Below are 72089 nucleotides of genomic sequence, written 5' to 3'. Positions count from 1 at the left end.
GCCATCCGACTCTTGGGACCCCCATATTTTCATACCTTGTTCATGGATCTGCATGTTGGGGGGTGGTGTACCCAATGCCTCAACAATCACCAGTCTCAAAACCACTCATTTCACCAATTAACAAACTTCTATCCCTTATGCTAGTTAGCAAATCTTCCAATGTGGATTTTTAAAAATATATTTTAAAGTTGAAGTATAGTTGAGTTACAGTGTTGTGTTAATTACTGCTGTACAGCAAAGTGATTCAGTCATACATATGTATACATTCTTTTTTTATATTCTTTTCCATTACGGTTTATCATAGGATGGTGAATGTAGTTCCGATGTGGATTTTGATAATGATATTTGAAGGGCTAAGTAACCACCCCTGGAGTGTCAATTTCTGATTAGAATCCTTCAAACACTAAGCACACCTCAGAAATAAATTAGAACTAAGTTGTACACGTTTATCACACACCATACACTGAAGTGAAAATGAATTATCTCATAAAACTTATAACAGAAGTCATGATGAAGAAGATCAACATATCTTATTTTAAGGTCTTTGTATCAACATTTTTCAAAACTAGTAGGGAAGATAGGGGGAGAATAATTTGTAGTGACCTAAATTTAGAATACAAAAGAAAACCAGGAGGGCTTCCCTGGTGGCACAGTGGTTGAGAGTCCGCCTGCCGATGCAGGGGACACGGGTTCGTGTCCCGGTCCGGGAAGATCCCACAGGCCGCGGAGCGGCTGGGCCTGTGAGCCATGGCCGCTGAGCCTGCGCGTCCGGAGCCTGTGCTCCGCAACGGGAGAGGCCACAACAGTGAGAGGCCCGCGTACCGCGAAAAAAAAAAAAAAAAAAAAGAAGCCTCAGAAACAAGTAAGAAAAAAAAAAAAAATCCTTGGAATGAGTTCCATGGGAGAGGATCATTATGCTTCCCCTCGCTTAGCTGAAGAGTCATTTGTGGTGCATGGATTGCAGAAACCTATGAGGAAGCAGAAAAGCTTATATGAAGCCCGCGTCCAATGCTGCTGAGCTGGGGTATTTGGTGCTGCCAACGATCTTAGGTCCCCGGGTTTGGAATCCGTCCAACCAGGTGTGCTTTACTTTGATTGCCTTTGAGGTTTTCTCTAAAAGTTCAGTAGATACTCTGCAGTGTCTTCGTTCAGGCTACTTTCAACTCAGGTTTAAATTTTATTACTGTTTCAAGCAATGTGTATTAATTATTAACCAAATAGTTGGATGAAGAAACTCATGGATTTCATGGGAAAAAATAGTACAGCTCTTCAAGCTAAGTCTGTTTTGTTTACTAGGTGTTAACGGGCTGAGTCCTGTTCCCTCAAAATTCAACTGTTGAAATCCTAATCCCTAGTACCTCGGAATGTGACTGTGTTTGGAGCTAAGTCTTAACAGAGGTAAAGTTAAAACAAGGTCATCAGGATGGGCCCTAATTCAATATGACCAGTGTCCATATGCAAGGAGGAAATTTGGACATAGACACGTACAGAGGAAAGACCATGTGAAGATACAGGGAGAAGACGGCTGTCTACAGCCAAGGAAAGAGGCCTCAGAAGAAACCAACCCTGCTGACACCTTGATATTAGACTTCTAGCCTTTAGATGTGTGAGAAAATAAACGCCTGTTGTTTAAGCCCCCAGTGTGAGGTGCTGTGTCATAACAACCCGAGAAGACTAACGTAACAGGATTTTTAAAGGGGGGCGGGTCTTACAACTTTAAAAATGAATCATCGTTTAGCAGCTGAATACCTGAGTCAGTGAGTGTCCTCTCCCATGCTGCCCCGGCCGTCCCCGCCGCCCCAGGAAGCAGACAGAAGTGAGGAGAGTTTAACGGATCAAATACAAAAGGTGAGGCAGGTGGGGGGAAAACTCATGGGACGGTCCAGGATCCTGAGTCTGGAAACATTTGAGGAGGGGGCAGTCATCACCAACAGGCCTTCAGGTGCAAAGAGAGGGAGTGGGTCCTGGAACTCAAAGGGAGTTGCTTTGTAGAGAGAGATGCCTGGCAAGTGCTGGCAGTAGGAGACGGGGAAGAAATGCCCAGACCTTATTGTTCTCTTTCTCACCAATCTCCAGCCAATGCCTCCCACTGGCCAAACCCATCTAGAAGCCAGAGGGCAAGGATACTTGGTGAAGCATCCCTGGGTTAAAAGCAGGTGAGAAGGGTAGGAGCACGACATGAAGGGGCACATGGGGAATCTACAGCTCCAAGCATATGTGGATTTGAGAGGTACACATACCTCATCTCATTTTCTCCACTTGGCTCATGGGTTGGTGGAGCTTCTCTAATCTGTGGAACCTTGAGTCCATTTCCACTCATAAATGGGCTTGGTAGAGCTTCAGAATATTCATGCCAATAATGCATTATAGCCAATGGGGTGTATCAAGGAAGGTGTGGGGGACAGGAGGCCATGGTAGAGGGCCTCTTGATGACAGTATGGGTGTGAAGAAGGTCGGAGACTTAGTGACATAGCAAGATCCACAAGGTGTAAGTTCAAGGTTTATGTACACTGTGAGGCAGTAGAATATTTGAAGGCAGACTACATAAATTAAAGATGCACACTGTAGTAATTTCTAGAACTATGGTGCCAAAAACCTTTCCACAATGATAGAAATGGTCTATATTTGTGCTGTTCAGTTGGTAGCCACTTGCCACATACAGTGTAGCCCTAGAATCTAAGGGCAAGGAGAAATCTTAAAAAAGAAAAAATGGAATTTTTCCTAATGAGAAAAGGGAAAGAAATTTCCACCCCCACTCCCTCTTTACTTTAGAAAACTGGTAATTTTTAATTCTTTCTCTGCCCTTTCAGATTGTATATCAATCTTTTAAAAACTAAATAAGCTTTTTGCCAGCTTTACAGGCAGGAATGTCTTTCTCAAGGACTTGGGAGCCATCTCTTTGAACATCAAGGAAGAATGGACCCCTATCTCTCCTTCTCCATGGGTGCCTGGCTCCAAATCATAACTAGCTACCTGTCATAGATATTAAAAGTTTTATTCTTTGGATAAGGGCAATCAACAAACACAATGGCCACCTCAGTTACCAGGAGAATTTAAGATGAGCTATGTATGAAAATGGTTCTGGCACGTCTTGCTTGAGAACTAGTTATCGTTTATCTTGTGAACAAGTACGTAATCAGTTGTGTGCCTGGTAAGAGATTTCCTCTGTCTTTGCAATTTCTTTATGGGTTGCTTATGATGCACATCGCATTCTGGCTTAATGCTTATTCAATAATAAATCTGTTTTCTTTCTCTTCTACCTTTGTGAGAGTTTTTCTGGGTTTGCAGGAGATCTTGTTTTTAATTAGATTTCCACAAGAGCAACCAGTTAAAAAAATAAACATGAGGAGGTATAGTTAAAAGGTCAGTAGAAGAGCTACAATGGAATTCTAGAACACACAACACACAAAGAAAGGCAGAAAATAAGGAGCAGAGAAATGAAAGAACAGATGAGCCAAGAAAAAACGAACACCAAGATGGTAGGTTTAAACTCATCCATGTGAATAACTGCCGTAAGTAAATTAAAACTTTCCATAAGAAAGCAAGACCTATCTATATGATAATTACAAGAAACACACATTGGAAATATAAAGGCATAGACAGGTTGAGAATAAAAGGGTCAAAAAAGATATACCATGCAGACTGTAAGCCTAAGAAAGCTGGAGTGGTGACAATGTTAGGCAAAGCAGATTTCAAGACAAAAAATAGAACCAGAGATAAAGACATTCTATGATGAGTCATTTCTTTGGAAAGACACAATAATTCTAAATGTATTTGTATCTAATAACACAGGTATAACAATTTTCAAGGTACAAGAAGTAAACGGAGGAAGAATTAAAGAAGAAACAGACAAAACCACAATCAATTGGAGATGGTAACTTTCCCCTCTCAGCAATTAATGGAAAAAGTAGACAAAAAAATCAATAGTGATATAGAGGATTTGAACTACACTAATATATTGAAACCAAGAGATTTCTGTATGTTAAAGAAGTAAGATTTAATTACCTGACAGCTATTATGTGAAACACTTCATTTCTAGATGATGCTTGATAAGCAACGTCTTACTGTATAAATTTCGATGTAGTGGTGACTGGAATATGTCTGTAGTGATTTAGGAAATCAATCAAGAGTTGCTCCCATGTGCCACTTGGGGTGGGAGCCCTGCGGTCACAGAACAGTCTTCACACTTTAGGATGTCTTGATGCAGCACCCGTGTTGTGAAATACTTACTTATTAATGTGACACTATAGTATAGGCAGAAACTCTGATCTTTTCTCTTGTAAACTATAATAAGAAACTATAACAGCCTCTCCACACTGGTTGAATGATTTCATCTCTTGGGGTCAGATGTGAAAGCCTTCTTCAGCCAAATCCACAGGTTCCTCCAATGTTAATTTCTGGACAGAGAGCAAAACTTGATCCCTTAGAACAAGGTTACTAGACAGGGCAAATAGAAATACAGAACTCCCAGTTAAACCTGAATTTCAGATAATAGATAATTTTTCACTATGGGACATAACTTACACTAAAAAATGATTCATTATTGGTTTGAAACTCAAATTTACTGGGCCTTCTGTTTTCTAGCCTACTTAGGAAGGGAAATATATTCTTGCAAGGAGGCTGGCTGAGCAGCATGTAAGCAGTTCGAATTAAGATGCCAAAGTCCCATAAACACCTGCCTTCAGAGTGCTGTCTCCTCCCTGACGACCAGCTATATTCCTTGTAAACTATGATGGGGGCAATAAGAATATGAGGGCAATAAGAATATGAGGGCAATAAGAAGATGGGGGCAATAAGAAGATATAGGCAATAAGAAGATGGGGACAGTAAGATATGGGCAATCCACCAGAGGGCAGACAGCAGAAGCAAGAAGAACTACAATCCTGCAGCCTGTGGAATAAAAACCACATTCACAGAAAGACAGACAAGATGAACAGGCAGAGGGCTATGTACCAGATGAAGGAACAAGATAAAACCCCAGAAAAACAATGAAATGAAGTGGAGATAGGCGACCTTCCAGAAAAAGAATTCAGAATAATGATAGTGAAGATGATCCAGGACCTCAGAAAAAGACTGGAGGCAAAGATCGAGAAGATGCAAGAAATGTTTAACAAAGACCAAGAAGAATTAAAGAACAAACAAACAGAGATGAACAATACAATAACTGAAATGAAAACTACACTAGAAGGAATCAATAGTAGAATAACTGAGGCAGAAGAACGGATAAGTGACCTGGAAGACAGAATGGTGGAATTCACTGCTGCAGAACAGAATAAAGAGAGAAAAAAGAATGAAAAGAAGTGAAGAGAGCCTAAGAGACCTCTGGGACAACATTAAATGCAACAACATTGGCATTATAGGGGTCCCAGAAGGAGAAGAGAGAGGGAAAGGACCTGACAAAATATTTGAAGAGATTATAGTCAAAAACGTCCCTAACATGGGAAAGGAAATAGTCACCCAAGTCCAGGAAGTGCAGAGAGTCTCATATAGGATAAACCCAAGGAGAAACACGCCGAGACACATAGTAATCAAATTGGCAAAAATTAAAGACAAAGAAAAATTATTGAAAGCAGTAAGCGAAAAATGACAAATAACATACAAGGGAACTCCCATAAGGTTAATAGCTGATTTCACAGCAGAAACTCTACAAGGCAGAAGAGAGTGGCATGATATAAAGTGATGAAAGGGAAGAACCTACAACAAAGATTACTCTACCCAGCAAGGATCTCATTTAGATTCGATGGAGAAATCAAAAGCTTTACAGACAAGCAAAGGCTAAGAGAATTCAGCACCACCAAACGAGCTCTACAACAAACGCTAAAGGAACTTCTCTAAGTGGGAAACACAAGAGAAGAAAAGGACCTACAAAAAAAAACCCCAAACAATTAAGAAATGGTCATAGAAACATACATATCGATAATTACCTTAAACGTGAATGGATTAAATGGACCAACCAAAAGATACAGGCTTGCTGAATGGATACAAAAAACAAGACCCATATACATGCTGTCTACAAGAGGCCCACTTCAGACCTAGGGACACATACAGTCTGAAAGTGAGGGGATGGAAAAAGATATTCCATAAAAACGGAAATCAAAAGAAAGCTGGAGTAGCAATACTCATATCAGATAAAATAGACTTTAAAATAAAGAATGTTACAAGAGACAAGGAAGGACACTGCATAATGATCAAGGGATCAATCCAAGAAGAAGATATAACAATTATAAATATACATGTATCCAACATAGGAGCACCTCAATACATAAGGCAACTGCTAACAGCTATAAGAGAGGAAATCGACAGTAACACAATAATAGTGGGGGACTTTAACACCTAACTTACACCAATGGACAGATCTTCCAAACAGAGAATTAATAAGGAAACACAAGCTTTAAATGACACAATAGTCCAGATAGATTTAATTGATATTTATAGGATATTCCATCCCAAACCAGCAGGGATGGTGGTTGCTTCTCAAGTGCGCATAGAACATTCTCCAGGATAGATCACATCATGGCCACAAATCAAGCCTCAGGAAATTTAAGAAAATTGAAATCATATCAAGCTTCTTTTCTGACCACAACGCTATGAGATTAGAAATCAATTACAGGGAAAAAAATGTAAAAAACACAAACACATGGAGGCTAAACAATATATTACTAAGTAACCAAGAGATCACAAATCAAAGAGGAAATCAAAAAATACCTGGAGACAAATGACAATGAAAACACGATGATCCAAAACCTATGGGATGCAGCAAAAGCAGTTCTAAGAGGGAAGTTTATAGCAATACAAGCCTACATCAAGAAACAAGAAAAATCTCAAATAAACAATCTAACCCTACACCTAAAGAAATTAGAGAAAAAACAAACAAAACCCAAAGTTAGCAGAAGGAAAGAAATCATAAAGATCAGAGCAGAAATAAATGAATTAGAAACAAAGAAAACAATAGCAAAGATCAATAAAACTAAGAGCTGGTTCTTTGAGAAGATAAACAAAATTGATAAACCATTAGTCAGACTCATCAGGAAAAGAGGGAGAGGACTCAAATCAATAAAATTAGAAATGAAAAAGAAGTTACAACAGACACCACAGAAATACAAAGCATCCTATGAGACTACTACAAGCAACTCTATGCCAATAAAATGGACACCCTGGAAGAAATGGACAAATTCTTAGAAAGGTATAACCTTCCAAGACTGAACCAGGAAGAAATAGAAAATATGAACAGTGCAATTACAAGTAATGAAATTGAAACTGTGATTAAAAATCTTCCAACAAACAAAAGTCCAGGACCAGATGGCTTCACAGGTGAATTCTATCAAACATTTAGAGAAGAGTTAACACTCATTCTTCTCAAACTCTTCCAAAAAATTGCAGAGGAAGGAACACTCCCAAACTCATTCTTTGCGGCCACCGTCACGCTGATAACAAAACAAGACAAAGATACTACAAAAAAAGAAAATTACAGACCAATATCACTGATGACTATAGATGCCAAAATCCTCAACCAAATACTAGCAAACAGAATCCAACAACACATTAAAAGAATCATACAACATGACAAGTGGAATTTATCCCAGGGATGCAAGGATTCTTCAATACCTGTAAATCAATCAATGTGACACACCATATTAAAAAATTGAAGAATAAAAACCATATGATCATCCCAATAGATGCAGAAAAAACTTTTGACAAAACTCAATCCCCATTTATGATAAAAACTCTCCAGTAGGTGGACATAGAGGGAACCTACCTCAACATAATAAAGGCCATATACAACAAACCCACAGCAAACATCATTCTCAGTGGTGAAAAACTGAAAGCATTTCCTCTAAGATCAGGAACAAGACAAGGATGTCCACTCTCACCACTGTTAGTCAACATAGTTTTGGAAGTCCTAGCCACGGCAATCAGAAGAAAAAGAAATAAAAGGAATACAAATTGGAAAAGAAGAAGTAAAACTGTCACTGTTTGCAGATGACATGATACTATACATAGAGAATCCTAAAGATGCCACCAGAAAACTACTAGAACTAATCAATGAATTTGGTAAAGTTGCAGGGTACAAAATTAATGCACAGAAATCTCTTGCATTCCTATACACTAATGATGAAAAATCTGAAAGAGAAATTAAGGAAACACTCCTATTTACCATTGTAACAAAAAGAATAAAATACCTAGGAATAAACTTACCTATGGAGACAAAAGACCTGTATGCAGAAAACTATAAGTCACTGATGAAAGAAATTAAAGACGATACAAACAGATGGAGAGATATACCATGTTCTTGGATTGGAAGAATCAATATTGTGAAAATAACTATACTACCCAAAGCAACCTACAGATTCAATGCAATCCCTACCAAATTACCAATGGCAATTTTTACAGAACTAGAACAAAAAATCTTAAAATTTGTATGGAGACACAAAAGACCCCGAATAGCCAAAGCAGTCTTGAGGGAAAAAAACGGAGCTGGAGGAATCAGACTCCCTGACTTCGGACTATGCTACAAAGCTACAGTAATCAAGAAAATATGGTACTGGCACAAAAACAGAAATACAGATCAATGGAACAAGATAGAAAGCCGAGAGATAAACCCACGCACCTATGGTCAACTAATCTATGACAAAGGAGGCAAGGATATACAATAGAGAAAAGACAGCCTCTTCAATAAGTGGTGCTGGGAAAACTGGACAGCTACATGTAAAAGAATGAAATTAGAACACTCCCTAACACCATATACAAAGATAAACTCAAAATGGATTAGAGACCTAAAGGTAAGACCGGACACTATAAAACTCTTAGAAGAAAACATAGGCAGAAGACTCTTTGACATAAATCACAGCAAGATCTTTTCTGATTCGCCTCCTAGAGTAATGGAAATAAAAGCAAAAATAAACAAATGGGACCTAATGAAACTTAAAAGCTTTTGCACAGAAAAGGAAACCATAAACAAGATGGAAAGACAACCCTCAGAATGGGAGAAAATGTTTGCAAATGAATCAATGGACAAAGAATTAATCTCCAAAATATATAAACAACTCATGCAGCTCAATATTAAAAAAAGAAACAACCCAATCCAAAAATGGGCAGAAGACCTAAATAGACATTTCTCCAAAGGAGACACACAGATGGCCAAGAAGCATATGAAAAGCTGCTCAACATCACTAGTTATTAGAGAAATGCAAGTCAAAACTACAAGGAGTTATCACCTCACATCAGTTAGAATGGGCATCATCAGAAAATGTACAAACAACAAATGCTGGAGAGGGTATGGAGAAAAGGGAACCCTCTTGCACTATTGGTGGGAATGTAAATTGATACAGCCACTATGGAGAACAGTATGGAGGTTCCTTTAAAAACTAAAAATAGAATTATCATATGACCCAGCAATGCCATTACTGGGCATATACCCAGAGAAAACCATAATTCAAAAAGACACATGCACCCCAATGTTCATTGCAGCACTATTTACAATAGCCAGATCATGGAAGCAACCTAAATGCCCATCGACAGACGAATGGAGAAAGAAGATGTGGTACATATATACAATGGACTATTACTCAGCCATAAAAAGGAACAAAATTGGGTCATTTGTAGAGACGTGGATGGATCTAGAGACTGTCATAGAGTGAAGTAAGTCAGAAAGAGAAACACAAATATTGTATATTAACGCCTATATGTGGAACCTAGAAAAATGGTACAGATGAACTGGTTTGCAGGGCAGAAATTGAGACACAGATGTAGAGAACAAACGTATGGACACTAAGGGGGGAAAGCAGTGGGGGTGGTGGTGGTATGAACTGGGAGATTGGGATTGACAATGTATACACTGATGTGTATAAAATGGATGACTAATAAGAACCTGCTGTATAAAAAAATAAATAAAATTAAATTTAAAAAAATAGACCTTATTTAACAAGGAAAAAAAAGAAGATATGGGCAGTTAGAGGATGGGGACAATAAGAAGATATGTGCAAAAGGCTGCAGAGAAGTTCCCCTTTTTATTTAAATATTTTGATGATACACATACAAATACAACGTTTCTTCTGTAGGACAAATGTAAAAACTAATAAAAATCACCCTTTCAGGAACAAAGAAAATCATTTAGAAAACGTGGTGATGTTATATATAGGAGACATGTTAGGTTTTTTAAGCCCGTCTGAGGAGGAAATTTAAGACCAAGTTTTGTCTGGAGTACACAGGTCACATTCACATTTTCACACAGTCGTGATATTCTTGTTTCAGACTTGGCAAAAAATAACTACTAAGTCTATAATGAAAAAAAAAGCAAAACCAATTAGTACGTAGAGAATAGAAATTTTATAGCATGGTACAGTGACCTTCATTTTGGCCACAGGCTTATGGTGTCTAAAAATATTTGCTTTTTATTCATACACGTCAGTGGGAGTAAAAAAGTATAAACCTTTTGCATAACACATTTTAAAAAGTGTGCCACAAAATGAATTTTTAGAGATTCATTTTCCTAGTAAATATATTAAAAATTCATGAAATCACAGCCTTTAAAATTTATGGAAATTATTTTGGAGGATATTTATATAATTGATTACTGATGTGCACTTATACTTTGAAATCTGAAATGGATCATTTCTTCAAGGAGCAATAAATATACTCTATTTATTTGGCCAAAACACCCAAATCACTTTTCAGAAAGACAGGCAAGATGTACAAATTCATGTCAGCCACACAATATTTAATATTCCATGTAGTAAGCCATGACCAGATAGTCAATGACTTGGAGATATGGAATAAATCATAATTTCAAACTCACAATTATAGAAATTATAGGGTCTTTCAGTATTTTTTGCAAGTATAGATAAAAGAGAGTAGCTTCCAAAATTCAGTTTAATTGTACAAATATTGATTTGGCAACCATGGTAGGCACTGAAGATTTATAGCAGTGAAAAGGGTTCTTACCACAGTGTATATAGTTAATTTAGATGTACTAAATTAGAAGATAATGTATCCTGAGTTTTTTAATAGTATATTATTCCTATAAAAATAAAGTGATTTTATATTTATGAATTTTGCCCTGAATTATTCTACTGAATTTGAAGTATTTAATATTTTCATGATTATTGAGTGATAAAGGGAAGGTATAATGCTATTTTTGAGGTCATACAACACACACACACACACACACTCAGAGTCACATGCACACACACACACACAGTTACATGCACAGAAACACACAATGTGTGTTCTTACCATGTCAGTGTTCCAAAATTCAATTAACCTTACGTGGATTGAAGGGCCTCTAGTTTTAAGGAAATCCAACAAGCAAAACGGGTCACTCAAACTGTGCGTGTATCTTTGGATAAATAAGTTGTTGATAATCTGCTAGGCGCAGGAACGTATGGAATACAGAACAGCAATGTTAAATGTTAACATGGTAGGCAAAGAGGCCCACTCAGTTTCATGGGGGGCTCTGTTGGATGGCTCATGAACTGGACACTTTGTTAATTTGATAAAATTCTTAGAAACCAGGTTTATTCTCTATTTAACTTGCTTTGGGAGTATTGTGAGTATTGTTTGGCCATAAGTCACTCAAAGGCACCTAAGTCACAGCATCATCATTATGCCCCCTCAGTAAGTCCTGGGGCATTTCTGAATTGCACTCCTAGAAGCTGAGACAGTGAGGTTCTCTGCATATTAGTGACTGAGAAAAATTTGAAGCCCAAGGTCTATGTGCCTCTTACATCTGTAAGGCTCATGAAAAGCCAGGCCCTTTGAAAACATGAAACGAGTCACTGCTAGCTAAACTCTGGGGCAGTGTATGGTTAGGAGAAGGATTGCTGGACTGTGCTAAGCTTGGAGACCCTGGCGGAAGATGCGGTTATTGTATAATTAGAATGACTAGACTTCTCGAAGCCCGAGTCTGGCAGAGGGCCCGGGACTCCAGCTCCAGAAAGCACAGTCTTTTTGGCCATTACAGAGGCTTCGGCAGGAATCTGGTCATTAGATCGCAGAGTGGAAGCTGGTGTTAGCGCTCTTTCCGTCACTGTCATGTTCTGTCCTACGGCTACACTGTGCGTGGCCAGAGGGGGCTGCACACGGGAGCTGGGGGTGAGGAAGCGCTCTCTTTCCTGTACCATAACATAGTGTGCATTGGGCAGATGCGGGGTGCCCTCCAGGGGGCCAGGTGAGCCCCCGTGAGGCTGGATGACTCTCTCGGTAACCATGATGCTACCCTTGCTAGCGTACTGCTGCTCTCCCAAGGGGGACACCGGGGCATAGACCCGCTCCGTCACCATCAGGCCTTCAGACTGTCTGGGGTCCAGGACCACAGTGCTCAGTGGCACCGTGGAGCCCGTGGCATAGGAAGTTTCTGTCACTATCACGTTACCAGAAGCCAATGGATCTGAAAGTGGTGCAGCTACCTTTTGAGCCTGCCTAGAAGACACAGATTTTTCAGTGACTATTTCCTGAATGACTTTCTCTGTGTTTGCTTCATGCAAAGGTTTTGGAACTTGAAAGCTGATACCAGAGGGATAAGTATTCTCGGAATTAACCCTGGTTTGCTCATAGAATGAATGTGAAGCTGCCTTCACGTCTGTTTCTCTCATAGGTTTTGGCCTCTGCTCAATTTCTGTATCCATCCCTATTTTCTGACCCAAGCAAACTTCAGCGAGTGTCTTGAATTTCAATCCTAAATCATCTAAGAAGCGGTCATCTAGCTCTCCTTCAATAAAACTGCAACAGCCAATGGAACCCTGGAGAGAGTCAGTTTCTTCCTGAGAGTAAACCAGAAGGCAATCTTTGGCTGTGTGAATGTCATCTTCCTCGGTATAAGAGGCAGCTTTCTAAAACGGAAAGAAAAACAGGCATATAATGAGTGACGCACTTCCTTTAAGAACAAGACTCTAAATTCCTGCTCAAAGTGTTTAACCTCAGTCTTGTAGTTAGACAAGAAACACCAGAGAAACACAAATTGAAAGACATCCTACAACAGGACTGGCCTGTATTCTTAAAAAAATATTAATATCATGAAAGATGAGAAAGGCAGAGGACACTGTTTCAGGTTAAAGGAGACAGAAGCGTCATGACAACTAAATGGAAAGCAGGGCCCTAGACGGGAAAAACAGTGGCTATAAAAGACATTTTGGGGATAACTGGCTAAACTGAAATATGCACTGTGTCACTGTTCAATCTCTGTACTGTGGTAACGTAAGAGGATGTGCGTGTGCGTGTGTGGGTGTGTGGGTGTGTCTGTGAGAGAGAGAGAGAGTGACAGAGAGATGGAGGGAAGGAGGGAGAAAAGGCAAAAAGCAAATGTGGCAAAATGTTACTATTTGGGTAATCTGGTAAAGAGTATATAGGAGTTCAAACTTTCTATTATTCTTGCAAATTTTCTGATGAGTTCGAAATGATCTCCAAATTAAAAGCTGAGCACACATACATAATCAAGACTGGTTCATGCAGGATTAGAGCAGAGAGGGAAAAAGATACTGAAATAAAACAGGACACCAGAGTGGAGCCTGGCAGTGAGATAGGAAATGGACAAGAAGTGCTCTTCCTTGACACTGACCAAATCACCATTTCCCCGTCTACTTGGGGGTGGGCAGATGGTATGAAAGAAGGGAGGATGGGAGGGAGCAGAAAGTGGGGAAGCACACAGGTAATTTGCAGCCATGCAGATGGGAGGGGACAGAAATAAACTGGCCTCTGTGGAAGCCCATCCCCTCACTCCTCTCAAGGGTCCTTCAGGACCCTAGCAATCTGACTCTGCCCATCCCATTCCCAGGCATGACCTTGTTCTCAAGAGAAGCTTCTAATTTCTAATCCCAGGCATGAGCTTTCTGACTGCATCCCATCATCTTTCCTGCAACTTTCCTTCTAATTTTTTATGAACCACCTCAATAGTGAACCAAGTACTTGCCTTCAAAAGAAAACACTGAAAGGGACATAACAGATTGTGTTTTTTAGGTCACATAGTCTCTCCCCTCCCACCCTACCCAGCGTATCCCTATCAAGTCTGCTCCTGCAGAGGGACAGCACTTTCTGACCCACTGACATCAGCCTGGTCATGTGACTCGCTTTGGCCAATGAAACATGAGTGGGAAAAGGCAGTGGCTTTGGGGGTCATTGCCAGGTTTGGCATTGCTCTGTTCCCTGCGCCCCAAGGACGCCAGGTTCCTGGGCACAAGCTGTGCTCTCAGCACACATCTTGGAATGTGGACCACATAGGGCAGAGCACAGCTGCATCGAGGGGCAAAAGCACGAATGTGGGAAATATGCCCTGGCGAGAAGCAAGATCGTGGGGTCATTTGTTGTCACCACATAACTGAGCTGACTGACTGACCCAGTGGGTCACACCTCTCCTTTCTCATTGCCTGTAAGCATTCTCTTAACGAAAGGAACAATGTCCCATTTAGATCCAAGAAAATGATGACCCTAATAACATCCCGTTCACATAGAAATGTCCCCCCGCCCTTTCCCCGCCAATACATAAAAACCAACACTTACTTCAGTGACATAACTTCTTAAGAATTCCTCGTTCACTGCCACCGCAGCTGCTCGAGCTCCGGCCACTTCTCTAGACGCCACCGTGGCTCTTGTGGTCCTATGGGTTTCCGTGGTCATCAAGGCTCCTGTCGTCCCCGTAACCTGGGTGGCCCCCCCTGAGACGAGGCTCTTGTGTTCTTCCCATCGGCCGTCCACCTCGGACATCTCAGGCTGCCCTTTGAGAAAGGAAGTGGAGCTGCTTCCTTTCACGGTAGCACCCTTGGCTGTCACAGCCCCTGCTCCGCCGCCTACAGCTGCACTGTCTCTGTGGTCTGCCTCTAGAGGAGACAGCACTGCCTGTGAGAGCAAATACAGCCGAGTCACGGACGGTCAGTACGCTTGGTAGAAGCACCTGAGCTAAGTGAGCGTACGCAGGGAATAAGATATTTCCACAGAGGCAAATTAGGAACACTTTGCTCGAATGACTTCTGTTTGAGTCTTCTGAAGATCTCCGCTCTACCTTCTGGTTTTGTTAGCTGATTTTCACCCAAGGAGAAAACAAAAAACTTTGAAGTATGGTCTCAGCCCATTCACTCTACTGGCACCAGTGGCATTTCAACTTTCCTCTAGCGTTTGATGCCTTTTTTTTTTTTTTTTTTTTTGCGGTACGCGGGCCTCTCCCGTTGCGGAGCACAGGCTCCGGACGCGCAGGCTCAGCGGCCATGGCTCACGGGCCCAGCTGCTCCGCGGCATGTGGGATCTTCCCAGACCGGGGCACGAACCCGTGTCCCCTGCACCGGCAGGCGGACTCTCAACCACTGCGCCACCAGGGAAGCCCTTGATGCCTTCTTTTACGGTTCTAGAACACTTACTTTGTTTTACATTCTGGACACATGGCTGCCCCAAATAAAGACCATCTTTCCCAGCCTCCGTTGCTGCTAGACTAAGCTCCGGCTAATGGGATCTCAAGTGGAAATGGTGTATGCAACTTCTGGGACGTGTTCTTAAAAAGTGGTTCCTCATTTTTCTTCTTCCATCTGCAGGCTGGAATGTGGGGATGGTAGCTGGTGTCTGGAGGGTGGGGACAGCAGGATAGTGGAACTCCTCCATGGACGAACAGGAGAAAGGAGGAGCCTGGGGCCATGCCGTGGAGGAATCATCACATTCGTCCCAGACGGCCCATGTTTATATTTAAGCCACTGTTATTCCGAGTTCTCTGACACTTGATTCTAAATCATATCTTATTAGGCAGGATGCTTATGGCAGGTGATGATGAAGAGACCCCCGGGTGAAGATGCAATAGAGAGATGATGGGAGATGGCTATGAAGTAGGTAGGGGAGGGGATTTTGCAACATTTTACAACTGTAATGGGGGTTGTGGGTGCCCCTCTGCCGGCCCTATGCATCGCGTGGAATGGAAATGGAGAAGCACCTGGCTGTGGAAGACAGCCATTTAATATCGGGACAAACATTTCTACCTAAATCCCTACACACTCTTCCTCTCTTTAACCTTTGTTCTACATTCTCGGTGTCACTGCTGGATGCTTCTTCTACATTCTCTGTAACTTAGGACCTGTCAGGGTAGAGCAGAACCATCTCAGCTCTGTCCTGGCAACAAATACAAAGTAAGCTGTTATTCGAGCCCTGTGTTTAACGAAGGCATGTGAATGAAATCTGTAGTAACCACTTTACTCTCTCATGACCTAAGGTGTTAGAAACACTTCCCAAGGCCCCTTTAAAGCAGAAAAGAAGACATGTTCTGTTGACATCTGATTATCTGACCTTGTCTTCAGGTGGTGCACCTTCGTTGTTCCAAGGATGCAGCATCTCTATGGTACCAGGGATGGGGGTAAAGCCTTTGGCGCCCTTCCCACAATGGCACTTCAGTAGTAGAAGTGGTACAACTGGATAGAAACAAAATTGAGTACAGATTTTCAAATTTATGTTGCATAATTTTGGAGTTTGCATATCACTTCCTGAGTTCAGTCTTCACTTATTTACAGCCCTATTTTTCTGTTTTTCTTTTCTTCCCCTGGTCTAACATCACCAAGCCTGTTTTGGGTGAGTTATACCAAAGCCTAAAGGCAGGATGAGGGAGTCTTATGGATTCAGAGTTCTTGGCCATCACAAAGACTGTGGTCAACAAGTGGAACACCGAGACTGGATTTGATACTATCCAAATCATCAAAACCAACTTAAAGGCTGAAATTTTCATTTTTTATTAAACCAATTTAATTTTTAATATGAGCAAATTCACCATCTAAAAAATATATATGTGTTAAAAAAGAAATCAGAAATCCCTAAGGGTAGAAAAGCTTTAATATATTCAAATATTCTAGAACATTAGAACTTCTATAATACTTCACCACTTTACCCTAGAGTAGAATTTGGCAGAAGGCATGACTCACTGAGGTTCCAGTTAACCTTTGAATTACCTAAGTACTATTTTCTAAAGTGATTCCACATTAAAAACCCTTAGAATATATATAACATTTCATCTAGAAGTTAATAAAATTTCAGAGCTCCCTCCTTCAATTTTATTCTACCTCCAGGATGAAGTAAAGGCCAATACTGGCCCCTTGATCAACAGAGTAAAGAACCACATCTGCAAGCAGCCCACCCCAAATTAGCTTTTATTGACGCTCCCATGTGGCAGCTTCCAAGGAAGAGCTGACTACTCCCTAGGCTCCTTTTTATGTACTAGTCTCTATAGTTACTATGCGTAATGAAAAGACTGAAATCAGCCAGGGGTAATTCAACAGATGTTTATCAAGTGTGTGCCATGTACGAGGCACCATGTTAGGTGCTGGGAAATCTGAGATGAGAAGGCAATGCAAGGAATCTCCAGGTAAAAGATGTAGTCCTACCTACCTATAAACATGGTAAGCTGAGACAAGTCATTTACCACCATGTCTGTATTTTTACCCATTAAATGGAGATGACGGTATAAAAGTGCACTATAAACTGTTGAGTGCTGTGCATTCAACTGAACATCTACTAATGGCTTTGACAAGCTCGTCTTCTGACACTGTAATAACTGAGGCTGCCCTGGAGGCGTTTCTCTGCCCATGAGCAGGGGTCAAGTGGACTGGTTCCACAAGACCCCAGGCTGCAGTCTTCTGTTCTTCAGTTAAAGGAAACCCAAAGTCGTTGGAGGGCATGCAGGGAGGGGAGGGCTGGTTGTCACTGTTGGGAAACATACAAGCACTCAGAGGGTCTGGCTCCTGTTGGTGCAGGTGAAGGGGCAAGCCAAGCAGAGGGTCTGGGGAGGTGGAGCTCTGACAAGATGAATGTGAAAAGCAAGGATCGATGGGAAAAAGATGAGTTTGTAAAATAACCTTGTAACCATAATCTAAATGCATGCAACAAATCTTTTCTGACAGCTTTCTATGCACAAGGTGCTGTTCGCGGCACTGGGTATGGAAGAACAGACGACATCCCTCCCTCACGCAGAGCTTATCAAAATGGAGACACCAACAAGGTTTAGGTTAAAAGGGTGTTGAAGAGCATGTACAATAACCTTGGTTATTTAAATCAGGAGATGATACATTCTTATAAAACAAAATTCTGAAGAGCACTTCAATAACTTTTGGTGAATTTATCAATGATCAATCCTTGCTTCCCTACTCACCCTCAATAGCATTCTAGTGTGATTATAGAAAAACAAAAGAAATCAATGACTACTGTAGTAACAAAATACTAAAAAAAAAAAAACCCTAAAAAGGTACTAACATTACTAAAAGAGCTGAAGTGTAGCTTTTAAACTACTTACGTAGCAAGAGCAGAAGGGCAAACATTATAAGCGCGATTGCTGCAGGTCCGAGGCCAACGTAGGGGTCATGCCACATTTCTAGACAGCCACCGCCTTCCACACACTTGCAGACTGTGAGTTTAAGGACCTGCTTTTCAGGGCAACTGAAGCCTTTACTATCTGCAATCAGCAAGCGAATGTCACTACTCCCAAGCGTTCGTTCCTTTTGTTGCAGTAGCACGCTGGTACCTGCAAGGACAAGATAAAAAAGGAAATAAAAATGAGTGATTACCAAGGAAGGGCAAGATTAAATTACAGAAACATTCTTTTTAAAAATTTATTGAGATATAGGGACTTCCCTAGTGGCACAGTGGGTTAAGAGTCTGCCTGCCAGTGCAGGGGACGTGGGTTTGAGCCCTGGTCTGGGAGGATCCCACATGTCGCGGAGCAACTAGGCCTGTGCGTCACAACTACTGAACCTGTGCTCTAGAGCCCATGAGCCATAACTAATTAGCCCTCTTGCCACCACTACTGAAGCCAGCGTGCCTAGAGCCTGCACTCCGAAACAAGAGAAGCTACCGCAATGAGCAGCCCGCGCACCGCAACGAAGAGTAGACCCGCTCACCGCAACTAGAGAAAGCCCGTGTGCAGCAACGAAGACCCCACGCAGCCAAAAATAAATAAATTTTAAAAAGTTTATTGAGGTATAGTTGATTATATTATATAAGTTTTAGGTGTACAACACAGGGATTCACAAGTTTTAAAGGTTATACTCCATTTATAGTTATTATAAAATATTGGCTATATTCCCTGTGGTGTACAATATATACTTGTAGCTTATTTATTTTAACATAGTAGATGTACCTCTTAATCCCCTACCCCAATCTTGTTCCTACCCACTTCCCTCTCCCCAGTGGTAACCACTAGTTTGTTCTCTACATTTGTGAGTCTACAGAAGCATTCTTTAATAGCTAATAATTGTTAGCTCCAGTTAGAAGCTTTATTATTTTGTAACTTCTCTATTGAATTCACACTGTGTGCTTGATGAAATTAGTCCACATATGCAGGTGAATAGCAAAGGATCAGATCTGGACATACCTTCCTTTTATGATGACTAATGTTAACAAATGTGTGTGGTTTACCAGATGCTAGGAACTGTTCCATTACTGGGATACAGTGACAAACAAGCGGAGAGTTAAATGACATTTCCATCGAATGACCTTTATTTTACTATTTCCTTTTTTTAATATGTATTTAGTTATTTATTTTAGCTGTGTCGGGTCTTAGTTGCAGCACCAGGATTTTCGTTGCGGCATGCGGGCTCTTAGTTGAGGTGTGTGGGATCTAGTTCCCAGGCTAGGGATTGAACCCTGGCCCCCTGCATTGGGATTGCGGAGTCTTACCCACTGGGCCAACAGGGAAGTCCCCATATTTTACTATTTCTTAAAAGAACTTTATTAAGGCAATTTTCAAACAGACGTAATCCAGGAAAGAGCATAATGAACTCCCATGGTACCCATCTCCAGCTTTAATAGTTTTCAACAATGGGCCAATCTTGTTTCATCCAGTCCCATCCTTTTTGTTCCTAACACTGTATATTTGAAAATTTTCAAATTTCACTGTATATATGAAAACCTGAAAGACTATTACAATGAATATTGATAAACCCTTCATAAATTGTTTACATTTTACAATAATACTTTCTCTCTACATGCACACTTTTTCCCCCTGAACTATTTCAAGGTAAGTTGCAGATCTCATGACGTTCTTCAGCATAAATCTTCTAAGACCAAAGGATATTAACCCTCTCAAGAAGTTCATTCTTGATATAATAATATATTTAATAAATAAATATATATGATATGTATTTATTATTTAATATATAAATAATAAATATATATATTTAATATATAACCCATATTCAAACTTTTCAACTGTTGTAAAAATGCCCTTTACAGTTCTTGCTCTTACTCTCTCTGGCTTTTGTTTTTTGTTTTTTTTTATGATCCTGGATCCAATCAAAGATTATGCCCTGCATTTAGCTGTCACCTTAGTCTCTATTAATAATCTATAACAGTCCTAACTTCCTTTTGGCCTTTCAAGACTTTGACCTTTTTGAAGTCCACTTATTTTAAAGAATTTTCCACAGTTTGAATTTGTCTGACTGTTTCCTCATGATTGGATTCAGGCTACACATTTTTGGCAAGAATATTACACAGAAAGTGTTGTACAAATGACCCTTTATCTTATTTTTTTAAAAATCTGACTGATGATTATTTAAGAAATTTTCTTTCAACATGAATAAAAATAATGACCAGTTTTCCCATGAGTAAAAATAACGATCAGTTAGAATAGTTTAAAACTTTTTCTGATATATGTATAATATTTATTAAAAAATAATTTACTTGCAAGGCAAAGATGGATGAATACAAAGATAAAAAATGAGGTGTTTGGGAGGTTTTTTTGTTTTATTTACTTATTTTTGAAAGTAAGAGACATCCTCTTCTCATTTTAAGGTCCATATTTTATGGCATTTGATCTCCAAAGCTAGAAATATACTTATTAAATCATCCCCAAAGCTCTGGAGAAGTGAGGAAAGCATCTAGTCATTTATTTAAGGAATATGAGCTTATTAAAAGAAATATAGGAAAACATGGCCTGGAAGAATATAACTGAATTCATGATTGGCTCTGAGGGGAAAGATGGAAAGGGGAGGAAGGGCACAAAGGGGACTTCTACTTTGTCAGTGATCGTTAAAAAAAAAAGGCCTGACTCAAATTGTTAATATTCTTTTAATTCTAGGTGGGAAGTACAAAGGTATCCGCCTTATTAGTCTCTGTAATTTTCTGTACTTAAAACATTTCCCAAATAAATAAAATAGTTAGGAGCTATTTATTATCACGATAGTTGGTCAATCATCTCATTATACAGCCAAGGAGAAAAAAGCCTGCGTTACAGAACCCTATCTCTCTCAACTGTCTAGATATATACAGTATGAGCTCAGTGACTTCCTGTTATAACACTCTCACATGTATGTGTATCCTAGAGAGTTTTATGTTTCTAAGGCTAGGAAAAAATTCAAGAGCCCATCAAATTCAAACATCTTTGTCTTTAGACAGAAAATCCATTGTGTATCTGGAAAGGCAACAGAGCATAAAGGTAGTGAGTAGAGACTCCACAGCTAGAGTGCTTGGGTTCAAATACTAATTCCAGCTCTTCAACTAGCTGTAACTTTGAGAATGTTAGTTAAACTTTCTGCGCCTTTGTTTCCTCATCTGTAAAATGTTGATGACGGTAATGCCAAACTTCTAGGGTTGTTAATATTAGTAAAGTGCTTAGACCAGTGCCTGGCATTTCCTAAACATCACGTTTCTTAGATATAAATAAGTAAGTCTTGGAGTCCCAGCAAGTTCAATGCAAAACACATTTACTATCTTAGTCAAAGAAAGGCAAACTCCAATCAAGCACTCAGCCTAGGTGGGAGTCCCAGACTTCTGTGAGTACAGAATGAGATAATGTGAGCCAGGGGCCCAACCCTGTCGTGAGTCTTGAGACCTGTGACTTAATTACCATAAGAAGAATCATCTGGACGTCTGCATCCCAGGGCTCATGCTAGTTGAAAACTTGATCTTAAGTAACCTCAATTAATCAAGATGGTGAATGTCACCCCTTACTGGGGAGACCACTTGAGTTAACCAACAACATAACTATCCTTTGCAAGTGAGTACATAAATCCTAAGAAGATTCAGAATTAAGTATAGGAATATTTAAACAAACTAAAGACTTAGTTTTAATATTTTTGCATTGTAAAGAAATTATTTGCATTTTTTATTATATTTATACACTTGTAATATTTTAAGGACAATTAGCCCTATTAATGTGACAGCTTTGTAACTCCAATTTAAAATGTGTAATTATGTTACTAATTTAGATTTATGGTTTTAGGTTGAAATATCACTGGTTTGTTCAGTATTGGACCATTGAAGAGGATGTCAGGTTTGATGTATTTTAAGTTAAATTTACTGGAATTTTAGAGTATAGGAATCACAAGAAAGTTTTATTTGTTAATTCAGATCATTGAAATACATAAAAAGGAAGCCAAATATACTAAATTTATAAATATATTGAAATGTTAAAGGTGTTTAATTTGTAAATTGGACCAAACATGATTCAAATCCTCTTAAAATGACTGTAAAATTTGCTAAGCCTAAGAAAACAATAAACTTAAAAGTTACGAAAAATTGGGGTATTACATTTAAAACTTTTCTGAAACGAGCACTACCTGTTTAAAACAAAAAGAGTCTTCTGGATAGATTTCTCTACATTTGAAACCACCTTGAAGGAAGCCAATAGAGCACGTCAATAAGGGGGTATGTCCCAAGATACGGATTTATGCACACATCCTTCTGGAATGGGGGGCAAGGGGACAGACAGACTCCTTTCCATGTTTTGTCCATCATTTACCAGCTTCTTGACTTCAAACAAGCTATCTAACTCTAATTAAGCCAAAGTTTCCTCAGCTGTAATCAGGGAATGAGGTTACGGGGTAAGAAGTAAACATGATAATGCATATGAAGGGATAGCAGAGTGCCTGGCACATGGTATATGTTCGGTAAGAGTTATTTTTAATGGAATCATCGTTACCATACATCAAGATTTTTAGAAGGCACCTACTCTGATTGTTGTGCTTGGAAAGGCAAGGTATTCCTCAGTTTACGAGACAACTACTTCAAGAGCGATTTGGAGAATACCCAGCTACTTTAAAGATATCAGATATCTATTTTCCTTCACTCTCTCCAAATAGGGTATTTATTATTAGGCAGATCAAAGACACTATGCCTGAGGTTCACACCCTCATTTTACAAACTCATTTGTATTGGAAATATAATTCATGCAAAGAAAAAAGCCTGTATTATAAGGATTTTAGATTTCTATCATGTTTAAACATATAGTCCAGTGATTTTGCTTACTTTCTCGGCTTACTATTTTCCACATTTCTGCCATTCCAGCTGGTTTGTCAATGACAGAGAAACTGAAAGGCCAGCTGTTTTGGGGTCCGTCCAGGTCCTCTGCGGTCACGTTCACGTATTGCACGTTATCACAGACAGTCTGCACAGGGTTGACCAGTGTGGGACAATTGTCATTGATGTCTTCAACTGTGATAATAATAGTGCCAGTGATGGTTTTTCCAGGATAGTCTTAAAAATAAGAGAAAGATAATGTATATTCTGGTTATACTGCTCATATGGACATAGTTTGAATTCTCTTGCCAATTTGGTAAGGAGAAGGTAGTAACCAAATTAGGATGCTTTCTATCTTAGATATATTTTCATATTCAGATCAAGTAATATCTTTTAATCCACTAAATAAGTAGAAATGTGAAGGTTTACCCATTTGCCCTTCCTACAAGATCAAAACAAAGGTCTCTGCTGCTGGAAAATAAAATCTAAATGCATATAACCAAGAAAAAATGTCTATTTAATTACTTACCTTCTGTCACAGCCAAAATCTTTGCAGTGTATGTACCATTGTGGACATATCTGGATTCATAATCAGGAATTTTTACAAGTCTAATTTCAGAGGTGGCAGAATTCACAGAGATCCAGTTGTCTATATCTTCAAATTTGGAATATCTGTTAGAAAGTAGACAAAATTAATTTTGAGTTCTGGATAAATTGAGACTATCTACAACTAATATCCACAACTCTTTTAAGCTTAATTTCTGCTTTATTATATATGTTCTTATTACAGGCATTAGTTTGGAATGTTTTTTAATTTCTTGAAACTATCCTAAAAGCCCCTCTGTTTACTGTGTATCACACCTACTTTGGACACTTCCTTATTTCTGTAACATACCCAAGACATATGTGCAAGGGCGACGCTCTTGCCTACTCGCCCGGGTGGTTTACGAGTTGCTCTTCAGTCTGTCTTACAGCTTTCAATCTAGTTTTCCTTAAATTTGGAGTTAACCTTGGAGGATAACTTAGTTACCCAACAAGAACTCGTGGAGAAAAGCAGTTTTACATTCTATTATTTATTGGCATATTATCAATATTTAAAAATATCAATTTAAAAAATCAATGACTGCCTTAAATGGAAGTACTTTAAATTTGGGGATATTGTTGATTGTTCAGAGCAATAGGCTTCTTTCAGTTAGAAATGGTTAAAAGTGAAAACAAGGCTGATAAGGTGATTTCTGGGTTTATTCCTTCAAAGCAAAGGAGAATTAGTGCAAAAAGAGACAGCTTGGGAAGGCAAGGAGAACATTCATAGTACATTTTCAGAAATATATGTAATTTAATACCATCGAGTTTAAAATGTATCCAAATACAAATATAAACCAAACATATGAGAATTTGGTTCAACCAATAATATTAATGATTTATTTTCTATTAAGTGGCTGTTTAGGCATACAAAAATGAGTGGCTAATATATGGCAATATTTGTTTATAGTGACTATTTAATATACACTCGAACTAAACTTTCCTGTCTTTTAATATTTATACCAGTAAATGATGATACATTTGGATTTTCACAAATATTTTTGAATTTCATGGCTGGAATTTTAAAGCTTGAACTTAGCTGCTGTCAATGTTTTCCCAAATAATGCTTATAACAAAGACAAAGTTAAAGTAGTAAGAATCACATTTCACAATGGAATGTTTTGTGTGGTCTCATTTAAGGGATTTTCTGTTTTCTACTGTGAAAACTAGACACCATTCAAAGTAGGATAGCAGCTCACATGTCATGTCAAATATCCATAACAACTGATGCATATGAATAATCAGTAAAAGAGTAAATTATGACAAAGAGAGTGATTCTTCTGCTGTCCTTATCAACATTTCTAAATTAGGTGAATACTGGAAAATTATTTCACTTAGCTGTGCCTCTCATTCCTTATCTGTAAAATAGTAGGTTTGAATTAATCTTTAAGATCATTCTTATTCTAAAGTTCTGTAAGTGTATGCTAAAAATAAAATACTTTTGAGGAGTAAAGAAACATGGTTCATTATTTTTCAAGGAGGAACATATGATCTTTTGATACAGTCATAACTCTTACTTAAAAACAGCAACCAAAATTAAATAGTTAGATGGAAATAGAAGTTTCAATAGACACTCACAATATTACTGGAGGATAATTAATTAGAACATCTAAGCCTCTCAGGGGACAGTGTGAGGAATCATAAGGAACACGCATTCTCAATTCTGGGGATTTAGGTGGGGACTGCCTTCTTAAGTTTAGAGCCATGGAAATAAAAAGTAGACTATAAAACTCGAGAGAAGCTGGACTGGTTCCTGAAGTTAAGGTGGGCAAAAAGGGGTCACCAAGACATTGCAGAAAACACAATGGAAGCTGTTTGTTAACATTATTTTGGATAAAGGTCACTTGTTACTATTGGCTGATGAATTCCATGAAAAGGAGATTCACTAAAAGGAAAGAGATTGTTGAAGAGCTTCCTCCATATTCCCATTCGTGCTATGGTTGGCCACGCATCTAAATACAATGTTTCATGAGTGCTGGCACCCAGGGACATAGGCCTAAGGAGAGTGAAGCAACCGACAACTCTGGCACCGACAGCAGGAAAACATAGAAGCTGTTGTGTCTCGGGTGGCAGGTGGGGATTCTTAAATTCAACCAAATAACTACAGCTAGGTAGAACTTCATAAATAATAGCTCTGTAGAGACTCATCTTTTGATGGCATGGCTCTGAGACCTAAGATGTAAATTCACTTTGAAAATGTGAATGGATCTTGCAAACCTAGGTGTCGCTACAGAGTGGACACAATCCAGCACCTTCCAGCACAGGGGCGGCATTTAGTAGGTTCTCAATAAGTATATTCTGAGTAAAGGTCACCATGACCAAGACAAGCATTACAAAAGTTTCATCAATCCCTAGCTCAAATAGCCTGGTTTAAATGAAGATCAATTTCCAAGGCTTATGAGCAAATGAAACTGGATTCTCCATTATTAAAATATGTTATGCAGCTATTTTTATTTCTCTTAACCAAACTTGTATAAAGTGGAATTTGCAGTAAATTTTATTTGCTATTTTCTTATCTCTAATACTCTTTTAAGACAGATTTTAGAAAGTGTCTTTCCGAACTTTATCTTTGTTGCTTTTTAGCCTTCTCTACCCAGAACTGTTTTGAGGTGAGCAACCCAGCCTCTGCCTCATACTCGGGTGGTGGAGAGAAAGGGATCCTGGGAAAACTCCTCTTTGCTTCTCAGTGACATGTACAACTCTAGGAAATTTAATCTATAGACCTTTGGAGGATTATAATGGCGGGGTTTGAAGGAGTGAAGTGTTAAAATTTCATTATGATTTTTGAAAATAGGCATTCAAAGTCATTTAAAATGATGAAACAATATTCATAACTATCTCTTACTTTACACGGGCTACTTGTCCAGTGTCGCCATCAAAAGCTTGAAATTTTCCCATTATTTGGCTTTGGCTTGATTTTTCCACGCTCTCGCTAGTGTGAAATTGGATTATGCTGCTTTTAAAATAAATGCCTTCTTTCACATTTTTCACTTTGACTTTGATCGGAATGGATGTAGGCTTATCTTTCTTCTTAACTGATTTGTGAAAAGCTGCTTTGTTAGTGACAATAATGTTGAGGTCAAGATTCTTCATTTCTTCATAATCTACTTCCTAGAAAGGCAAAATCAAAGGGAATGTTTTTAAAAGGGAAAACAACTAGAACACACATGTGTGGTTTTAGTGTCAGATTATAAGAATTTAAAACATGAAAAATACAGCAGTACTGAGTAGTCCCAACTCTTATATTGGTACCATGCCATTAAAAAGGCTGTCAATTTTGATGTTCATAAATGTCAAGGATGTTTAGGAAGCATCCCCAATTTATTTAAGGTCAAAATCAGTTAAAACGTATATTTTTATTTTTAGCAATCTGAAGTGATTTTTTTTCCTTAATAAAAAAAAGTTAATGCACATCCAGTATAAGTTAATATTCCTTAAAATGTGTTCCAGGGGTTTGTTCTGGTGAAAAGGGCTACAGAAGTAGCAGCAGCACTGCCAGCTCTATCTCAAGGCATATCATAAAACCGAGACCTCCTGTAGAAAAAACAACTATTTAGCTTTGTTAAGCCCAGGGATTTTCAAATTTGTTTAAACAGACAATCTAACCCCCTCCTTTTTAGCATAATGTCTATTAATATCTGGTTTGCTATTAATGCCATCAAAGATTAATCCTCCTCTAAATACTTTGATCTTTGTGAATTGTGGTATTTATTAAGTACATTTGATATAATCAGTTTATCACTCTATGCATATTTTATGTTCCAATTTGTCCATTTTCTTTTTTAAAACATTTCTATAGTATTCTACTATTTAGATACACTTAATTTACTTAGCCATTCTGTTATTAGGCATTTTGACTATTTGCAGTTAATACTGCTCTGAACGTTTCTATACAAATTATTTTTCCCCTGTTGAGCTACAGAGGGAAGAAGTACCCAGTCAAAGTTTATGTAGGTCCTGTTGTTTTTTATTTCTAGTGGTCCTGACCATTTAGATGTACTGACTGACCATTTTTGCTGTTTCTTCAGTGTATCATTAAATATATTACATGTGTTTACATGAATTACTGCAATGTTCACTTTTGGTTTTGGATGATTATTATGAAATCCGTTTTCCTCTCTATATAGTTTTGGATATATAACTTCTGCCCCCTTTACTATATGGGTCACTGTGATGTTGGGACAATAACACAACACAAATTGACTACAGAAAAATACACTCTTTGTGACTGTAGAATCCTTGTGAAAGTTATTGTCTTTTTAAGTTGCTCTTGCACTTCACACACTTATTTATTTTTTTTCAAGATGTTAATTTATAAATAAATTAATTAATTTATTTTTGCTGTGTTGGGTCTTCGTTTCTGTGCGAGGGCTTTCTCTAGTTGTGGCAAGCGGGGGCCACTCTTCATCGCAGTGCGCGGGCCTCTCACTATCGCGGCCTCTCTTGTTGCGGAGCACAGGCTCCAGACGCGCAGGCTCAGTAGTTGTGGCTCACGGGCCTAGTTGCTCCGCGGCTTGTGGGATCTTCCCAGACCAGGGCTCGAACCCATGTCCCCTGCATTAGCAGGCAGACTCTCAACCACTGCGCCACCAGGGAAGCCCCACACACTTATTTTGATGGTATGATGTATGCCGGATGAGAAATAAAATCTTTCAGTCATATGTCATTAGTATTCAAAGACCATGGAAGAACAAGACAGTGGTAAAAAAAAAAAAAAATGAGCTAGGTACTGGCGACATAAAAACTGTTTCGTAGTGTTTGTTATAAATAGCCATCATGCTCCAAAGAGAATGGAAAATTTTTCAGCATCAAGAGCAATGTATGAGGGCATATACCTCTAGTTTTTCAACTGTTAGCATATTTTATCGCTCCCATTTTTGCTATCTTCAATAGCATTAAAGATACTAAACTTATTTGTTAACACAGCTGAGGCTTTTTCTCATGTGATGATTTACTATCTCTGTTTCTACAGTTTAAAGTATCTATTCTTCTCCTGTATCTTTTTTAGACTGCTTTATTGAGGTATGATTTACCTACAATGAAATGTACCCATTTTAAGTATAAAACATGAGGATGTCTCATAAGCCTATATGGTTTTGCAAATATCAAGACTTTTGGTTTTAGAACACTTCCATCACTCCCCAAAAGTTCCTTTTTGCCTATTTGTAGCTAAATCATAACCCACCCTAAGCAACCACTGATGTTTTCTATTTAAGTGTTTTTTGCCTTTTCTAGAAATTTCACCCAAATAGAATCATACAGTACATAGTATTTTGTGTCTGTATAAAGTATAATGTTTTTGAGGTTCATCCACATTGTAGCATGTATCAGTACTTCATTTCTTTTTATTGCTCAAGAGTATTCCATTGTATCAATAGGCCACATTTTATCTGCTCACCAGTTGGTGGACATTTGGACTGTTACCAGTTTTTCATTATGAATACAAGCCACTATGAACACTTGCATGCAAGTTTTCTTTTTCTTTTTTTTCTTTTTGTAGATGTATGTTTTTATTTTTCTTGGGTGGATACCTAGGACTAAATCGTTAGGTCACTGGATAACTACTCTATGTTTAACTTTTTATAAAACTGCCAAACTGGCTCTACCATTTAATGTTTCCACTGGCAATATATAGGAGTTCCAGTTCTATATTCTTGCTGATACTTGGTGTTGTCAGTCTTTCTTTGACTGTAGCTCATTCTAGCAGGTGTGCAGTGGTAGCTCACATAGTCTTAATTTGCATCTTCCCTAATGACTAATGATGTTGAGTATCCTTTATGCACACATTTGCTATTTGTATATCTTCTTTATCTAACTTCCTTGTCCATTCATTTGAATGAAATCTGATTACTGCCTTTATAATTTGGAAGTGATTCTTTATACAATTGGAAAAGTAAATTTGTAATTTTCTTAATCTGTTGCTGTCATTTTAATACTAAATTTACTATCTTTTTTCATGCCCCCTTTGATAACCCCTTTTTGTGCTACCATGGTGCATTGGGGATATTTCTATTATTCATCACTAAGTGATTGTTTCTCCTTATGTGTATTACTGGCTTTGTATCTCAGGCATGGTTGCACCTATAATCTGTGACTAAAAAGTATGCTTAGTTCTGTATAAGCAAGTAAATCTATTTCATCTCTGATGCCATTATCCATGTATTCAGTAATCATAAAATGTGTCTTCCCTTCAAACATGAGCTAATCTTTTTCTATTTTCCTTTGCTTTACAAAAAGTAATCTAAATGCATACAGTAGCCTATTGATAAATGGTATCAATAATTATTACTATGAAACCTCAAGTTAATTTTTCTCTATTCGGTTATACATTATCATCGTTCCTCTTCCTGCTATTAGGGTTTACACACTATGCCATATATTAAGTTTTTGTAAAAATGTGGAAACCTCTGGAATCAATTTTTGTCTGTGACTTAATGAAACAGTATTTTGAAAGCTGTAGCTTTGCTTTTTATTTTAAAATCTGATAAGGTAATTCTACCATAAACCATTTAAACATACACTGATATTCTTCTTTACTTATTCTGTTAGATAAAGATCCATCCTCTAAGTTTTGTTTAAGAAATTCTTCTGTGGGCAAGTAGGGATGGCTCCTATCTCTACAACTGTGGTGCCAGTTAACTGGTTATGAAAAGTACTTGTAAATATGTGGAGCTCAAAATATATCAGTTCCCTCCTCTGGACCAACTTCTCCCATTCCAGTTTTGAACACTAAGTACTTACCTTAATAAGGGTCAGGATTCCTTCATTAGTTTGAGTATCAGTTTCTATGTGGAAATAACCCCCTTCATTTCCTGATGCAAAAGTAAAATTGGCTAACCAATTATCGGAGCCTACTTCATCTGCATCGAACACTTTTAGGCGTAAAACTTCTACATTGGCTTTGTTTTCTTCAACTGCTCCTTCATACTGCAAAACATGAACAGGCAATTTTTATTCTGAGGTAACACAAACCTAGGTGATATATTTTTAGTTTATGACTAAAATATACATAGGCATGTTTGTTATAAAAATAATAGTTACCACTTCATTTTCAACTACAGGTTTATTGTCATTGACATCCAAAATACGAATCTGAACTTGAGCTTGTTTTCCTGGCTTATCTGTTACTTGTCCATTGCCATCTCTTGCTTCTACCGTCAAAGTATAGATGCTGTGTTCCTACAGGGAAATAAAAAATATCCAGCTGGGATGAAAATGAATGGCTCTATCTTTCTGGTTTTAGTTCACTTTATCATCAAGGGAATGAACCGCAGTATATTTTATTCATAAATAAGTTTCATGATCTGCTGTTAATCCTGTGAAGATGCTGTTTATTTGCCATCAGAGCTTCTCTAAAAGGGCAGAAAAGCCTAATGCAGTTGTTGATATTGAATTCTTAATTATGTCATTGGTGATATTTATCAGGAGATGAGTCTCTCCTTAAAATAGTCTGAGCACAAAAGAGTGCATTCAAAATGTAGTTTGCACTATACTGGAAGTGATGGGACTCTAGGACTTGGTTTTTTCTATCCCACACACCATTTTCAGCTAAAAGTTAAGCCAGGAAAACTTAATCCCCCAAGAACACTTGACCAGTGAAGGCAAAACGTGGTGAACTTTGTCCATACATCCCGGGAGATTAGATTCTTGGAGAACGTGTCCTAGAGAATAACGTCTCAGATATTACTCTAAAGGGAAACCTCTCTTCCACGTGGTCCCCTTCCGATGACTCCATTCAGTGTGGGTGTTGTTTAAGGAGCCGGGCAGCCAGCGCCAATGCCTGGGGACCCTGTGCTCAGTGAGTGGCAGGACAGCAGAGGCTTTGGAACCAGCTGGCTGGGTTCCAATTCTGACTTACTAGCTGTGTTGGACACATTATCCCTTTGATCCTTGGTTTCCTTCTATGTAAAATGGGGGTAATTGTATCTGCTGCACAGGGTTTACAGGTGAAGTTAATTTGAGTTAATCCACATAAAAGGCTTGTAATAGCACCAGGCATGTGGTGAGTGCCCAATAAGTGACAGCCAGTATTTTCTGGTTAAACTTTCCAGAGACAGAAGCTCATTAAAAAAATCACACTACTGATTCAAAATAGTACTTTTCCATTCTCATTTTATGCAAAAAGGTAGAGTAGAATTTTAGGCGTAATAATATGCTTTAATTTTACAAAGGCCTTGATAGGAATGCTGAGCACCATCCTCTCCGTCTCTGGCCAGAGTCAAATCATTTTTCCAAGTAATACAAAACACGCTGACTGTGCCTGGGTGATGATTTATATTTGATGATAATACATTGTTCTTTGGATCATCAACATTTTACTATGCATGCTGTTAAGACCTTTATGTATGTAGCATTTAAAAAAACTTCTTTCTCCCTTTTTCAACTAAAATGTTCCCTTTGACTTAGAAACAAAAATGAAAAGTTTGAGAAAGCACCCTTTTTAGGAAAGTGACTCAAATTTTCCTCCAATTTGGGATTTACAGTAACTCTTTCCTTTACAAATACTTCTATTACCCTAAATAGGTTTCCTATTTCAAACTTTTTCCCTCCCTCTGTATATGTATTAGTAGTACCAAAGATTCCGGACGTTTCATTTTAGAGACACAAATTAAGGAACATTGCTTTGGAACTCTCTAGCAAACAGATCCTGACTGGAGAGGCCCTAGGACAGTGCTTACATAATTTAAAATTTTTTAGCAGCCACCTTTAAAAAAGTAAGAAGAGGGAATTCCCTGGCAGTCCAGTGGTTAGGACTTGGTGCTTCACTGCCGGGGCCCGTGTTCAATCCCTGGTCGGGGAACTAAGATTCTGCAAGCCGACTGGCGTGGCCAAAGACATGAATAAATAAACATAAAAAAAGTAAAAAGAAACAGGTAATACTAATTTTAAACAAATGTATTTCATTTAACCCATGGTATCCAAAATATAATCAATTCAACATGTGATCAACAAAAATAGTATTAAGGTGATATTTTACACATTCTTTTTTTTCATACGAAGTCTTCCCAATCTGGTGTATATTTTCCACTTACAGCACATCTCAATTTGGACTAGTCACATTTCAAGTGGTCAATGGCCACATATGGCTGATTGCTACCATATTAGACAGCACAGCCCTAGAGGAGGATCATTCCGAGTTACCCTATGACTAAGTAACATAGACCAAAGTCAGAAAATTAGCAAAGAATTAGAGAGAGAATAACTGGAAAGACAGAGGAGAGCTGAGAAGATGAATAACGTAAAATATTAATTTACCTCTCTGTCCAAGGTATTACTGGTTGTATAAATCTCTCCTGTATCTTTATTTAGGTAAAACAATGGAGAATTAGCAGGCTCCTGAGATACGATTCTATAGGAAATTTTAGAATTCAGAGTGTTGGGCTCATCTGCATCTGTTGCGGTGATTTTCATCACAAGTGTATCTGGCATCAGAAACAAAGGTGTCCAAGATGAAACTCAACTTTTAGCATACTTAATGTATGTTATTATTTTATTTATAATATCAACTTGTTCCAAAAAGGATTCCAGGTATTTATCAAAATCAGTTTACCAAGATCAAAACATTTAATCGTTTGAGGAAATAAGTGTGAATGGAGGTAGGAATAGGAAAAATAAGGTGAGGGTGAGGCTGAGGTTAGTACATACAATTCTTAGGATGAAGTCCTGAACACTTGCTATAGGAGGGTCACAAATTTGTTTATAATAGATCTAATAACCCATACAAAGAAAGAAGAATGAACAGATAAATACATGCTTATTAAAATATAAGCAATTCAGGAGAAGCGTAGCTATTCTTTACATTCTGATCAAAGAGAAATCTCTCCTGTATTTAACACTTGCATTGAAGTCTGACAGTTGAAACAATATGTCAAAGGTCAGCAAACTACTGCCAGTGAGCCAAAGCCAGCCAGCCACCAGCTTTTGTGAATAAAATTTTATTGGAACACAACCATGCCTATTTGTTTACATGTTATCTATGGCTGCTTTCCTGATACAGACTAAAATTGAATAGTTGCTATAGAGACCTAACCTATCACATCAATCTACCACATCTGTTTGAGGGTAAAAAATTTATTAAAAAAAAAGCAGTTCCAGGGCTTCCCTGGTGGCGCAGTGGTTGAGAGTCCGCCTGCCGATGCAGGGGACACGGGTTCGTGCCCCGGTCCGGGAGGATCCTACATGCCGCAGAGCGGCTGGGCCGGTGCGCTGAGCCTGTGCGTCCGGAGCCTGTGCTCCGCAACGGGAGAGGCCACGACAGTGAGAGACCCGCGTACCACAAAAAAAAAAAAAAAAAAAAAAGCAGTTCCAAACCTAGAGCAATACGTTTATTATTATTTGTCCTGTGGGTAATACTCAGCCTCCACTAAGACAGAGGTTTCAGTGTTCAGTCACACAGTGAGGATAAATTGGCCTTGGATATTCATTCATAAAAAAAAATAACCTCTTACTTGCTGCACTCAGCTCTTCAACAGACCCAACAAAGACATCCTGTGTGAACACTGGCTCGTTGTCATTGATGTCAAGAACTTTAATTCGTAGTTCTATTGGTTTCTCTAAGTTGTTTCCTTTCTCATCCAAAGCATAACCAATTAGCTGAAATCACGACATAAATAATAGAAGGGATTAGATTTAAGCTGAGGTCATTCAAGTACCATAGTTTCAAAACAATAATAAAACATACCATAATTATTACCCAAGAAGAACTACAAACTAATAAATGTAAAATTGTTCTTCTTACCAGAAAAAATGGCGTTTCTTCTCGATCTAGAATGGTGGTGATGTTCAGTTCTCCGGTGTCTTTATTAAAGACAAACACACCAAAAGGTGGCTCTGTGATCCCTTTTCCAGTGTATTTGTATGTAACTTTTAGGTTTTCTTCTTCTGCAAGATCAGAATGTATCTAACATAAAAATAAGAAAGGAATGCCTCAAGTTAAACTCTCTATAACTTATAGGTAATTGTTTTTAATGGAAAATTTCGCTCTGAAGCTGTCAGATGTTGATGGGTGGAGGGTGGGCTGCGCACAGGTGCTCCAGAGAAGAGGTGCTGGTGTCAGATGACCTGGTTCTGGTCCTGTCTCAGCCACTCACCAGGTAGTGATGCTGAGGCAGTTACCTACCCTCCTGTGTCTCAGTGTTCTTATCTGTAACCTGAAGAGACACTACTGCTTACCTCTCAGGGTTGTTATGAAATTAAGGTATCATTAGAGGGGTACATCTTGGTGGGGATGGATTTTAAATTTAGCACATAAGGTAAAAATTGCAGAGTCAAAATCACCTTCATAACTCCGTTCGATTATCAGGATAGTATGAATAAGGCATCCTCCCATAGAAGGGTTAAAATAGTCAAGTGTTTGCCTGCTTGGAATGCTTCAGCAAATCAGGGTTTCTAACCTGCTGGGTCTTCTGTAGTTAACACATTCGTCCTCTATAAACAGCTTTATTTGTATCTCTAATTCGTTTGTTTGCCATTTCTGTATCTCTCATTCTTCATTAGTAAGTGTGTCTCTGTGGCCTCCTACTGGATCCTCAATTTCTTTTCTTCAGACATCGTTGAAGCCATCGCCACCCACCTGCCTGGCCAATTCTTTGTCCTGAAATCTCAGGATTAGCTACACATTCTTCCCACGGATTCTCAACATGCACTGGGGCTGGGGGTTGCTGCTGAGAATGATCAATGCGGCTCCAATCTCCTGCTACAGCTGCTCCGCTCCAAGAGTGGAACGGTGATCCTGGGGCAGCCCATGATCACTTTTCACTGAGCTTCTCTCTCTGTTTGTCTTTCTTCTTCTCTGTGTTTCTGTTTGTCTGTCTCTCTTTTTTTTGCCAAGTACATGCATATACACACACAACACATGTGTATGTGCATATACGTATATACTTCAGTATTTATAGAGAATATTCTAGATCTCTATGTGCTAATTATATGTATTATATAATTTCACTTACGTTAAAAATAAAACCAAACTGTGTGTGGACATAATAGTTGGTTTGTATATATATGTATGCATGTAAGAGTATGTAAGTATATACATACTTATGTATTTCACAAGATCTGGAAGATACTAAACTGTTGACAGTATTACTCCTAGACAGAGAATTTGGAAAGTTGGGGAAATACAAGATCTTTTGCTTTTTACATACATTTTACTCTGAACAACTTTTTTTTTCACTGTTTTCCAGCTTTATTGAAATATAATTGACATAACATTGTGTAGGTTTAAAGTGTACAATGTGATCGTTTGATACACATATGTATTGTGAAATATTTACCACAATAAGATGAACAACTTTTATAATTAAAATTAGTAAGAAGAACAGCTAACACTTATCAAACCCCAAAGAATCGATGCATTTTAGGGAAAGAATGTGTGAAAGAATGTGTGAATGACTCAGATATCTCATCAAACCAAACCAAACCAAAGCAAACCGAAAAGCTTAACTCCTTATATACATACTATTATGTAAAACCGTAATTAAACATTTAGATTTTAGAAGACTTCTATGAAAACAACATGCTGCTAGAAAAAGGAAAATGTTGTCTTCTGTTCTGTAGCTGCTCTTTCTTTTAAGGAGCTCATCACGTATAATGTTTATAAGATGGGAAAGATGAAGGTACAACTTGCACATGAACAATTATTCATTCACAGAAATGTTTACTGAACACCTACTGGATGTTGGCACTGCTCAGGGCACAGGGCATGAGCTGTGAGCCCTAAGGTCTAAGCTCCTGCCCTGAGGGAGCTTACACTCTACTGAGGGAACCAGACAACAAGCAAGCAATTTATGACATAATGTCCTGGAGGCGAATGAGCTATAAACTGAGCAGAACGAGTGAGGGGACTGAGATGGGGTGAGGCCGGGAAGGGAATTCTTTCAGGAGGTAACTCTTGGCTAAAGGCTTGATGCTGTGAGATACTGCAAATATCTGTGGGGAGGGGGTTCTAGGCAGAGGCAACAGCAAGTGCTAAGGGTGGGAGGCTGGAATGGCTTGTGTCAGCTTAGGGAGGTGGCAGAGTGGGGGCTGGGGGCTGACAGGAGCTAAGGTCAGAGAGGAGGTCAAGGCCAATGAATCCCAAGAGCTCTTGTAGGCTGCAGTGAGGAGTTTACTCCTTCCACTGCAGTGGGCAACTGTTGAAAAGGGTCTCACTAAGGGGATGCTTTGATTTCTCTTTTCAAAAGATCACTCTGGGGCTTCCCTGGTGGAGCAGTGGTTAAGAATCAACCTGCCAATGCAGGGGACCCGGGTTCGTGCCCTGGTCTGGGAAGATCCCACATGCTATGGAGAAACTAAGCCCGTGCGCCACAACTACTGAGCCTGCACTCTAGAGCCCGTGAGCCGCAACTACTGAGCCCGTGCGCCACAACTACTGAGCCTGCAAGCCTAGAGCCTGTGCTCTGCAACAAGGGAAGCCACCACAATGAGAAGCCCGCGCACTGCAACGAAGAGTAGCCCCCGCTCGCCACAACTAGAGAAAGCCTGCGTTCAGCAACGAAGACCCAACGCAGCCAAAAATAAATAAATAAATTTATTAAAAAACCAAACCAAAACAACCCCCCCCAAAAAGATCACTCTGGCTGCTTTCTGGAGAATGGACTGTGGTGGGGGAAGGCGGAGGCAAGAGTGGAGGCAGGGAGACGAAGTCGGGGCACTTTTGGTAGCACAGGTCAGAGCTGACAAGGACTCGGACAAGGAGGGTGGCGGTGGGGAGAAGTGGACAGATCTGGAATACATTTTTGGCATAGAACTGACAGTACTTGCTACATTTTTGAAATATTGGATAGAATTATAGCGCCGTTTACTGAAATGGGTAGAACTTATGGAGAACAGCTTTTGGGAAAAATCAAGAGTTCAGACTTTGCACATGCTAAGTCTGAGATACATATTAATAGAATTATCCAAAAAAATGGGCATTTTGAGAGTGAAAGGGGAGTTATTAATGATTAGGCTAGGACAATGGCTACAAACTCAGACTGTTTCAGGCAGGATGTGTGGTCACCCTACCACCTATTAGATATCAGTTCTTTTCATTTTGAAAACTACTTTCATGTGTAGGGTGGCAGAATACGCAACTCTGGTATAAGAATTATTTCAAGCCGAAAGCAGTTGAGAAGAAGCAGATACAAGAAAGCTCTCTGCCCTCCCCCATTTGCCTAAGAGCAGGACATAAATTTGTAAAGGTGCCCTTCCACCCCTCTCTATGACGAAGGACAAAAGTTAACCACAGGAGTTAGATCCTTATCAGCCTGGAGACAGGACCAGAGGAGTCCACAAAACAAACCTGACTAACTAGCTTTTTCTATTATTAGTTGCTCATATATCTGCCTTCCCACAGTTTGCTGCTCCTGGAGACTCAAGGTCCTTTTCATCTTGTCACTTCTCTAAAAATTTATTGTTCTTTTGCTAAGTAGCTATATAAACCCAAATCCTAACCAAACCTTTGAGTTACTCACCTCTGGGTACTCCCATGTGCTACATGCGTGATAGACATCTTACTAAGCTTGTTTGTTTTTCTCTTGTTAATCTGTTTTTTTGTCAGTCCAACTTCCAGGGCTACAGCCAGAGAAACTAGGAGGGTGGTAGGAAAAAGAACACTGCCCCGCCCCCAACACATGATACTATCTCCTTTTGAGCATTGTAACACTCTGTTAAACAAAGATTCAACTAGTGCCAGATTCAACTCTTAGTTGAATCAAAGCCCTACATAATACATATATGTTCATCAATAATGCTGCATCTTCCAGAATGGGAAAGAGGCTCTTCCAGGTGATATCTGGAATATTAAAACCTCAGTAAGTACATCATATAATTTTCCTAAAATTTTAAAGTGAACAGGAAAGTCCTCAGACCACACTTTAGCAATACGCATTCATTTCCTTTCCTCTTCAGAAGGTACCTTGGCAATCGGATTCTTCCTGGACAGATCCTCTCCTTCCCGAAGAGCCACAGGCGCAGTGATCCAAGCGCGCTTTTGCCTCACTGAGTAAGTACGTTTAGGAAGCAGCTTGTTTTCATTTCTTGAGTGTAAGGCCTAAAACAACAAAATAATGCCCCCAAATGATTAAGTACCCTAAGACATTAGTATGGCATCCTGAAATTTACTAAAAGTTGAAAAGGGGCTGTGCAAATTTAAAGGTATAAATTTCATATTTTTTTAACAGGCTTCATTTTCAAAGGGGAAATATATACACTCTAGCAAACACTATATACCTGAAGAGCTTGTTTCCAAACCAGTAAAGCAGTTTTTTATCAGTTAGAAGAGATCTCCCAGAGTGAAGAGTTAAAAAGGTGAGAGTAATTGAGTGATCTTACAAATGGGCAAATTAAAATTAACATACCAAGTCAAGAATTTTTTTCTTACTGACTGGAAATGAAGTTTTATTTTTCTGTGGTGCCTTATAATTTAAAAATGAATTACTAATGTTTGAAGACTAAATGTCAGTAACCTGTTGATATCAACTTAACTAAAACTAGTGCAAGTATCAGTTAATGAATTTATTGTTTTAAGAATGACGTTAAAGGATTAAATCACCCATCTTTGGTTTATCAAAAACTTTAGGTAGAAAACTATTCCATAAATTTTCAGTTTTGCTTTAATAGATGAATATATATTTTATCCACGGAAAATTTTAAAAGAGCTGACCTAGTATTTTGAGATCAGAAATGATTTTTACACTAGGTTTACAGTTTTACTCATTTTGTTGCTGTATATAACATGTATTTTATTTCAAAATATTTACACTGGTTATCACTAGGTCACTGATTTTTTTCTTTGTTTTTAGTGGGAAAATTCTTCTATAATTAAAAAAATTAAATTATGTATCAAAACATTAAAATAACATTAAAGTTTATAATGTAAAAATGTAAAACATTCTCCTACTTTTTCCACTCATACTTTGGAGCATTCACTGTTAACAGCTTGATAAATATCTTTTATGATCTTTTCTTATGACCATACATCTGCACATGTAAAAAGGTTTCTTTTTTTATAAAAATGGAATTATACTGTACATCTCATTGTGCCCCTTGATTTTTTTTTAAGGGTGATTCATTATTTATTTATTTAATTTTATTTTTGGCCGCATTGGGTCTTTGTTGCTGCGCTTGGGCTTTCTCTAGTTGTGGTGAGTGGGGGCTACTCTTGGTTGCAGTGCGCAGGCTTCTCATTGTGGTGGCTTCTCTTGTTGTGGAGCACGGGCTCTAGGAGAGCAGGCTTCAGTAGTTGTGGCACGCGGGCTCAGGAGTTGTGGCTCACAGGCTCTAGAGTGCAGGCTCAGTAGTTGTGGCACACAGATTTAGTTGTTCCGCAGCATGTGGGATCTTCCCAGAGCAGGTCTCGAACCTGTGTCCCCTGCACTGGCAGGTGGATTCTTAACCACTGCGCCACCAGGGAAGTCCTGCCCCTTGATTTTTCATTCAGTACCTCATCATGGACATTCTTCCATGTACCATACATTGTTTTACCATTCTCTCATTGATGGACATTTAGATTGTCAAAATATGCTGCACAGACATCCCTGGATAGAAGTTCCTGTGCATGTGTTTGAGTGGGAATGGCTGAGTCTGAGGTGACAGGGATAGAGCAGGATAATCAGGTAGTTAGCTCAGAAATCCCACTAGGGGATTGTAGATAGAGAGAGAACTTTAGGGGACTTTGGGAGACCCCAGTAAGTTAATGATCATTCAAGAAAGCAAAGGAAAAATCCTGAAACAAGCTTGCTTGACTCCTAAAGCAGAGCAAGTCACTTAGCATCAAAGCCAGATCGGCTTGCTTAGCAATAAAACCATGCAAAACAGAAGCATGAGACATGCCCCCAAACAATCAAACACTAGTGGAAAATAAGGCCTACAACCTGCCCAGTGATGTCAACAAGTTAATGACCCCTAGGACATGTTCTCTGCACACAAAAAAACAGTAATTTATGGAAAGGTGACATTTCAAAGTGAAAGACCCTCGTTGTACTGAGACCTGAAATAATTTTTCCATAGTGCCATGACGGTCCCAGATGCACCATATAGGGTCAAAAACTCCCCCGCCCAGCATGTAGGAGGAGTTAATGATTGCAGACTCAAAGAATGAAAAAGAAGGTGGTCTTCTCCCCCTCCCTCCTCTTCCTTTGATTATAAACATGTAGCCCACTAAGTACTCGGAGCAGTGCAATGCTTGCCTGCTCCCTTGTAAGCCTCACAAGTGTCCTAGTCTAATAAATCACTTCTTATTTATCACTTTGCCTCTCCCTGAATTCTTTCTGCACTGAGACATAAAGGACTGGAGCTCCCTGGAGCCCCCCGAAACGCTACCTAGCAGTTTCAGCAGGACTGTGTGTTTTCAATCTGGGAAAGGCACAACTGTCTTCCATGAAATTAAGCCCCTGAGTCCCAAAGACAGGAATAATCCCCTCGGTTCCTTACCTCTAAATGGAGTCCATCTCCAAAGTTAAAGCAGATCTGGAAAATAAAATTATTTGTTGTTTAATACAATTTATCACTCAATTCAGCTTAAATACTTTGTTAATGAATAACCTAGCACCTAGGATATTACAGACATTAAAAAAAGGGGAGGGGGTATTTAACCACTACTATCCGTCTTTGTCAAAAGGAAACAAATTTTAATTTTCCCCTTGGCTTCCCACCATGACCAGGGCCAGAGAGAGGAATCCATGTTCTTTTATATGCATACTCCCTCCCCCAGGAAGCTCAGAACACAACTCATATCTGAAAAACAAAGACACAAACTCTCCTTTTGAAATCTTAGCCACTCTCTGGTCCTTCCCTCCTTACCCTGTGGTTTTCACCTCATGTTCTCAGGGACCCAGGTACCTTTCCTCAAGGCCTTTAGTGTGAGATGCCCTCCCCCCTCCCCCTCCCCCGCCAACTCCCATCATGCCCCATATTCGGGTCACACATGACTGCCCATATTCTGACTTCATTCCTCAGCTTCCTCGGGCCTACCAACTCTTTTCTTTGGTTCTTATCAAGCACTCTGGACTTATATTACACATCATTATACAGAACTAAATACAGTTATGTTTACTCTAAATCTGCACAACAAACCCCCATCCTGCCTTTTGACTTTTGCAGCACTTTGTTTATAGTCCATTAATCTCCTCTTGGCTTCCCTCTTCTCTGGGTTTAATCTGAACCAGCACTTCTAACAGGGTAGCCACATGTGGCTATTTACACTTAAATTAATTGAAATCGATAAATTTGCTCAATTGCCACAAGAGGCAAGTGGCTTAAGAACACTTCCACCACTGCCAGCCATTCCAAAGATATTGCCAATGACTCAGGGATCCTCAATCTCTTGATCTTCTAATATTCCTGCCTCACTTTTTCCCCCAACTCTGTAAGCCTAACTATGATTCTTTTTGACCCTGTACTGACATTGCTAGAGAGGGCCAGAGAGATTGAATGGGCCCGTCACACATCCATGCTCCCTCCACAGGGGTGATGTTTGTTTCTAGGGTGACTATGTATGTTTACGTTTGCCCAGGCAAGTCCTGTTGTGCAGGCATCCCATCTGTTAGCACCCCTTTCATTCTCAAAAGTGTACTCATTCAGACCATAAATTATACAACGGCCTTATCTTTGCTTCTATCTTTGCTTCTTGTATTGCATCCCTATCATACCATCCCAAACTTCCAGGCAATACCCCAATCACATTGACCACACCTCTGAACCCACTCTTAGATGATCCCACATTTTATTTGACTGAGATTGTATCTTCCATCACCCTCTCCTTCCCTTCTTTCTCCAAGGAAGAGGTGTCCTGATGCCTTTCCAAGGTTAACCATCATCTGTGTGCTTTATTTTCCACTTTTCCACTTATTCTCCCACATTTATCTTCTCAAGAAACTTGTTCCTTTCACTAATCTTTTATCTTCGTTTGCTGCTGGCTCATCAAACATGTTTATTTCCTTCCCATTGGTTGGTCAAACAAAGTTAGACCTTCCCCATCTTAAAAACATACAAACAAACAAACCTCTTCCTTGTTTCTGTTAACATTTAATCTACTGCTCCATATCCTTCTTCTACTATAATTCCAACCTGAAATAGTTGTCTATATTTATTGCCTTTACTTCCTCACCTGCTATTTATGTATTAATTCTTTGTAATCTGTGTTAAATTTGGATTTTTCTGTCTTGTCTGCCTTTTTCGTGTGCATCTCAGGTCACACGGATCCATGAAGCCTTGGTTGGTAAATCATGGAAAGCAGGGCTTTCTCTAAAATTTTTCAGTCTCTTTTGCTTACTCACATCCCTTTGAAGGATTCTTGCAGGGTCTGTTCTACACATGGATCTTTCACCTTCCTTTCTTTCCTCTACCTTGTAGCACGTGTTCTTGTTTCCACGCTTGCAAAGAGATACTTAAGGATGGTGGATGTTCAGCCTCTAATATGTTTCTCTGGGGCAGATGAGCCACCATGGCTAATTTTCTCTTTTATGGTCAGATAATATTATTTCTTCCTCATCCTCCCTATTACTAGTTTACCAGCTAGCAATGGCCAGAGATATCTCCAACCAAAGTCATGCTCCCCAAATTTATGTACTTTCAGAGGTGGCATGGTATAAAAAAACAAGTGAAAGCAATGCTGAATGGATCACTCCTCTCTGCATGTTTCTCTGGTGGGTATTTTTGAAGGGAAAGACTAGGGAATAGATCCAGGATTCCTCATTGTCACATCATCAGGGGACATTCTTAAAAAGTGATATATTTCTTGCCCAGCCTCCTAACTACTGGTTTCTTTTCTCTGTATGGGCCACACTGAGGAGTTGGCTGGATAAAATATTTACCACTTTTATTCTTCCCTAGAATCTTATTGGGCCTAGCAAAGGTGTGATATTAAATATGTGTTATTTTAAGTAAATGTTATCATTCTGACCAAATATCATGTGTCCCAGGATGTAAGCAAAAGGGGCCAATTTATAGTCTTCTAGTCAAACATAAACTCTTTATAAGAGTACCTTCATTTTTTATTGGAATGTACTTTTTAGATGTGACTTGTTAAGAAAACTACATGACTGTAAACAGTGCTTAAGTTTTAATGTGTATTTTGTTCACTGGGGATCTTGTTATTGATAAAATGAAGATTTCAATGCAGTATGCCTGGAGTTCAGCTTTATACTCTGTATTTCTAACTGGCTCTCAGATGATGCCAAGGCTGCAGGTTCTTGAACCACACTTTAAGTAGCAAAGTTGCAGAACTATGATATGCAGTATCATTCGTTTGTTGAGGGATACAGACAACAAAGTCCACCTATTCATTATTATTATTATTATTATTATATATTTTTGCGGTTCGCGGGCCTCTCAGTGTTCTGGCCTCTCCCATTGCAGAGCACAGGCTCCGGACGCGCAGGCTCAGCGGCCATGGCTCACGGGCCCAGCCGCTCCACGGCATGTGGGATCTTCCCGGACCGGGGCATGAACCCGTGTCCCCTGCATCAGCAGGCAGACTCTCAACCACTGCGCCACCAGGGAAGTCCCACCTATTCATTATTATCTCAGTAGTTAACACAAGAAACTCTGTCACTCTTGATTGCTAATATCTTGAAAGCAGAGAATCTTTTATTTCATGAATTTACTATTTTTAACCTTTAAAAACTTGTAAATTGCAGTTATAGTCATCAGCCTTCCATATCTGCAAACGCGGAACCCGCGGATGCAGAACCCACAGATACGGAATAAGACGCGCCTCGCCATTTTATATGAGGGACTTGAGAATCCACGTATTTTGGTTTCTGGGTTGGGGGGGGGAAATCCTGTAATCAACCCCCTGCTATTACGGAGAGATGACTGTATATACAAAAGCAGAGTAAACAGTACAATGAGCATCCACATACCCAGCACCCAGTTTCAACAATTGCGTAGCACACACTTTTTTTTTCCTTTGCCCCATTGCTTCTGAAGGGGTTTTATCCCATTTACATTTTACTATTGTTAATGCTTTAGTTATAGCAGCATTTGATTTTTGAGAATTTCCCTAAATGTTTTTTTTTAAACTGAAGTACATTTGACATACAATATTTGTTTCAGCACACATTTCTTTTTAAATAAATTTTTAATTCAGGGATATTTTTAGATTTACAAAAATATTGTACAGAGGGTACCAAGGGTGCCTTTACTCATTTCCCACTAAAGCTAACATTTTATTTTTATTTAAAAAATTAAAAAATTAATTAATTTATGGCTGCGTTGGGTCTTCGTTGCTGCGTGCAGGCTTTCTCTAGTCGTGGCAAGTGGGGTGTACTCTTCGTTGCGGTGCACGGGCTTCTCATTGTGGTGACTTCTCTTGCTGAAGAGCACAGGCTCTAGGCGCGCAGGCTTCAGTAGTTGTAGTACGCGGGCTCAGTAGTTGTGGCTTGTGGGCTCTAGAGCACAGGCTCAGTAGTTGTGGTGCACAGGCTTAGTTGCTCTGTGGCATGTGGGATCTTCCCAGACCAGGGCTCGAACCTGTGTCTGCTGCATTGGCAGGTGGACTCTTAACCACTGCGCCACCAGGGAAGTCCCTAAAGCTAACATTTTAAATAACTGTGGTACATTTGTCAAAACTAAGATATCAAAATTGGTATATTTAGATAATGCGCAGTTAACTAAATTCTACACTGTATTCAGATTTTACTGTTTCCACCACTAATGTCCTTTCTCTGTTCCAGGATCCAATCTAGGATCCCACGTTGCGTGAAGTTGTTGTTTCCTTAATTTCCTCTGGTCTGTGACCATTTCTCAGGCTTTCCTTGTTTATGACCTTGACAGTTTTGAGGAGTACTGGCCAATTATCCTGCAGACTGTCCTCTGATTTGGATTTATCTGTTGTTTTTCTTATGTTTAGAACCGGGTGATGTGTTTTTGTAAAGAACACCACAGAGTGGTGGTGAAGTGCCCTTTTCCTCACAGCATATCAGGGGTACATGATACTCACCTGACAATATTTGTTAAAGTAGCCTTTGTAGGTTTCTCCACTGTAAAGTTGCTGTTTTTCCCTTCACCTGCTGTGTTCTTTAGAAATGTATCATTAAGTCTAGCTCACCCTTGGAGTAGGGATGCCGGGAGGAGAGGGGTTAAGCTCCACTTCCGAGGGGGGGCACCTATATATATTATTTGGAATTCTTTAGTAAGAAAGATTTGTCTGTTCTTCCCTCATTTATTTGTTTATTAATTCAATCATTTTTATCAGCTTGGACTCATGCATATTGATTTTATTCTGTGGGTTATAATCCAATACTATTTAATTTATTGTTTAAATAGTTCCAGCTTTGGCCGTTGAAAGATCTTTATGGTTAGGTTCTGTGTCCCTTTGACATGTCCCCATGTTTTGTTATTTGAGCTTTTTCTTACTGTCTAGTATTACAAGATGCTCCAGGCTCATCTTGTATTTTCCCTGTCCTAGCTTTAGAATCAACCATTTCATCAAGAAGCCCTGATTTCTAATACTGAATGGTATTTAGAAGCCAAGATCTGGGCGTGTAGGTGTAGCACACACATTATAAAATTGTTTTCAGTTTCCTCAGCCACTTTAAAGGGGAGGGAATAAAGATAGAGCTTTTCTTATTAACTTTGTTGTTACCAGAGGCTGTGTTTTAATTATTTTTCAGTAGCAAAAAGTTCATCTAAACTTAATTAACTCCCAAAGGTCCCATCTTCAAACACTATCCCATATGAATTTTCGGGGGACACAAACATTCAGTCTATAACGTGTAAGAGAATTTGGCCAATGAGATATCAGGAGAGTCTGGAAAAAGGTTCTTCTCTCTGATAAGAAGAAAAACATATGCATAGCCTCTCTTTTTACCTGCTTCTGGAGACTGCTGAGCAAGGATGTGACATTTGGAATTGCAATGGCCATCTGTGACCATGAGTAGAAAGCTAATAAAATGGCAGAGAAGACAAACTGAAACCATAACATCTTTGAGTTACGAAATTGGTCAAATCTGGAGCCACCCCATCTCCTGACCATTTGTTATGCGATATTAAACATTCCTTTTAATTAACCTTTTAGTTGGGTTTTGGTGCTTACATTTGAAAGCAGCCTAACGTGTACCGTTGTTCAGAGTTATTATACAAATTAAAAGAAATAATACATAAATGTATTTATTGCAATGACTGGCACATAGCAGGCACTCAGTGAATACAATTATGATGGTATTTCCTCATTTCTAAGACTTGCATTTTCCTCATCTTAAAATTTCTGAAATCTGAATTTATCCATGCCTTCAATTTCCCAAGCTCCTGCAATGTTCCTGTCCTCTTGGATTCTTACATGTTGGGGAGACAGACAAAAGTAGGGTGTGATAAAAGTTGTAAAGAAAATTAAAGCAGGGCCAAGGTAGTAGAGAGATTGAAGACTGTGGGGAGGCTCTCAGAAGAGGTTACATCTGCATAGAGACCGGAATGGGGTGAGGGAGCAAGTCAGGTGGAACCCTGCAAAAGGAATAGCCAGACCAGGAGGTGGGAATGAGAGTGCCATGGTCAAGGTGGTGGTGGTAGAGGGGAGGGATTCAGTGAAGACGGTGTCATGGTGCCAGTTACGTTTCTTGATCTCGTTGCTGGTTACAGGGTATGTTCAGTTTGTGAAAATTCAGTAATTCAGTACACTTCACTAAAAAGTTACCAAAATTGATGTGCACCTTAAAGCTGAGGGTTTTTGGAATCTACCTAATAGTTCTGCTGTTTGCATTTTAGAGCATCTATTGCAATAGCCTGTTTTCACAGACACTTAATAAAGACATGATAGACTGAAATATTTGCTCCACATTCATGGTACAAACAACCCAAGAGAGTTGTACCAACATTTTGTCAGTTGTGGAACTGTTTGTTTATTTGACTAAGGAAATAGTTGAGATCTTAACTACTCCTTCCTAAAGTAAGTGATTTGGATGTTTCCTTAGGAATGTGTATCTCACAGCACACATTCTTAATTTAGGACAGTAGTTCTCAGCTGGGGGAGATTCTGTGCACACAAATCCCCCCACCCCTTTCCTGTGACATCCTGTGGTCACCTGGGATATTTGGTAAAGTGTGGGGACATTTTTGCTTATCAAACCAGAGTGCGTGTGTTGGGGGCGGGGGGAAGTAAGTGCTACTGGCATTTACTGGGTAGAGACCAGAGAAGCTGCTCAACATCCTACAATGCACAGGACAGCCCCTCCCCCAACAACGCACTATCTGGCTCTAGATGCAAAGTGCCAAGGTTGAGAAACCCTAACTTAGACCATGTTTCTCTGATTGCAAGTTACTGTAATAGCTAGGGTCAAGAAGGTCATGCAAGTTCGGGAGGACTATGGATTTATGTAAATTTCCAAACTGGTAGCATATTGCAGACAATATAAATGGAGAAACTGACACACTCTGTCTTCTGTTCTCCATTCCCACTCCTTCCCACTTCCCTTTGAACATTTTCAGTTCTGTAAGTTTGAGTGATGTCCTGTGGTGATGTTGTAAAAGGATTTCAAGCACTGGAAGGAGGTCTGGACAGGTGACCATTATGGTTTCTCCCAACTATGAAATCTGTCATTCTTTTTTCTCAAAAGGAACTTGGTGATAGAAAAATGTCATGTGTGACATGCCTTTAAGACCGAAGAAGAAACGTAAGTTTCTAGTCTCTGTAGTCAAAGAAGTAGTATTTTTAGATGAACCAGAAAAATCCTTCAAAAGCTTTCCCAATTTACTGAAGTTTAGAAAAAATTAAAAAAAAATTTCTACCGTTAGATCCCATGCATCCTGTAAAAACTGGCCTTCTTGGTAACTGGAAAGAAAATAATTTTCTTTTTTTTTTTGTTTTGGCAGAGCCATCAGGGAAAGTCAAATATCACTGAAAAAATACAATCAATCAATGACTCTTTGTTCCCAAGGTCAGCACTTTGAGAAAAGACTTCCTGCTCTGAAGTCACCTTGATGAGTTCAACAAACAGAATCGTGGAGGACTTACAAGTCAGTGATGACAGGTCTTCCTGGCTAATAGGCTGTCGGCCTGAAGTAGAGGATTTTGAAGCTTTCTTTTGTGATTCTATGAGTCCAAGGTTAGGTGACCCCTTAAACTTTAATATCTCAGACCAATAGATAACTTACTGAAGATGAGATGTAGAGGGGTACAAAGTAGTTTAAAATATTGTTTTAACTTTGAGGCATTATAATGGCTTATTGTTTCCATTCAGCCAGAAAGAACTTTAGCCTACTTTAGCAGGGTGGTCAACGGATGATCTTCGGTACCCAAATAGAGGTGACCTAACACATGCCGGCTGTTGCTCTTCAACCTCATGCCCACCGCAGACAATCACGGAAAAAACTGTTACTTCTCTTTCCTACTCACCCTTCCAACCACGCAGAATGTTTTAAAATTCTGTTTCTCCCTTTCGTTGTACAGAATGCAGAATCAGAAATTGCTCTTAAGGTCCCTGGCTTACACCCAACCCATTCTTTTTTTTTGTTTGTTTTGGTTTTTTGCAGTACGCGGGCCTCTCACTGCTGTGGCCTCTCCCGTTGCGGAGCACAGGCTCCGGACGTGCAGGCTCAGCGGCCATGGCTCACGGGCCCAGCCGCTCCGCGGCATGTGGGATCTTCCCGGACCGGGGCATGAACCCGTGTCCCCTGCATCGGCAGGCGGACTCTCAACCACTGCGCCACCAGGGAAGCCCCCCCAACCCATTCTTAAAGCGTTTCCAGCTTTGGCTAAAATAATTTAAAGGAAATAAAACGAGATAAAATAAAGGTCATGGATGCCACTTGTTTATTTCCTCTGATTACATATCCTGAATTTTCTAATTGTATACACAGAACTGGTCCTCAGTAGACTCTGTATCCACAAGAAGGTCTGATAAACCTGATGTTAGACTTATGTTAGAATTTCACCTATCATACTATTTTCCTCTGGTCTTTTTTTTTTTTTTTTTTGAAGGTGAGGTAGTCTATAAAATTTCTTAGTTTATGGCTAAACATTATACCATATTTAGAAATTCCCAACTTAAAAATCCAACTTATAAATGACCCATACATAAGTACAATTCCTAGGGCAGCCTCACTCAAAAGGTAGTTTAAACATACATTTGTTTTCATGGCTGCTGTTTAAAAAAACTCAACAACCAAGAAAAGCAATATTTTGAACTTTAATTTTTCAACTCTGAATTTGAATTTTAGATAGTAAAATTATATACTTTAAGTCTGACATAAATTCTATAATTGATCATAAATTCTATAAATTGATCATAATCTTTTGCCTGCTCTTTAGATGTCTGGGCTAATCTTAATGTAATAAATATGATTTGGGGTGAGTCATATTGAAGTTAACTTTAAAGGGGGAGATATTTTCCTTGGAAACATTTATTGGTGCCAAGAATTTTAAAATACAGAGTTAGCAATGCTGTGCTACACTTGAGTTGTTAGAGCATGTTGTGAACTGTCCTTTCAAGTTGCCTTTTGTGTAATCATGGACAGCTCCTATTTTTAACTTGGCATAGACAAATAAACAGAAGACCCAAAAAAGTCAACATTATTTTATTTAGTCAATTTCCTGGGCCCCTAAAACATTAAAAAAAAAAATCAGAGTTGCTAATAAGTAGCTAAAAGTAGGCTTTTTCATATTTAATCTTCTTTTTCCATTCCCAATTATTTTCTAATAGGGATGTTAATAAACAGTGGTTCTCAAACTTGAGTGGCACATGGATCATCTTGTTGAAACACAAGACTTCTGAGTTTCTGATTCAGTAGGGCTTGGGTGGGATATAAAAATCTATATTCTAACAAGTTTCCGGGTAATGCTCATGCTGCTGGTCCAGAGACCCCGCTTTTGTAAACAGTTGTGTAAAATCACAGAGTAGCAAAGGAAAGGGAAGGAGAGCCTGCATAATTCATAGACTGGAGAATTAGCCCTTAATTACAGAGATGTGTGAAATGATACATTCCAAATAAGGAAATTCAGCAACTGAGTTATTCCCATGGCCAGAAGATTTTCCACTTTAAAAGTAGTAATCAACTACAATAAAATTGCTTTAAACAGTGTTTTCTCCTGGTTCATATCTCTTCTTCTAGCTGAAGATTTACTGATCCTGAGCATTTATCAGTTTTGAAATATTTTACAATTTTATTGGTGTTTTCTATAATTGCTACAAATGCTTTTGGAATTAGGCAAAATACAAGCAAATCTGTAAAATATATCTTTTCAGATACATCTACATAATACATAATTTCTTAAACAAAAATGATGGGCTGTTTCCACCCTTTTGTTGCAATATATTCCTGAAAATTACATTAAAAAATAGAATGAAGAAAACCAGATTTCTTCCCCCCCCAGAAGCTTAAGAAAACCAAGAACTTCAAATTGTCCTTTTTCATCACTAGCTGGCACTGTCCTGTCAGTAAGTCAAACTGCAGGAACTAGTAGAAACTGACCAACAATTGACTCCAAGGTCCAAAGTGGAAAACAGGCATTTTCAATTGGCTTCAAATAAGTGGACTGGCAAAACTGAACAGTGAAAAATCAATGGTTTTAGAAAGTTGTTTAGAATACTTCTGCAGGACTGTGCAATTAGACAAATTTCAATATACATTTCTTCTCCTTTTTTTCCTTTCTAGAATGATTCTATCTTGTAATGAAATTGAACCAATTATCTAGTTCCAGAAGTTCAGGCCTTACGTATGACTAACTATAGAAAACTGCTTGTAAAGGAGGTCACAGTGATGCCTTTGGATTGACAGAGAGGCATTTGGTGTCGGGGGACTTGGGTTCTACCCAGATTCATCCATTAATAACATTCAGTAAATCCAGTTACTGGCACACAGTGGGTACTCAAAAATGTCAAATTAGTTTCCCTACATTCTCCTTTCCCCCACTGTAGGCTTCATGATAGTGGGTGGGACAGCTCACAAGCATCTAGAAGGCTGTTTGGCATATAGCGAAAGCACACCTAGTAACTGCCGAAATGTGTTAAAGGTCAAACAAAAACTTACCACCCACACCATCTGAGCGTTAAATGTTTCTTCTAAACAAATGAAATTCAGATTATTATCCCACCTTTTTCCAAACATAGAAAGATACATTAGCTTTTAGGTTTTTAAAGGATTCTTCTGTGTCTAAGGCATTGAGCTAGTATAGATAAATGGTACGTAGATCCTGTTCCAAAGAAGTTTAGCAGGAGAGATAAAGTGTACATAAATTACTATAACAGAGGTAGAAAAAATTCATTGTGTGAAAGGCAGCTGCAAAAGCAGTTCTGGGGAGCTCAGAAAAGGCAGAAATGACCTCCTTCTGGAGAAATCAGGAGAGGTTTAGGTGTGGGAGCAGGTGGGAGCAGGTGGGAGGCGGAAGGAAATGATCTGCTTTAAAGACCGCACCGGCCAGAACTTGCAGAGGGAGGGCAAAGAACAGGAAGGCGTGCAATTTGACACCTAGACCGTGTGTCGGTGGTGAGTAGAAAATAAGGACACAAAGTTGTGCTAAGGATCTTCACTGATCCTATAAGGATCAGCTTCTGATGACGGATACTATGCCCCCAGAGCTTCGGAGAGATTTTTTTTTGGCAGTGCTCCACGACGAGAGGCAGGAGACGGTTTGAAGTTTAAATAAGCCAGAGCAGATGTGATGAGGGCCCGTAATAGGGTAATGGCACCGGGATGGGTGGGTGGAGGCAACAGTCTTTATGGGGACGACGTTAGCGCTTGGCAGTGCCCTGCGTGTGGAGGATAGGGGAAGGGATCAGAGGCTGAGTAGTTAGAAGGATGCATTCTCAGAGCACGAACTGTAGAAATGCTAAGCTAGAATCCTGAGGAAACGCTCTGCGCAGGGAGGACGCAGCAGGCTCGAGAGTAGGGCGCTGCGGCTCAAGGGGCAGGGCTTACCGCGCGGTCCCAGGGGCGCGCGCCTCAGCCACCGCTGTTACCGGCCACGCCCTGCCTCCCCCATGTACCTCCTGTGCCTCCTGGTGATGTGAGTACAGCATAACCTCCTGTGCCTTTCACCACCGCAGCCTCCCGGAGGTGAAAGGACCCCCCAGCAGAGTACTATGGAAGCAAAGGAAGGAGATATTTGAAAGAAGAGCCGATCGACAGTGTTAGAACAAGATGACGATTGAGCTAGGCGCCCTGCCCCATTTCCCAGTTAGCACTTTTGGGGTGTAAGGAGAGTGGATCTCCAACATGAGGGAGTTTATGGGCCACTTATTTGTGTATTTTTAGTTTGTATCGTAGGGAACTTGAAAGAGTAGTGGGATGGAGGTATTTTAGAATAGGGGAAATGGGACCTCTTTCTTCTCGTCTCCGCCCAAACCTGCCTTCCCATTCCATCAGCCAGGAGGCACCTGCTAGACTGATGAAAGGAATTCCCATGAAGGTGCGATTTTGAGGTAAGACCTAGAAAAGTGTTTGGCACAGAGTAGGTGCTCAATAATACTTGCTGAATAAATGAATGTATCAAGGCTTAATCAACTGAGAGGATATTTGCATTTTAAAAAGACAGAGGTAAGTAAGATGAATCCCTGATTAGAATCTCTCACTATTTGCGTATCACCATTTCTCAGCGGGGGAGCTATCGGCATTTCTGATAGGAAAAGTCTTCCTGAGTGGCCAATTCTTCCTTGAAGGTTCTGTTCTTGCTGGAGGTTTAGCCACCCTGCATTTGGAGTACTAAATGCCAGTAGCATCCTGCACCTTGTGACAATCAAAATGCCCCTTTCCCACCCTTCCCACCCCCCACCCCCAGCCCCGACATTTTCTTGAGAACCCTTGTTCCCAAACCAACCCTCCTGCCAGGCTGCACCCTCCCTCCACAGGACTGTCTGGGCTTTTCTGCCGTCTCTGATCACAGCATCCCAAATTCTGGAAGTTTTTTTTTTTTTTAATAATGAGGCAAAATTGTACCCAGTCGACTACCATCTCTTCTTTCTTTCTCCACCCCTTCCTGACCAACTCAACTAACATTCATCTTTTCATTTTCTTTATGATTTGAACACCTCCCTAAAAACACTCACTTGTCAATTAAGCCTTCTGTGGCTTCCCTTGGTATCAAGAAGGCTGCAGACACCTTTCAGCATGTCGTTCTGCTCTGCATACTGTGTTCCAGCTACATGGACTCTTTCTGTTTTTTCAAGGAACCATGCATCCTTGTCTTCAGGCCTTTGCATATGCGCTTCTCTCTACCTAGTACATTCTTCCCCCTCTTTCTCTTCATATCATCTCATTAATTTATAATTATTCTCAGGTCTTAGCTGGGATGCTCAGTGCTGGAGCTCCTTCTGTAGGCTCCATGGCACTGTGTGTTCTTTTATCATTACTCTTCTTACCATCACCCGTTTGGAATTTAGCCATTTACTTGTTTACTAGACTGTAAGCACCATGAGGGCAGAACCCACCTGACTTTTTACTGGTCTCCCAATGTCTATAGCACACGGTTTAGAATTGAGCAGGGAATCACTAAATAGTGGTCCTATGGGGTTAGTTCCTACCTAGTTTATATTCTTGTGGGCATCATTCATCTTACCATTAGACTATGGTACAAATCCTGGTGTTTCAGCTTCCTTCACCCTAATCATCAAGCTTTGCATATGATAAAAATCTCAATAAATTTTAAAATAATTAGAAGTAAACAAAAAGAGTGCAATGTCATATGTGGTATACATCTGAAACTTTAAGATAAACTTAACTGAGAAAACAATCTTTCATCATATGTGGACTGTATGTTTGAAAAGTGTTATCAGCTGTTAAAATCTGTGGCACAATGAAAGAGAAAAAAAGCTGTGATTGAGAAATGCTAAAATTGATCTAAAGCTCATTTATAATTTCAATTAAGCTTTCTGACTTTTACTGCAATTTGGCGGTTTTAAAAATATGAACCCCTATTCAATGTGCAATTTCTTTTCCATATAAATATTTGTATGCTTCATTCATGAATAAACTATTTTGCAAAATTTAGATTGGTCATTCTCTCACACCTGTCTAATTATTAGATTAACTGGGAAGTTTCTATCGATATACATTTCTGGACTTTAACCTTGGAGATTTTAATTTAGCTCATCAGGTATTTCTAATGATCAGGGAGAATGTAAATGAAATTAATGCTCATGTCTTTTTGTAAAGTACTTTCCCCTAAGTTTATAATTAAAGAAACTTCTGTTAAGAGTTGCCATTTCCCCATTACCTATTAATTTTTTAGAAACAAAAACAAATGTGAAATCATACATTTCTAAAATCCCTGAATATAACTGATTATTCTTATAAGCTTCAATATTTACCATCTCACTTATACTTGAGTTTATTCTAAAATCTGCTATCCACTAGCATATTAGAACCTTAAGTATAACTCCAAAGTTGTTGATACTTTATAGATAGTTGAACCTACTTGTTATGGGTTGAATTTTGTCTCTCAAAAGAAGATATATTGAAGTCCTAACCCCCAGTACCTCCGAATCTGACCTTACTTGGAAACAGGGTCTTTGCAGATTTAACCAAGTTGATGTCATTAGTGTGAGCCCTGATCCAACAGGACCAGTGTTTTTATAAAAAAGGGAAATCTGGACACAGACTCAGACATGCACAGAGCGAAGTCGGTATGAAGAGAAGGAAGAATGTCACGTGAAGACAGAGGACTGGAGTGTGCACCGACAAGGCAAGGAATCCTAGAGATTGGTGGTCAACCACCCAACCCCAGGAAGAGGCAAGGAAGGAAACCTGTAGGTTTCAGCCCACACCTTAATTTCAGACTTCTGGCATCTAGAACTGTGAGAAAATAAATTTCTGTTTTAAGCCACCCAGTTTTTGGTACTTTGTTATAGCAACCCTAACAAACTAACATATTAGTAGACACAACCGTTCACAGTATAATTTGCTCCCACTTAATCTTTAAAATGTAGTTTGATTTTGAAGGACAAGCTTAATGTCAAAGGCAAAACTGAGGCAACCACCAGAAAATCTCTTCAAGTGCCCTCTTTAGCAGGGTGTTGAAGCCTGTGGACCTCTTCTCAGAATAATGTTTTTAAATTTATAAAATAAAAAACATCGAATTATGAATGAACTCAATTATATTGAAATAGTTATCAGAATTATTTAAAAAACACCAATTTGTGATGCAGTCATGTCATGTACTTCATTATCAACATGTTAAGTAATAAAATAGGGCTTCCCTGGTGGCGCAGTGGTTGAGAGTCCGCCTGCCAATGCAGGGGACACGGGCTCGTGCCCCGATCCGGGAAGATCCCACATGCCGCGGAGCGGCTGGGCCCGTGAGCCATGGCCGCTGAGCGTGCGCGTCCGGAGCCTGTGCTCCGCAACGGGAGAGGCCGCAACAGTGAGAGGCCCGCGTACCACAAAAAAAAAAAAAAACAGACAAACAAAAAATAATAAAATAAAATATAGTAGAAAGTCTATTAATGATGAGAAAAATGGTATTTTAAGATACCTATAGTATTATGTGAAAATATCTATGAATTCTATTGTCTAAACTCACAAGTACTGCTATGCTATTGCAGTGTCTTTCCTACACATAATTTAAAGAAATGTTACATTTCAGTTAAACATTAGTGAGAACAGGTATGTCATTTATTCCCAGCCATGTCTAAGGACCTTCTGAATTCTATCTATGGACCATTTGGGAGTCGGTAAATCCCAGGTAAAGAACTCTTGGTGAGGAAAGGTTCTCTGACTTTGTTTACAATATTACCTCTATTTCCCATTTTGATAGAGTTGGGCTCTATCTGTGTGATAGCTATGTGGGTGCCACTCAACATCTCGCTTCTGGTTTATCTCCCTGAACTTCAGAGGAAACCTAGAGACCACATATCATAGACTCCCAGCAGCTAAGGTTCTGAATGTGATTTAGGTTCAACAACCAGCGTCTACATGAGATGTGAAAGAAGGAAGTGAAGCAGAAGCTACGTGTCTGCTGTTCTTGCTGGCAAGCACAGAGGAGAATGGAGCTGGGTTTTTGCAGCTATCTTACTCTGGGCTCTGGTGTTCATCCAGTAGATTCCGTACTAGATTCATGGGTACCAAGATGCAGAGTCCTGGCACATTTCGTTCGTATGCATCCTAGCAAACGTGGCATGGTTCTGGCGCTAGCAAAAGTAGCACCCTGATCATGGCCGTTTCCATACTGCCGGGTGGCAGTTTTGGCTCCTGATCACAGGAGAGGCAGAAGCTCCCTAAGTGCTTAGGCTCTGCTGGACGGATGGCTTTGAAGTCACTGACAGCTCAAAATGGAGTCTCCTCAGTCCTTGCCACACGGATGCAATCAACACAATACCCTGAAATAAATATCTTCCTGCTTTAACTAGCTGGAGTGAATTCTGTGATCTACAACTGAACTCTGACCCGTATGCACTACAATTTCTATTACCTTCTATAAAAGAGCTGTGTCCTGGAGAAGTCCTTCTGTCAGCAGAGCTGCTTTCAAATATTCTTCACTAAAATCTAAACTTCCAACTTCAAACACATCGGTGGGCAAAATGCCCACTGTTCTTTGACCAAAAATAAACATACTCAAATTTATATCATGCAAAGTATTGCAGAAAATACAAAGAAGTGTCCAAGAATTTTGCTTATTCAGTTAGTTATAATCACTTTTTAAAGGAGCAATCACTGCTCAATAAAGTAAAAATACTGAATTGCTAAAGTAAAAATTATGCCTAAATTATATACTTATTTCTCTGTAAATGTACTTGAATTGGCCTGCTTGTTATATCATTTGAGGACAAAGGCAATTTCTTTTCTAGGATTTAATATTTAACCCTCAAACTAAGCTAGGTGCTGTGCTAGTTTTGTAATCTCCTTAGGAAGTACCATGATGAGGGAACTAGTTGCTTGGCTACTCTGGAGGCCAAAAAGGAAACCACAAATTATCTTTGAAAAGTTTTATTAACAAAATAAACTTGAATTGAAAATTACCTCAATGACTTAGGCAAAATGGATAAAAAGCATGAAAATTAACTGGTGTGCCAAAGGTCCGCAGGTCCTAAATAGCACGCAAGTGAGATATCACTGAAATCCCTAGATTTCATTAGTCATGTTTCTTCCTGTGTGAGATATAGGAAAAAAAATATTTTCCCTCTTTCATTGTAATTCTGAGATAGAGAGAAGGCAATCTTTTGGAAGTTAGCGCTTTCAATACAGAGAAGGTACTTGTACTTTTTATTTTCACCATTATATAAGAAAGCAGTATGATTTTGTACCTAATCTCTGTGAACATACATTTGTTAAGTCTCTGGAAGGTGAATGCACGCCTATATGAACAGGATAACTGTCACTTTATCAAAACCCATCTAGCAAACCCTTATAAAGCAGATACATTTCTTAATTTTGTACAATTCCTTTAACAAACATATTTAAAAACCCATCTGAATGTAGAAGCCAGGCATAAGAAATGCAGATCGAGAGACGGAACACTGTTTGCCAGTTCCTTTAAGAACCTCTGAAAATCCCGTTTGACTGTGGCGCTGCATATCGATTTTGTGTAATCTTTTAAAATGAAAAAAATCTTAAAACTATTACATATGTTCATTACCTTTAATACTAGGCGACTGTTTTAAAACACCAACTTTGGGAACTTTAAGTTCAGACTATATGTGGGTGATTTCAAAAGTAACGTGGCTTTTACCAAAAAAATTCACTTTGTAAAATACATTAAAGAAACTATTTGGGGCCCTTTCCTGCAGTCTAGGAATACAGGTGTTTCCCCAGGTCACTGCCGCGCCCGGGTGGCGGGAGCCCGGGGAAGGAGGCGCGGCCGCTGCTCCCACCGCCTCCATGTTGCCGTCTGAGGAGACTCCGGACAAAGCCCTCGACCTCCAGGAAAGGTGTACCCGCTCCAGGGCTCACTACACCCGCGGATCGCAGGTACAGAAATGCGCCAGGGCTTGTGCGTGGCGGCAAGAAAAACGGAACTTCAGTCAGCTTCCCACGCCCGCTCCTTCCCAGCGGAGCCGCAGGGTCCGCGCTCGCCGCCGCCTGCTCGGCCCTTTCCCACCTCGGGGCACAAAGAGGGAGCGCCGGGCGGGCCGATCCTTGCCCGGCGGAAGCGGGCAGGTCGGGGCGCGGGCTGGGCGCCCGCAGCTGCCCAGGCCCGCCCGAGGCTCCGCGCCCCTGCTCCCCGCACTTACCAGGAGAAGCAGCAGCGCACCCCCCGCGCCCAGCGCCATCGCGTCGCAGCCTCCGTCTCGGGCCGCCAGCACCCCTCGGCGCCGCCGGCTCCCCGCGTCCCCGTGCGCGCGCGCGCGGCCGCTCCTCCCCGGCGTCCCCGCCCCGAGGGTCCCCTCTCCCGCGGCGGCCGTGCGGCCCTGCCCAAAGGCGCGGTTCCAGGTGTGGCCTCCGCGAGAAAATGGAGCCCGGAGCCGGGAGCCCGGAGCCCGGCGCCCGGCCGAGCTGCTCGCGCTGAGGCGGGACCTGCGTGGAGGAGGGAGGCGCACGGTGGACTCCCGCCCCCCGCCGCACACGCACCTGGAGCCGTGACGTCCCCGGCTTGGGGACTTGGAGTGGCAGGCCCCGCCCTGCCATCCTCCCTTCCCCGCCCCGCTCTTCGCCGGAGGGTGGCCCGGCTCTGCAGCAGAGGCCCGCGGCGGCCAGTGAGCCGGCCCGGCCGCCCGAGGCCTCCGGAAGGTCCAGCGCTTTGTAACTGTGCGCGAGGCCCAGGTGGCGCGGAGGAGAAAGACGAGTGACGCCCGGACCCGCGTCCTCACCGCGGCCGGGTGCGTGTGGCCCGCTCTCCGGGAGCGAAGGTTCTGGAGCAGGATTTCGAGTGGTTATCTCCGCGAAGGCTTCTCACCTCTTCCCCTGGCCCCTTCAGTGCTTCCCACAGGTTTGCCGCTTGTCTGGCTCAGGGAGAAGCGGTTATTAGAAGAATCACACATGAACCAAATGGACAGTTCTTCGGCCCCTTGTTAACTAGCCTCGACTGGGAGAAAACTCTAGAGGGGTTCAGGGAAACATATACGCTTCGGTATGATTTACAGAATCTCTTACACAAAGCGTCACTAGAGGTCAGAATCCTCTCTGCAATAGTTACTTAGCTGTGTGACCTGGACAACCTCTCTGTGCCTCAGTTTCCAGATCTGTCAAATGGGATTAACGGCATCCAACAAATAGGACTGTTGTGAAGATTAAATCAGCAAATCTATATGATGCGTTCTGTAGTGTCTAGCACATCCGGGTTCAACAAATGGTGGTGGTGGTATTATTTTTGCAAGTGTAAATATTAAGTTGGATTCTTCTCGATAAAACAGAAACTCTAGAATCAGCAACAGATTAGGAAACTTCTAAGAAAGGCTAATTATTGACAATGAAGTATTGGAAGAGCCTATAAAAGTATAAAGGGTTGATTTGCTACTAGAACGAGACATTTGACATCAGAGTTGGCCAAAATAGCAGAGTTCCTTTTGTGGTTAAAAGTTCCCTCCCCCAGTATCTCCTACCCTTCTTTCCCCAGTTCTAATCTTGCCACTTTTCCAGATCCAGTACAATGGCCATCTCTGCCTTAGTCCCTTTCTTCCTAATCTGCCAGGGACCACTACCTATTTGAGCTGAGAACCACATTTTCCTCTGTTTAGGGAGTAAATGCAGAGTGACTTTTCTCATAGTGTTACTTAAGTATCAGTGGCTAAACTGAGGACTAAGTATCTAGGAGGAGTGTCTGCTTAGTTTCCCACTGTTTCCAGTGACTAGAACAGTGCAGAGTACCATGATGGACTCTCAATAAACGTTGGTTACGTAGCTGAGTCAGGAGGGAAGAATGTCTTCTAGTTTCCACTCCTTTCTCTTGAATTAGGTGTGGTTGGTAGCACCCTTGGTGATAATTCTCATTCCTCATCACTGCTGGGAAAGCTACTAATTAAACAAGGCAGCCTTTACCAAAACACTCACAAATCATCCCTGGAAACTATACATAAGTCCTACCTAAAATTAGTGCTCTTGCAACTGACTCCTATAGGCAAGTATTTATACCTCATTATCTAGAGTTTGATCTCTGTTTAGTAATGAAGATAATTGTAGATTCCAGAATGAGAAAAGCTAATGCAAATTTTATTTCTGTTGGAGTATTTACTCTCCCCTGGAGGCCGTCAAAGGCAGTTTCAGGAAAGTATTCCTCTATAAGACATTTATTGTAAGGCTTTGAGAGAAGGTGTCAATACGTGTACAATCCAATGCCATAGTATGTCATTCTTGAATTAGTTCCTCTTTAAAAATTCTGAAACTTATGACTCAGTGAGTTGAAGGGACTTGTTGGAAGTCAGATCATACACAGCTAGTTCTCTAGCTCCTGACTTTTTTCTGCTGGCATGAGAGTCAATCTCTTTCATAAATCTCTTTGCACAAGAACAAATGCCATTCCCAATGAAGTGCTGATTGCTTTAAAATGAAGTGTTAACAAGATGTGAAAGGTTTAACTTGCAGGTTTTTCCCCCTAAATTAGTTGAACATTATGGTAAATGTACTTTTAAGACATGTACTTATAATGCATCTGTTAAAAAACGTACTTTGTGCAAATAATTAGCTTTAACATCTAGATATATTCAAAATATCTATCTGGGTTATGTTTCCCAGCATACTTTGTTTCACATGTACACACAGGTGATTAGCTTATTAGAATCATCTCTTAGAATTATCTAAAACAAAAATGTTAAAAAAAAAGGTTTCATAAAGACCAACAAAAACTGGTTATGGCAGTCAAGAAGCTTTCTCATAGAACGTTGATTAATAAAGGGTATGTGGAACAGGGAATATAGCCAATTTTTTATAATAACTATAAATGGAGCATAACCTTTAAAATTGTGAATCACTATATGGCACACCTGTAACTTGTATAATATTGTACGTAAACTGTATCTCAGTTTAAAAAATGAAAAAAATAAAGGGTATATGGATACAGGAAAAACTATGACATATATCTAGGTAAAGGGAGAAGGGCGAAAAGAGGAGGAGTTTGTTTTCTGGTTTAGTTCTGCTCATTTGTTCATTTATTCAACATTTAGTTTGTCTCTGTTCACCAAACATTTAATTTGCATTTTATTGTCAATACAAAGATAAGTAATCCAAGAAACAAAAATAGATGCTTATGAAATAGTATAGCTATACCTAACATATAGACTGTTATAAGTGCAGTGGTAGAACTATTTGCAAGGTATAAAGCAAACGTAGGGAAGAGAGTACCTAACTCATGCTTTGGACCGTGAGGTTGGGGTGGAGTGGTGTGGTGAGCTAATTCTTAAAGGACGAATAATTGTGAAGGAGACATTGAACCTGTCAGGACAGAGTAACTCAAAGCATAAAAGCTGTTGGTGAAGAGTCAGGGGTTTCAGATTTATCTGAGAAAAAAGCATTTTTTTTTTCATAACGTTGACACAAACAGGAAAGTCAGAAGTAAAGACTTTTTTTTGTGTGTGAAAATTGAATTTGAGATATTAGAGCAATATCCAATGGGAAAAGTCCAGCAAGTAGTTTGAAATGAGAACATATTTGCAGGTAGATTTAGGAGGCAGAAAGAGTCGCCTAATTTTCTTTCTTTTCGACTATTCTTTCTCAATACATTTTTTATTCTCTGCCAACCTGTTAAGCGTTTATGCCTTTTGAGTTCTTTCCTTTCTATCTTTTCTTCTTACTTGGTACCTAGCACAACTCTGTAGCCACTCCCATTGTGCAGATCCATCACAACTTTCTCTTCTGAGCTTCGAACACGGGACATTACCATTTGGACATTTCATAGGGACATCAAACTACCATAATTTTGTAGGGATATCAAATTCAGCATACTGACAAAAAAGATTTCCCTATCCCTCTATACCTCTCCAGCTCAAGCTTGCTACTTCCTCATATTCCTTGTCAACTTGGCCACCCAAGCCAGGAACCTGAGAGTCATCCTCAATTCTCCTTTTTGCATTCTCTCCAATTACTGTACTTAACTTTCCTTTCATTCTCTGTGGCTGTGTTCAAAGTGACTCACACAACCTACATAGCAGCAGTCACACTGTGGTTTATGGTTAGTTCTCTCCTGTCTGCTACTTCGACTGTTTTCCTTTCTCAAGACTGTTACTTCTTTAAGAGCAGAGGCCATATCATATTCATAGTGGGCCCAGCCCCTCGTGTCCAGCACATATTAGATGATCAATAAAGATTTGTTAGACACATGTAGAGAACAAACGTACAGACACCAAGAGGGGAAAGTGGGGTGAGGTGGGGTGGTGGTGTGATGAATTGGGAGATTGGGATTGACATATATACACTAATATGTATAAAATAGATAACTAATAAGAACCTGCTGTATAAAAAAATAAATTAATTAAATTTTTAAAAAAGATAAAGCTACTTTACCTTAAGAGAAAAAAAAAAAAAAAGGTTTGTTGAACCAAGCCCACATGGAAGGAACTAATTACAAGTGGAAAAGGAGAGTTACAGGGGGAAGGTGTTTGAAATATCCACTCTGGATGGGTTAATAGTGGATCTGGTCAGAAAATGTTGGTCTGGGATTGTGTGTGTGTGCGTGTGTGTGTGTGTGAGATGCACATGCATACATGTGCACATACACACATGCACGTGTGTTGGTGGGTGTTTGTCTGTTTCCCCCAACGATACTGGAGCCCAGGAGCTGGAGAGGGGTAGCGGATGGTGGGTGTGAGTCAGAGTTTCACAGTGGCCTGGCTGATAATTAAGAGGTCTGGGATATAGTATCTCCGGAGTTGAGTGCGGCAGAAAGGACATGGACAAGGCAAAGCTGGGCCAGGTTGAGAAGAGAGTGTATTACACTAGGGGTGGAGAAATGGGAGAGGATCATCCTTCCCCTTTGTCCTGGAGAAGGAATCATGGTGTTTTTCCATAGAGGCCAAGGCAAGAGGGACATCACAGACACTAGGTGTCAGGATGTTGACATTTTCATGGATTCTCCAGTTAGTTGGACCAAGAGCTGCCTCTGCCTTAGGCAGTAAGAGAGGAGCACTGGCTGATTTGGAGGGTGGGGCCTCTAACAACAGGGTGGGAAAAGCTTTGCTACCTTTCTGAGCTAGAACTTACAGAGTAGTAATCAAGCCCAGTAGACTGCCAGCCCCGTGGTCTAGCGCAAAGAAGCCAGCTTATCTTTGGTGAACAGTCACCGCCAACACCCTGCCTGATAGAGAGCCTCACGTGGTGAGTCACAGGCTCTAGCTGAGCTGTTCCCCAGAGGCTCCTCCTTGTGAGTCAGTAGATGAGGACTGACTCCTCAGATGCAAGGTCCGGAACCAAAATGACTTAAGGAAATTGTCAACAGTGTTCACAGACCAGAGAGTTAGAGGAAGACACTACAGTTGCAAAATGAGATTTGGCTCAGCAAAGAAAACAGAATTGTCTATCCTTGGGTCTAAGTAGAGTGCTCAACCAACATCGTCAGAGATTTTTTTTCGAAATAAATCATACACTAGTTTTACAAGGTGATGAGACTATAATAATGCTGAATTGAGGTGTGTACAAAGCAACGATTGTCGAGAAAACCTCAGCAAGGTCTTTGTGGCCCATCAGAATGCCTCTCCCTCCTACTGACTAAGGTCTGAAATCCGTTAGCTGAAGGTTCCCTTGGCTGATACATGCATATTCCTGGGAGGGTGGCATGCTAATCTCTTATCAGTTATTTACATCGTAACACAACACCACAGATACACCAAGCATGCTCCACCTCAGAGTCCTTGTACTCTCTGTTCCTTTTCCTGAGAAGGTTCTGCTCCAGACATGTACCAGGTTTACTCACTCTTTACCACCCATATAAAAATATAATTGTTCCCACCCCCAGGGCTCCCCATCGCCCTTTCCTACTTCATTTTTCTTCTTGGCACATCACACTTTAAAAGACTGTGCATTTACTTATTTATTATCTGTCACCATTCATTAGAATGTAAACTTCACGAGGGCTAGGATTTTTCTCTATGAATTGCTATGTATTCAGCACCTAAACAGTGCCTGATCCATTGTAGGTCTTCAGTATATACTAGTGGAACGTGTGAATGAAAGAATAGTGAATATATTGGGTTGGCCAAAAAGTGCCTTTGGTTTTTTGTAAAAATAAAACACGTTTTTCATTTTCACTAAGAACTTTATTGAACAACGTATTCACCCTTCTGCCATTTTTCAGGCAACTTCATAATTCCATCTTCCCAAAACTTTTTATCTTTTTGAGCAAAGAACTGTTCCAGGTGCCTTCTATAGTCTTCTAGGGAATTGAAATTTTTTCCATTAAGAGAATTTTGTAAAGACTGAAATAAATGGAAATCTGAAGGTGCAATGTCTGGTGAATATGGCGGATGAATCAGAACTTCCCAGCCAAGCTGTAACAGTTTTTGCCTGGTCATCAAAGAAGCATGCGGTCTTGAGTTATCCTGATGGAAGATTATGCATTTTCTGTTGACTAATTCTAGACGCTTTTCATTGAGTGCTGCTTTCAATTGGTGTAATTAGGAGCAGTACTTGTTGGAACTAATCGTTTGCTTTTCTGGAAGAAGCTCATAATAGAGGACTCCTTTCCAATCCCACCGTACACACAACATCACCTTCTTTGGATGAAGACCGGCCTTTGGTGTGGTTGGTGGTGGTTTATTTCACTTGCCCCACGATCTCTTCTGTTCCACATTATTGTACAGTATCCACTTTTCATCGCCCGTCACAATTTGTTTTAAAAGTGGAACGTCTTCATCAGGTTTACGTGGAGAATCGCATGTGGAAATATGGTCAAGAAGGTTTTTTCGCTTAACTTATATGGAACCCAAACATCAAAGTGATGAACATAACCAAGCTGGTGCAAATGATTTTCAGTGCTTGATTCGGATATTTTGAGTATGTCGGCTATCTCCTGCGTAGTATAACATTGATTTTCTCAATTAATATCTTGATTTGATCACTATCAGCTTCAACTGGTCTACCCAACGGTAGAGCATCGTCCAGTGAGAAATCTCCAGCTCAAAACTTCGCAAACCACTTTTGACACATTTGATCAGTCACAGCACCTTCTCCATATACTGCACAAATCTTTTTTTGCGTTTTGATTGCGTTTTTATCTTTCTTGAAATAATAAAGCATAATATGCCAAAAATGTTGCTTTTTTTCTTCCACCTTCAATAATGAAATGGCTACACAAAAAGTCACCAATTTTGATAAGTCTTTTTCTATTTTTTATTTTTTTAACGTCTATTGGAGTATAATTGCTTTACAATGGTGTGTTAGTTTCTGCCGTAAAACAAAGTGAATCAAAAAATATGGAACGCTTCACAAATTTGCATGTCATCCTTGCGCAGGGGCCATTCTAATCTTCTCTGTATCGTTCCAATTTTAGTATATGTGCTGCCAAAGCAAGCACAAGTGTTTTTTTAAATGCACGCTGATATGACAGCTGTCACATACAATCTAACAAAATTGTTTCAATGAAGTTAAAGACAACTAAGTGCTACTAGAGCCATCTTACAGAAAAAAACGAGCAAACCTTTTGGCCAACCCAATATTTTCAAGGTTATTTTGGAGGATAGGTGTGTGTGTGTGTATGTGTGTGTGTGTGTGTGTGTGTGTGTGTGTAAAATGAGGGTAAAGGGGAAAAGAGAAGAGAGCATTATATTCCTGGAAGGACATGAGTAAATGTCACCAAACGGAGGTGTGGGTGTGCTGGGAGGCCTGCTTCACTGTGGACAAAATCCCCCTACCTCACAATTTTATCACAGATGGGCCTGCTAAGGCTTCCCGAACAGTATAAAGTTTGAGGTGTTTAGAGGCCAGTGGAGAACATTTCTGTGTTCTTCCTCTTTTTCAAGACTCCCTTCCTTACAGAGGGAGCAAAGTGCAAAACCAGAAACCATAAACAATATGGAAAATCCCTTTTCCCTCTGGAGGTGAACAAAGTTAGTATTCATTACAAGAGTGTGCCACTTGACAATGTTGACTTTATCTCTCCACCTACGTTTTCTGAAAAAAAATTCAGAATAAATCTCTAGCTTTGATTTCACCCTAGGGTTTGTTTATAGGAATTCTTGGAAAGATAAGGAAAGTAGCAGTGGCTGGGGAAGAGAGGAGGAGAGTTTGGTTGCTAATAGCAGCCCTGGACTGTGTGACAGGACTTGTAGGGCTTACGGGCAGCACAAGAGTGTTTACTGAGAGTGTCAGACAGAAACCATCATGCTGACCCAAATGTGACTAATGAGCCTAGGGAGATCCACCAAAAAACCCCTCAGAAGACAGAAAAGAATCCTGGTTTCTGGCAGTTACTTCATTCATTTGCACGGAAACAAGTGACATTCTTGCATATCAAGAAAAAGTGAAATTGAAGGGATGCCATGGCTTGGGAGAGCAAAGGTGAAAGTAAAATACTGGCTTTAAAGACCTTTTCAAAATGATCTGATTGATGATTATAAATACTGTAGTAGAGAGAAGCAAAATTTCAAAAATAAATAACAATTTCCATGTTAAAGAAAAAACAAGGATTCAAAGAAATTAACTGATCTTAATTTGCTTTCAAAACTAACGTTGTTGGTGGTTTTTAAAAAACTTTTGTACCATGCAAGTCGATGCAGTAACTTATTAATTATCAAGTTCTGAAATTTGTGATTGATTTACTTGTTAAAATCATTAGAGCACATTTAAAGTTATTCAGTAATGATGTTACTTACTTGTATTTTTGACATCCCCCTTGGGTGGAGAAAGGGTTGATTCCAGCGGGGGAAGCAAACGGAGCCTGAGGGTGAACTTGTCCATGGGAGGGTGTGAGCTTGTGAATGTCGTTTGTCACACGTATTACACAGAAGAAATATTGGGAACTACTACCCTTCTGAGCAAAAGTTATGATATTGTTATTCTTGAATCCCAAATTTGATATTACGAATGCAAATTATTTCTATGTAACTTTACTTTTATAGCATAAGCAATTGAAAATCTTTTAATATGATAAATAATAATTTAATTAACTCACTTACATCTGTACACACCCAGGAAATTTGAGAGTTGAAGCAGTCTTTCAGATATCATAAGAAAGAAAATCAAAATGTCCCTGGTATGTGAGCATTTCAGGAAAGTGTTCTTAAACCCGTTTTGCTTGAACTGTACTTTTTTTTTTTTTTTTTTTTTTTTTTGCGGTGGACCTAGTTTGAGTTTCATCACCTCCTTTAGTTCCCATTTAGAGATTTTATTAGACAGAAATATGTTCAAACATTATCAAACCAGTTAAACAAAAAAGGCAGTGGGAAAAAAAATTGCTCCTGATATTTTAGTTTTAACGATCACAGTAACCCTTACCGGCTGGTCTGAGGACATTTGTGGTTAAGGATTTTTTTTAAATCATAGTGTTTATTATGACCATTACCATATACCTTGAAAGCAGACCTCTTATTTTACAAGGGAATTGTCTGCTAATTTGCTATAACATTTTTTTAGGTGGACCTCTCTTAACTTCTACTGAAACAATGTCTGAATGATTCATACCTTTGGAGAGAGTCACACCCATTTCATGCAGAATCAGCTACAATAAAGGCAAGTCAGCCAACAAAGACTTCTTGTGACTAACTCTCCTGTGGGTATGAAAGAAGAAGAGAGTGTATCCTTGTACTTCTTGCTTAACTTTAGGATTAGAACATTCATCTGAAGTAATCAGTAAATTTATGACCAACAAGTTAAGCAGAGCAGTATTACAGGGAAAACTTGTTGAACAAAGAAAAATCCATGTGAAGGGTCATATGGAAGAATTGTTTTATGGTTCATAAAAGTGCCATTGTGAGTTTCCATTGTTTGGACCTTGGAATTTTCAGTAATAAGAATCTCAAGTCCGTAGAGTATGGTTTATTGTTCTTTATAACTCGGATTTTCACTTTAGAAGAATGAGTAAGCCATCTAAAACCAAAATTTTTTTTTTAAATCAGGTGACAATTTTTATTCTAGTCTTCAGGAATAAAAAGATGATGGAATTTCTATGGAACATTTTATTTACTTTTATTTCTTAGAGACTAGATGCATTAGGTCAATTGGTCAGAATGTGAAACCTGAATCTCAGGTGTGCTCCGTGGTCCTATATGGACAGATAGGTGCCACATATGTGATTTGACAGGAAAGTGTCCGTGCACTAAACACTCCACCTCCTGACCTATGACCTAATGATAATGAAATTTCACTTTGTTTTTTGAGTCTGCAGATATTTAAGTATTAAAGGTATATACTCCAAGGAGGAGAATAAATCATTTTCTGTGATTTATACTTTGCTGTGAATTAATTTATCAAACAATTAAAAAACTTATCAACTAGTTATGGTCAGATTTTTAAAGGAAGTAGGAAGTAGTGATTATGAAAACATTAAGCATATCCTATTCTAGAAATAAGGTAATAAAATATGCAAAGATAAAGACAATTTAACTTCCTTCTATTTTATGTTGGGTCAACTAGCTTTTGTAAATAAAACTTCTTTTCACCTGGCACCATAAATCCTATAGAAACTGGATGTAAAGTGTGGTCATTTTATTTGTACAGTAATTACTGTTCTACCAGCATTCCCTAACATGCGTATCCTACTGGAAGTTGGGTCAGTAGCATCATTCATTTTATGCTAATTTTATACTAATTTTATGCTAATTTGGAAGTAACTATTTTTTTTTTGCCCAAAGCCACCTAGCTGCCCTATTTTACTTGGTGGAAATGACGTAGTTAGAACTCTTAGGGTAAAAAAGCCTCCCATTCTGTCCTTTTCCAAGGGAGCTCAACTGAAATATTGCAGTCACCTGGTCAAATTCTCATTACTTGTTTGGCTACAAGTCACAATTTGATTTGAATGAATTCATCTCTATTTGCTTGTGTATTCAGAGGAATTTCCAGTGCAGAGTAGAGTAGACAGGACAAGCTCTGTGGTTAGGCAAAAGATTAGTGAAAAAGAAATATTATAGTGGCAGTTTGGAATCACAAGAAGAGAATTGGCCTAGTTAATTTCTAACTCTACCTTTGATGGACAAGTTACTTTTCTTTTTAAATTTTATTTATTTATTCATTTATTTTTGGCTGCATTGGGTCTTCGTTGCTGCACTCGGGCTTTCTCTAGTTGCGGCGAGCGGGGGCTACTCTTCGTTGCGGTGCACGGGCTTCTCATTGTGGTGGCTTCTCTGTTGCGGAGCACGGGCCCTAGGGTGCGCGAGCTTCTGTAGTTGTGGCTCACGGGCTCTAGAGCGCAGGCTCAGTAGTTGTGGCGCACGGGCTTAGTTGCGCCGCGGCATGTGGGATCTTCCCGGACCAGGGCTCGAACCTGTGTCCCCTGCATTGGCAGGCAGATTCCTAACCACTGCGCCACCAGGGAAGCCCTGGACAAATTACTTTTCAGCCTGTTTGAGCATCTGTGAAACAGGACTTAGGATCAGATAATATAGATGTTTTGAGTTTTTATGGTTTCAGTAGTTTTGTATGTCACCACTCAACTTTTTGAGTTCATTTAAAGATTGAAAAAATAGTAATAATTATTTTTATTTCAAATCTTCATGAGTGCTGTGTCCCAAGTGCATTCTTGTAACTTCTTTACAGAAACCTCATGAGGTAGGGAATGTTATTATCTCTGTAACAATAGTCCAGAGAGGTGCAAAGAGGTAAGTAACTTGCCAAAGACACACAGCTAGTAAGTGGTGAAGCTGGGATTTGAACTCAAGTACTTTGTCTCCAAAGCCTGAACTCTTAACCATTAACTTAAAACACACAATTGAAAAACAAAACAAAACAAAAATTTCAAGTTTATCTTTTGTTAGTCACTAAAATATAATATACAGTTTTTTTTTTTTTTTTTTTTTTTTTTTTTTTTTTTTTTTTTGCTGTACGCGGGCCTCTCACTGCTGTGGCCTCTCCCGTTGCGGAGCACAGGCTCCGGACACACAGGCTCCGCGGCCATGGCTCGCGGGCCCAGCCGCTCCGCGGCATGTGGGATCTTCCGGGATCGGGGCACGAACCCGTGTCCCCTGCATCGGCAGGCGGACTCTCAACCACTGCGCCACCAGGGAAGCCCTACAGTTATTTTTGATTGACTAACAGATGGAATGAAATTTAATAATTTTCTCTTAGGTCCTCCAGTAGTAAGTTTTCATTTTATGCAAACTAGCAGGTTTTCTTTGCCTGACAGCTCACAGTTTCCTATCAAAATATTCAATAACACCTCCTGACTTGTTCTTTCAGTGGAGACATCCTTCTCTAGCTAGAGTTGGTAAAGGTGGCAATAGCATGCATTGGCTTGTTCTGGAGGCCCTGGGAGAGTGTTGCATAGAGAAGGTCTTGGATCATCCTGACAGCATATGCCTTTGTTGTTGGTTTGCAATTCAAAAGAATATTCAAAGACCAGCACAAAGAGGACAGTTCCAGGGTCCAAGAAAATGTGTATAGAAAGAGTGGCTAGTTAGAAAATCAACTTAGATTTCAAACATTAGCAGCCATAAAATATCTTCTGAGGAAGAATCCATAGCAGTTTATAACAGTTGAAAGGAAAAGGGAAGATGAAGAAAAATATTGTCAAAATTTATTAGACTAAGGGTTTATTATACATTAACATTTTTTTTACATACAAGAAGTTGTACATAATTAATGTATGCAACTTGATGAGTTTGGAGATAAATATAAACCTATGAAACCATTACCACAATCTATACCATAAACCTATTTATCACCTTTAAAAGTTTCCTCCTACCCTTCTGTTTGTTACTGTTATTTTGTGTGTGTGACAAGAACACTTGACATAAGACTTACCTCTTAGCAAAATTTTAAGTATACAATACAGTATTTTTTTTTTTTTTTTTGCGGTATGCGGGCCTCTCACTGTTGTGGCCTCCCCCGTTGCGGAGCACAGGCTCCGGACGCGCAGGCTCAGCAGCCATGGCTCACGGGCCCAGCCGCTCCGCGGCATATGGGATCCTCCCAGACCGGGGCACGAACCCGTATCCCCTGCATCGGCAGGCGGACTCTCAACCACTTGCGCCACCAGGGAGGCCCCTAATACAGTATTTTTAAGTATAGTCTCTATGCTGTACATTAGTCTCTAGGACTTATCAGTTACAACCGAAACTTTGTACCTTTGACTAATAGCTCCATTTCTTATTTCACATCTTTTTACGAATCAAAAGTTGTGGGTGTCAGCCCTGGATGAGAATAATTAAAAGTTTGGTCAAGCAAGGCCTCTTCGTTGTGTCTTACCTAAAGAAATTTAGGTGATTCTTTTCTTTTTAATCATACATCTAGAGAGTAGACTCCTTGTATTGTGTGTGTGTGTATATATATATATATATATGTGTGTGTGTGTGTGTGTGTGTGTATGTATGTATAGAAACTTTGTTTCTGCAATACCACTGAGCATTAGTGTCTGGTCCATGGTTTGGATGATGGAAAGACACTGCTTCAGCTATACCAAGCTACATAGT

At 39.8% G+C, this 72089-nt stretch overlaps 1 protein-coding gene and 1 non-coding gene across 2 annotated transcripts; both read right to left on the bottom strand.

The window, feature by feature from the left end:
• Nucleotides 1–11747: 11747 nt before the first annotated feature.
• On the bottom strand, nucleotides 11748–46941 carry DSG2 (desmoglein 2). The gene is made up of 15 exons (XM_060119360.1): nucleotides 46927–46941; nucleotides 41176–41211; nucleotides 38660–38794; nucleotides 34502–34663; nucleotides 34212–34356; nucleotides 33019–33185; nucleotides 30805–30942; nucleotides 30505–30690; nucleotides 26609–26874; nucleotides 23711–23853; nucleotides 23191–23418; nucleotides 18242–18469; nucleotides 16252–16373; nucleotides 14491–14826; nucleotides 11748–12827 (listed from the first exon to the last, which is right to left on the bottom strand). Exons 1-15 carry the CDS (start codon nucleotides 46939–46941, stop codon nucleotides 11805–11807), a joined length of 3330 nt encoding a protein of 1109 aa, XP_059975343.1. The 3' UTR covers nucleotides 11748–11804.
• An 18995-nt stretch (nucleotides 46942–65936) lies between these two features.
• Nucleotides 65937–66043, bottom strand: LOC132503332 (U6 spliceosomal RNA). Its single transcript, XR_009534581.1, has one exon. It is a non-coding gene; the product is annotated as a U6 spliceosomal RNA (small nuclear RNA).
• Between the last annotated feature and the right edge of the window lie 6046 nt (nucleotides 66044–72089).

Source organism: Mesoplodon densirostris, chromosome 15 (assembly GCF_025265405.1).
Source record: "Mesoplodon densirostris isolate mMesDen1 chromosome 15, mMesDen1 primary haplotype, whole genome shotgun sequence".
Classification (NCBI taxonomy): domain Eukaryota; kingdom Metazoa; phylum Chordata; class Mammalia; order Artiodactyla; family Ziphiidae; genus Mesoplodon; species Mesoplodon densirostris.
This window is presented reverse-complemented; position numbering and strand designations above follow the sequence as displayed.

Coding starts and splice junctions, on each gene's coding strand:
- DSG2 (XM_060119360.1), bottom strand. Junction 30,943..33,018: donor GTAATACCTTGGACAGAGAG/GTAAATTAATAT, acceptor ATTTCCCTGTAG/GAACACAGCATCTATACTTT. Junction 12,828..14,490: donor TAAGAAGTTATGTCACTGAA/GTAAGTGTTGGT, acceptor TTTCCGTTTTAG/AAAGCTGCCTCTTATACCGA.